The sequence below is a fragment of the Daucus carota genome, chromosome 1, assembly GCF_001625215.2.
Source record: "Daucus carota subsp. sativus chromosome 1, DH1 v3.0, whole genome shotgun sequence".
Lineage (NCBI taxonomy): Eukaryota > Viridiplantae > Streptophyta > Magnoliopsida > Apiales > Apiaceae > Daucus > Daucus carota.
Genome location: NC_030381.2, coordinates 11,842,306 through 11,914,394, shown reverse-complemented (window position 1 = coordinate 11,914,394; position 72,089 = coordinate 11,842,306). Strand labels below are relative to the sequence as shown.

General features: G+C 38.6%; 4 protein-coding genes across 4 annotated transcripts; all 4 read right to left on the bottom strand.

The window, feature by feature from the left end:
- Window positions 1–34,938: 34,938 nt before the first annotated feature.
- Window positions 34,939–37,159, bottom strand: LOC135150803 (uncharacterized). The gene is made up of 7 exons (XM_064087981.1): window positions 36,642–37,159; window positions 36,458–36,560; window positions 36,259–36,380; window positions 36,064–36,145; window positions 35,874–35,982; window positions 35,653–35,807; window positions 34,939–35,587 (listed from the first exon to the last, which is right to left on the bottom strand). Exons 1-7 carry the CDS (start codon window positions 36,664–36,666, stop codon window positions 35,464–35,466), a joined length of 720 nt encoding a protein of 239 aa, XP_063944051.1. The 5' UTR covers window positions 36,667–37,159; the 3' UTR covers window positions 34,939–35,463.
- Window positions 37,160–37,347: 188 nt separating this feature from the next.
- LOC135150802 (uncharacterized) lies at window positions 37,348–40,113 on the bottom strand. Its single transcript, XM_064087980.1, has 12 exons — window positions 39,935–40,113; window positions 39,693–39,843; window positions 39,326–39,603; window positions 39,164–39,260; window positions 38,963–39,084; window positions 38,814–38,895; window positions 38,624–38,732; window positions 38,397–38,551; window positions 38,179–38,299; window positions 37,890–38,096; window positions 37,639–37,779; window positions 37,348–37,553 (listed from the first exon to the last, which is right to left on the bottom strand). The coding sequence occupies exons 3-12, from the start codon at window positions 39,495–39,497 to the stop codon at window positions 37,548–37,550; spliced, it is 1,212 nt and encodes a 403-aa protein (XP_063944050.1). The 5' UTR covers window positions 39,498–39,603; window positions 39,693–39,843; window positions 39,935–40,113; the 3' UTR covers window positions 37,348–37,547.
- A 5,760-nt stretch (window positions 40,114–45,873) lies between these two features.
- On the bottom strand, window positions 45,874–49,003 carry LOC108203806 (uncharacterized). The gene is made up of 3 exons (XM_064090913.1): window positions 48,753–49,003; window positions 47,625–48,643; window positions 45,874–47,516 (listed from the first exon to the last, which is right to left on the bottom strand). Exons 1-3 carry the CDS (start codon window positions 49,001–49,003, stop codon window positions 45,874–45,876), a joined length of 2,913 nt encoding a protein of 970 aa, XP_063946983.1.
- Window positions 49,004–49,146: 143 nt separating this feature from the next.
- LOC135151719 (uncharacterized) lies at window positions 49,147–53,041 on the bottom strand. Its single transcript, XM_064090885.1, has 10 exons — window positions 52,811–53,041; window positions 51,945–51,999; window positions 51,744–51,860; window positions 51,486–51,623; window positions 51,142–51,360; window positions 50,993–51,043; window positions 50,835–50,894; window positions 50,693–50,749; window positions 49,655–50,605; window positions 49,147–49,556 (listed from the first exon to the last, which is right to left on the bottom strand). The coding sequence occupies exons 1-10, from the start codon at window positions 53,039–53,041 to the stop codon at window positions 49,147–49,149; spliced, it is 2,289 nt and encodes a 762-aa protein (XP_063946955.1).
- Window positions 53,042–72,089: the final 19,048 nt, after the last annotated feature.

Below are 72,089 nucleotides of genomic sequence, written 5' to 3'. Positions count from 1 at the left end.
CGTGATTTACGTAGTTGTAATAGATATCCCTATAATTGTGCTATATGGTTCTGGGGGTGTTGTATCAATTCCTCTCACAATACTTTTTGGCGCTAGAAGAAGGGATTACTGATCTTAGATAGGAGAGATGTCGGAAATTCCCGAAAACCCAGAAAATCCCAAAACGCCGGAAGGCGTTACGCAAGATGAAAGCGATGTTCCGAGCGGGGAATTAACCCGCGAGGAGATAAAGGCAAAAATGAAGAGAATGAGTAGGAGGATTGCCTCCTTGAAAAGAAAGTCAGCAAGGTCGAAAAAGGCTAGCAAGGTGACTCCCACCAAGGTAGATTTTGAGGGAGAAGGCGGCAGGAAGGAAGGTGGCAACCCTGAGAAAGAAGCTAACCCCGAGACAAATGATGGGGAACACTCACAGGCTGCTAGTGTGTTCGACCGCCTTGGAAGGAAACTGACCGAGCAAGACTTGCGGCACAGGCTTGGCAACAAGGCCCCTAACGGGGATGGACCTGAAGGCTCGCAACACAGGGCTCCTCCCAGCCAGAGACAGGAGAAGCCCGTGTCTGAAGCTCGGTCAAAGGATAAAAACAAAAGGCCGTCAAAGGTCATCTCTATTCAAGATGATGAGGAAAGCTCAGGGTCGCACAATGACGAGAAAGTAAGCAAGAAGAAGGATCAGCCCCTAGATGGTGACTATGAGGTTGCACTTGATGATCGGGAAGATAAGTGCAAGATGGAAGAGCTTCTAGAAGCCCTAAAGAAGGTGAAGGCCGCTAAGAAGTCGAAAGCTGAGCTTACCGTCAAGTCACCCTTTACTAAGAGGGTTAGGGAGTCACCCTTACCAGGCATCTACAGGGGGGTTGGCGACCTGCGATTTAACGGAACCACGGATCCCGTGGAGTATCTTATCCAATTTGACACTGAGATGGAGGTCTACCAGATTCCAGACCTCACAAAATGTCGCTTGTTGGCTGCAGCCCTCAGGGATGACGCTCACCACTGGTTCAAGAGGCTTCCTGCTGATTTTATCAGCTCTTGGAGGAAAATGTGTGAGCTGTTTGTGGGACAATTCAGGGCTTCTGGACTTATGCCCCACCTGTCAACACTCTAGCTAATATTAAGCAAAAGGAACACGAGAAATTAAGAGAGTATTTCAAACGCTTCAACTCAGAGGTACCCCGAGTTAGGCCAACATCAAAGGAAACCCTGAAGAATTTCTTGATAGCGGGGGTAAGGCCTGGAACAGACTTCTGGAAGGAGTTGCAAGGGCGGGAGCCCGAAACCCTGGCTGACTTCTTTGCCAGAGCAGAACCCCACAAGGTGATTGAGGAATCCCTAGCTAAGTTGAAGAAGGAATCGAAGTCTGAAAGCCATAGCAGTTGGAAAAATAAGAGAGATAGGTCTTACAGCCCAGATAGGAGGAACACCTATAAGAGGAACCCCTACGTAAGGCCCGCTGGTGAAAAATCCTCGAGCCGAGATGGCAAGACCTCGCCCATTACTGTGAACACAACCAGCACGCAGGGCTTCGACAAGTCAAGGTTGACAATGAGGAAGACAAGAGAAGCAAGGTACCACGAATACACGCCACTGACAGCTTCCATAGATCACATTTTCGAGGTCGGAGACAAGGCGAGACTCTTCCGGAAGCCCTCTCGAAGTGGACCCCCTGGAAAGAAAGATCAGGGGAAATATTGTGCTTTCCACGACTTAAATGGGCATGACACGGCAGAATGCGTGCATCTCAAGGATCATATAGAGGACCTAATCAGAACCGGGTACTTGACAGAGTTTGTAGCCCAACAGGCTAAAAAGTATAAGGAAAAGAAAGCTGAAAGGACAAATAACCAGGAAGCTAACCGCAACACCCGGGCTGGCAGTGTTCGAATGATCATCGGAGGACCCTTCGTGGGAGGCCAGGGACGCAGTGCTATGAAAAGATATATACGGGAAGCCCGAGGGCCGCCCTTAACCAATGTGTGCCATCTGTCTGAAAGGCCTCCCAAAATTTTCAAAGGGGAGACCATGGACATTACCTTTACTGAAGGGGGATGCACGCGCGGTACACCATCCTCAAAGCGATGCCCTTGTGGTAACAGCCGTGATCGGAAATGTCAATGTGCACAGGCTTCTTGTCGATAACGGAAGCTCTGTAAATATCCTGGCCTACAGTGCGTACCAAAGATTGAATATGGCGGATAAAGACATGATGGCCTGCTACAATGAATTGTATGGTTTCACGGGGAATGCCGTCCAAATTGTTGGAAGGGTAAGGCTCCCGATCACCCTTGGAGTAGAACCCCGGGCTACCACTCAAGTTGCAGAGTTCATTATAGTGAACGAAGACATCTCCTATAACGGGATCCTGGGCAGACCCATTTTGAGGGATATACGGATCGTGACCTCAATGTACCACTTATCAATGGGGTAGGATGTGTACGGGGATGTCAGGCTGACTCCCGGGAATGCTATAACAAGGCTTTGAGATCTGCAATAAAAGCCTGTAAAGAAGCCCAGCAAATGGATGAAGACGTCCCAGAGAGCTGTTACAAGCAAGTGGATATAGAAGAGGAACCCAAAACTAAGGCTCAGGTAAGAGTTTTGATAAAGTTTGTGAAAGAAACTTGCAACATGGTGATTATCGTGCAACATCCGGGGGAAGACCCTTATCTGGAAGCCTCACATGCCGTGCATGGAGGGCTTACACTCACGGATGCACTCCCAGGGAAAAATATGGATACAGCGGAAACCCTGGTTGAAGGAATTGTGGAAGATGTTACTGACAGTGACTCCGTAGGGGCTAGTCGAAAGCAGCCCCAAAATAAAAAGCAAGAAAATGAGTGCGAGGCACCCTGTGACTTCAACAGTGCTATGGTAACCTATCAACTTGGAAACCGGACACGGCTTCCCGTTCATGAAATCCTGGGTACGCAACCCCAAGAGGGTGGCAACAAAGAGGTTACCGTTGAGATCGACCTCGACCCAAGGATGCCGGAAACCTAAGTGAAGACTGGAGCAGCTGGAGATACCTTGTCCATCTTGGTGGATGAGTCCGACCCTTCTAAAGAGCTAAAAATTGGGGAGCAATTAGGGCCGGACCTAAGGGAAACCCTAACCGCATTCTTAAAGAATAATCTGGACGTCTATGCTTGGAACCATTCGGATATGATCGGGATTCACCCAGAAGTCATGTGCCACCACCTTAATATTGACCCAGACAGAAGGGGAGTCAGACAGAAGAGAAGACCAATTAGGGGGGAAAGGGCTACCACTCTTCAAGAAGATGTAGACCGACTATTGAAGGCAGGCCTAGTGAAATAAGCCTTCTACCCTACATGGCTAGCAAACCCGGTGTTGGTGAAGAAACCTAACGGAAAATGGAGAACATGCATAGACTTTACTGATCTGAACAAGGCTTACCCTAAGGACAGCTTCCCGCTTCCTCGAATTGACCAATTGGTGGATTCCACTGTGGGGCACGCACTATTAAGCTTCATGGACGCCTACTCGGGCTACAATCAAATCCCCATGTTCGAGCCAGATCAGGAACACACCTCCTTCATCACTGACAGGGGGCTTTATTGCTATATCGGCATGCCGTTTGGTTTGCTAAATGCTGGGGCTACATATCAAAGGCTGGTCAACAAGATGTTTAAGGACCAGATTGGGAAAACAATGGAAGTTTATGTGGCTGACATGCTACTCAAATCGAAGGAAGCTTATGATCATGTGACACACTTATCAGGGATGTTCGACATGTTAGGGTTATACTGAAATATTCGTTTGAAGTATATAACAATTATTTGAGAATCTTCAATGCATGTTTTCACATTGTCTGTATATTATATATTGTAGACAATCTAGTATCAAATGGGATAGCAGAAGATTAGATTGTCAGACTCCTTATATAATATAATAAAGGTTCACAGTCGAGGTGGTGTTAGACAAACCACTGGAATGGCTGAAGTATTATTTGGAAATAGTTTATCTTGACTATTGAATAATACTTATATACTTTGTGTATATTGAACGGGATCAAAATAGTAGAATAATTGTCTCTTTAATTCTGACAATAAAGAACTAAGATTCTATGATGTTATTAATGCTTAAATTCTTAATCCGGATATAGTGATTGACACTTGTATTTAATGCACATGCCTTGACTCATAAATTAAGTAATTTATTTTAAATTACGAATTTATGTATTGGGCAATGACATTATATACAGAGTGGGATATTGACTATAAAAGGAAACCGTGTCCGAAAAATATATTCGGGTGATGATGTCCTCTTGAAAGCTCATAAAGATAATTATGCTTTAGTCCTGCAGGCAGATTTGTTCTTGCATAATTATAAGGTTGAGTGGATGATCAAGGATAAAAGATATTAATTAAATTAATTGTCAGAAATTAATTTAATTAATGGACATGCGATATCTTAAACATGGGGAATTTATAAGCAATTAATATGGGAGCCGAATTAAATAATTAATTTACGGAATTAGGAAAGGTAGTGCAAATATTAGTTCTTTAGTGGATAGAATTAATATTTAATGACATTGGGCCTGGCCCGGAAGTCATTAGAAGGCCTGACCTAATGATCCATGATCCCTGCTGTAGCCTATATATATTCTCGTTCTCCTAAAGCTGAAAAACACACCAAAACGAATTAATCCTAGAGTCAGAGAGAGGCAGACGTTTTTCTCAAGGAGACAGCTAGGGTTTTGGGTTTTCGGAGCTTTAAGGAGAGGCACACCTTGGGAGATCGAAGGCCACACTTCGTCCAAGGAGAATCAAGGAATACAGTAGAAGACGTGGATTTGAATCGCTTGCGCCGTAGCGATTAAGGTTAATATTCTGTTCGAACTTTTAATAAGTATCATAAAACGCAGGGCCAAGATCCGATTGTTCCTACAGTGGCATCAGAGCCAGGTTGCGGTTCTGCGATTTATGATATGTAGTCCATGTCATGATTATATATGCATGTATATAGTGATTCTGTGATGCAGGTCGTTGTCCACTATTATGGCCGTGTTTTAATTATTCTGTTATGTTTGGATTCCACGTGGTTTATCGTGGCTGTTGTAAATCACGAGGGTTGATCGTGATAGTTTAATCTTGTAATTCAATTTGTAATTGTTTTAGATTATGATCTGATGTAATAGAATAGGCTGGTTCGCCTGTACAATTTGTATGTAATTGTTTGATCAACGGGGCTGCAAGAAACAGAGATCTTTCGCTGCTGCGATTTGTTGCCGCTGCTATTTAGGGTAACTTTTGCATACGATGTCCGATTTGGGCGCATAATACCTTTTCGGGGACGGCAGAACTAGACGAACAGGCTCCAAATTGACATGGTCCATTTGCTGCAGTTTTTCAGGGCGTTCTGAGACTGTTTAGGCCTCCAAACGGGCTCTCGAAGATTTTCAGAATTTTTCGAAGGATGATTTCGAAGCTGTTTTTCCGGGGCCATAATAGTGGATGTGTTTCATTATGTTTTACATAATTTCTGCCTTTTCTTGATTATTGCTACTATGTGTTTCTTGTCTGTGTTGTTATGCCATGTGATACTAACCCTTCGCATGCTAGAATGACATGGACATAGGGATGTTTTTAATTAATGCTTTAATCATGCTAGTATGCTGCCATGTTCTGTGTTCTTTATGTGTTCTTTATGTTGCTATAACCATGATAGTATGCATGTGGAGTTCGAAGAAATAACATAGGGCGATGCATCTAGATTAAAATCCTCAAAGTAAATTCTAAGTGGGAGAGGGAGTTAATATGGTATTAAATCCCATGGTCTCCATCATTGTTTGTATGTAATTTAACATATAAGGCGAATATAAATTATGTATACGTCACCCATCATGGCATGTAATTTATGGTGCCTAGAATGTTATAGATATTACTGGAACAAACTTCTTGAATTAATACGAATAATTACGAATTTTCTTTATCTCTGATTTGGGGTGATTTCTAAGGCTTATGGGTATTAAGTGAGACTGATGTGACTCCTCCACTGCCTAGAAGTCAAACCAGACACGAATATTCAATTGAAGTATTCTATTCGAGAAATATTGGAAGGTATATATGCCGCCCATCGTGGCGTACCAAGTTCCATAGGTTTCGGGTAATTTAAGATTTGATGATGGTATACACTTAGCTATGAAAAATAATATAGACCACCCCAACGTGGCTTATTGTTTAGTAATAGGACCGAAGTAACGTTTAAACAAATTTAGGTGGTATACATGTCACCCATCGTGACGTACCAGAAACTTATGGTGTTTAAACATTAGTGCATTTAATTTTAATAAATGTTAGAGGAACCAATAGGACTTAATTTTTTATGCACCCTTCTTTATGTGTAATGTGATTTTTTCATGCATGATTCTCAGGATATAATGGGGTTTAATCCACTGTTCACCATACTTAAGGATAACAAACTTACCGGACCTAACTATATTGAATGGAAACGTAATTTGGACATTGTGTTGACTGCTGAAGAGTACAAGTTTTGCACTTATGAACCCAAGCCTGAGCAGCCCGCTGCTGATGCTCCTGATGAGGAGAAAGAGTATTATAAGCGGTGGACAAAGGCTGATGAGATGTCGCGATGTTACATTCTGGCAGCAATGTCGGGTGTTTTGCAGCATCAGCATCAGGCTATGGCCACTGCTTCGGATATGCTCTTTAATCTCAAGGAACTTTTTGGAGATCAGAATAGGGCTGCTAGGCAAGTAGCCATGAAGGCTTTAATGAACACTCAGATGGCTGAAGGTACACCTGTAAGGGATCATGTTCTCAAGATGATGTCACATCTGAATGAGATAGAGATCCTTGGTGCAGAGCTTGACGGGGAAACCCAGATTGACATTGTCCTTATGAGCTTGCCCAAGAGTTTTGAGCAGTTCCGCTTGAATTACAACATGAACAAGAGGCAGTATAGTCTTGCGGAACTGCTGACAGAACTTCAGGCAGCTGAAGGATTATTTCGCCAGAGTGTTCAAGTGAATGTGGCTGAGAAAGGTTCTTCCTCTAAGCCGAAAGGCAATAAGAAGAAGAAAAAGGCTCAGACACAGCAAGCTGTGAAGGCAGTGGGGGTTCAAAGTGGTGTGAAAAAGCCTAAGGGGAAGTGCTACCGGTGCAAGCAGTCGGGTCACTGGAAAAAGGATTGTCCTCTTCCTAAGAAGACAAACAATACTGGTATGTCTCTTTCTCTAGTTACAAAAACATTTATAGCGGCTATATCTACGAGCACTTGGTGTGTAGATACTGGAGCCACTGATCATGTTTGTAACTCTATGCATGGGTTCCAGCAATCCAGAATGCTTAGAGATGGCGAGATATACGTGTTCATGGGAGATGCTACGAAAGTAGCAGTAGTTGCAGTAGGAGTTATTCATTTATCTTTTGGTGCTGATAGGATTTTGGTTTTGAACAATTGTCTTTATGTACCTTCTTTTAGAAGGAATTTGATTTCGGTTTCTAAACTTGCTATGGATGGTTATAATGTTTGTTTGGATCGTAATGTTTCTATTATGATGAATAAACGGATTATATGTTCTGGTACATTGCAAGACAATTTGTATATAATTAATCCTAGTCAACCCGCACTGCAACTACAACATAGGGTATTGAACAACACATCTTCTACCTCTAATAAAAGAAAGGAACCTTCTAGTTTGAACCAAACATATCTTTGGCACTTGAGATTAGGTCATATTAACTTGAGGAGGATTCAAAGACTGGTAGTGGACGGGCCTTTAGGCTCATTGGCAGTGGAGCCATTTCCAGTTTGTGAATCCTGCTTGGAAGGTAAAATGACCAAAAGGCCTTTTAAGGCAAAGGGGAATAGCCAAAGAAGTGTTAGGATTGGTTCACTCTGATTTATGTGGACCTATGAATATCCAAGCAAGAGGTGGTTATGAGTATTTCGTCACTTTTATTGACGATTATTCTAGATATGGATACGTTTATTTGTTGCACCGTAAGTCTGAGTGCTTTGAGAAATTCAAAGAGTACAAAGCTAAAACGGAGAAGCGACATAATAAAAGTATCAAGTCACTACGATCTGATCGTGGTGGCGAATACTTGCTTGGGGAATTCAGGGAATATTTATCAGAGAATGGGATAGAATCCCAGTTGACTGCACCAGGCACACCCCAGCAGAACGGTGTAGCAGAGAGAAGGAACCAGACTCTTTTAGAGAGTGTTAGATCGATGATGAGTTATTCGGATTTACCCAAGTCCTTTTGGGGACATGCCTTAGAGACAGCAGCTTATCTTCTGAACTTAGTACCTTCTAAGTCGGTTCCTAAAACCCCTTTAGAATTGTGGACCGGGGACAAACCGAGTCTGAGACACATTCGGATATGGGGTTGTCCAGCACATGTGCTGAACAAGAACGCGACTAAGCTAGAATCTCGTACAGAAGTAAAGCTGTTTGTAGGCTACCCCATGGGAACAAAAGGTTATTTATTTTATAGTCCTAAGGATCGGGATGTCATTGTTAGCACCAATGCAAGATTCTTAGAGGAAGACTATATAATGAATCACAAACCCATGAGTAGTATCGTTTTAGAGGAATTAGTGGGAGGGACGAATAATGAACCTGTAGTACAAGTAGAACAACCACAGCAGACTGTGCAACCGGTCACTGATACCGCACCAGTTCCTCGTCGTAGTGGGAGGGTTGTTCGACAGCCCGACAGATTCATGTTTTTGGGAGAGTCTTCGGACTTGGTCTCTGGTGAACATGATGATGATCCCCGGACATACGAAGAGGCAATACAGGACAAAGATGCAAGTCTTTGGCAAAAGGCAATGGATTCTGAGATGGAATCAATGTATTCTAATCAGGTCTGGGAGCTCGTGGAACCACCCAAAGGTGTAAAACCTATTGGATGTAAGTGGGTCTACAAGAAAAAGAGGGGATCAGATAAAAAGGTGAAAGCCTGGAAAGCAAGACTTGTTGCGAAAGGGTATACTCAGAAAGAAGGTATCGATTATGAGGAAACCTTTTCGCCAGTAGTCATGCTTAAGTCAATCCGTATTCTTTTATCTATAGCAGCTCATCTCGATTATGAGATTTGGCAAATGGATGTCAAGACAGCTTTCCTTAATGGAAATCTTGAGGAAACCATCTATATGCAGCAACCAGAGGGATTCATTAAAGAAGGCCAAGAGCATCTTGTTTGTAAGCTGAAGAGGTCCATTTATGGACTTAAACAAGCTTCTAGGTATTGGAACATTCGCTTTGATCAGGCAGTCCAGTCATATGGATTTGATCAATGTCCAAGCGAAGCATGTGTGTATAAGAGATGTGAGGGAAATGCAGTGGTTTTTCTAGTGCTTTATGTTGATGACATTTTACTCATTGGAAACAATGTTAAGATGTTGTCTTCAATAAAGGCATGGTTGTTCAAACAATTTGAAATGAAGGACTTAGGTGAAGCAGCATACATCCTTGGGATCAAACTTATAAGGGATCGCAAGAAAAGGATGTTGGCTTTATCTCAGGAGCCCTACATAGATGACGTATTAGCTCGTTTCAACATGCAGGACTCCAAGAAGGGTAATTTACCCTTCAGACATGGAGTTACTCTATCAAAGAGGCAGTGTCCTTCGACACCTAAGGAGATAGAGAACATGAAGGCATTTCCTTATGCTTCGGCATGTGGGAGCCTAATGTATGTAATGTTATGTACGAGGCCTGATATCTGCTTTGCCGTAGGCATGGTTAGCAGATACCAGTCAAACCCAGGACAGGAACATTGGAGTGCCGTAAAAGCAATACTCAAGTACCTGCGAAGGACTAAGAAGTATATGCTGGTTTACAAGTCCTCTGATTTATTGCCTCTGGGATATACCGATTCGGATTTCCAGACGGATAAGGATAAGAGAAAGTCCACCTCGGGATGTGTTTTTACTTTGGGAGGTGGAGCCGTAATATGGAGGAGTGTGAAGCAGAAATGCATCGCAGACTCAACCATGGAAGCCGAATATGTGGCAGCCTCGGAGGCAGCCAAAGAGGCTATATGGTTCCGAAACTTCCTGCTGGATTTGGATGTACTCAAAGAATATCTTGAGTATAAGTGGGAGATTGTTAGGGTTATACTGAAATATTCGTTTGAAGTATATAACAATTATTTGAGAATCTTCAATGCATGTTTTCACATTGTCTGTATATTATATATTGTAGACAATCTAGTATCAAATGGGATAGCAGAAGATTAGATTGTCAGACTCCTTATATAATATAATAAAGGTTCACAGTCGAGGTGGTGTTAGACAAACCACTGGAATGGCTGAAGTATTATTTGGAAATAGTTTATCTTGACTATTGAATAATACTTATATACTTTGTGTATATTGAACGGGATCAAAATAGTAGAATAATTGTCTCTTTAATTCTGACAATAAAGAACTAAGATTCTATGATGTTATTAATGCTTAAGTTCTTAATCCGGATATAGTGATTGACACTTGTATTTAATGCACATGCCTTGACTCATAAATTAAGTAATTTATTTTAAATTACGAATTTATGTATTGGGCAATGACATTATATACAGAGTGGGATATTGACTATAAAAGGAAACCGTGTCCGAAAAATATATTCGGGTGATGATGTCCTCTTGAAAGCTCATAAAGATAATTATGCTTTAGTCCTGCAGGCAGATTTGTTCTTGCATAATTATAAGGTTGAGTGGATGATCAAGGATAAAAGATATTAATTAAATTAATTGTCAGAAATTAATTTAATTAATGGACATGCGATATCTTAAACATGGGGAATTTATAAGCAATTAATATGGGAGCCGAATTAAATAATTAATTTACGGAATTAGGAAAGGTAGTGCAAATATTAGTTCTTTAGTGGATAGAATTAATATTTAATGACATTGGGCCTGGCCCGGAATGTCATTAGAAGGCCTGACCTAATGATCCATGATCCCTGCTGTAGCCTATATATATTCTCGTTCTCCTAAAGCTGAAAAACACACCAAAACGAATTAATCCTAGAGTCAGAGAGAGGCAGACGTTTTTCTCGAGGAGACAGCTAGGGTTTTGGGTTTTCAGAGCTTTAAGGAGAGGCACACCTTGGGAGATCGAAGGCCACACTTCGTCCAAGGAGAATCAAGGAATACAGTAGAAGACGTGGATTTGAATCGCTTGCGCCGTAGCGATTAAGGTTAATATTCTGTTCGAACTTTTAATAAGTATCATAAAACGCAGGGCCAAGATCCGATTGTTCCTACACGACATACTAAGGGATTACAGGATGAAGTTGAATCCCCAAAAGTGCGTATTCGGGGTTGAATCTGGCAAGTTCCTGGGCTTCATTGTCAATCACAAGGGAATCGAAGCTAACCCTGCAAAGATCAAGGCCTTAATTGAAATGAGGTTACCTAGGAATGTAAAGGAGGTGCAATGCCTTACAGGCCGGATTGCCGCCCTAAACCGGTTCATCTTAAAGTCCTCAGATAAATGTAGAGAATTCTTTGCAGCCATAAAAAAGGGGCAAAAATTTGAATGGACGACAGAATGCGAGGTTGCCTTCCTGAAGCTAAAGGAGCAACATGGAAGCCCGCCACTGTAGGCAAAACCAACGGATGGTGAAGCCTTAATCCTTTACCTAGGGGTTTCTGAGTTCTCAATTAGCGCTGTCCTGATCAAGGAGGAAGAGCAAGCCCAACAACCGGTATATTATGTGAGCAAAAGGTTACTTGATACTGAAACCCGTTACTCAAACATGGAGAAGTTGGCCTATGCACTAATTTTGGCTTCCGGTAAACTAAGGCCCTACTTCCAGGCTCACAAGATTGAAGTGCGAACATCCTTCCCTCTCAGACAAGTTCTACACAAGCCAGAAGCCTCTGGCAGAATTATGAAATAGGCGGTTGAGCTAGGCCAATTTGATATAGAGTACAAGCCAAGGACCGCCATTAAGGGGCAAGCACTAGCTGACTTCATCCTAGAGTTTCCACCCACTTTTAAAGTTGAAGGGATGGAATGTGTACCTGAACCTCAGTCTCCAATAGCCATACTCGAGAATTGTTCCCCTTGGTGGAACTTGTACGTCGATGGGGCTGTCAATGGAAATGGGGCCGGGGCTGGCATCGTCCTAGTCAGTCCGGAAGGCCATAAGCTGCAAAGTCCCATTCACTTCGACTTTAAAGCCACCAACAATGACGTGGAGTATGAAGCCCTAATAGCAGGGCTGAAGCTAGCCTTGGAGATGAGAGTAGAAAATATGAATGTTTACAGTGATTCTATGCTGGTAGTCTGGCACATCCGAGGAGGATTCCAAGCTAGGGGTCCCCGTACTGATCTCTACATGCGATATGCCCAGGAACTAATTGGGAAATTCGGGGAAATCAAGCTAGAGCAAATACCAAGATCTGAAAATGCAGATGCAGACGCCCTGGCCAAGTTAGGCTCTCAGAGGGATGCACACATGCTTGGGGTAATCCCCCTCGAAATCCAGTATCAGCCTAGCATCCCTAAGATTGAAGTCCTGGATGTTGAGGTCGATGAGTCTAACCTTTGGACAACCCCAATCCAGGAATACATAGCCAACGGAACCCTGCCTGCAGACAAGGACGAGGCCAGAAAATTAAGATACAAGGCAGCCCAGTATGTAATCTATGATGGAATCCTTTACAAAAAGGGGTTCAACCGAACCCTCCTCAGGTGTGTTACTGGGATAAGATGTGAATATGTTATGCGCGAGGTGCATTAAGGAATTTGTGGGAATCACTCGGGGGGTGCCTCCCTCGCTCACAAAATTCTCCGTCAAGGCTATTAATGGCCTACCATCTACAAGGATGCTCATGCCTTCGCCAAGGCATGTGACAGCTGCCAAAGGTTCTCTAATACAAATAAGAACCCAGCGGTACCCCTAAAGACCCTGACAAGCCCCTGGCCGTTTGCTGTTTGGGGCATAGATCTGATTGGTGAATTACCCAAAGGGAAAGGAGGGGTGAAATATGCAGTCGTGGCTGTAGACTACTTTACTAAATGGGCTGAGGCTGAACCCCTGGCTTCCATCACTACAAGAAAGATGATAGACTCATATCAGACAATGGGAAGCAGTTTGACAGCAATGAAATGATGAATTTCTATGAACACTCTGGCATAAAGAAAGGCTTTTCCACGGTGTGCCACCCTCAGAGTAACGGTCAGACGGAAGCCGTCAACAAAATTATTAAGCACACCCTGAAAGCCAAACTGGAAGAGAAAAAGGGATGCTGGCCAGAAGAACTTCCTATGGTGTTGTGGTCTTACAATACCACTCCGAGGTCTACCATTGGCGAAACCCCGTTCACCCTAACATATGGGTGTGAAGCCAGGGTTCCCGTAGAGGTTGGAGCAGGGTCCTTTCGAAGGGATAACTATGACCCTGAGAATAATGAAGTCAACCACAGGCTCTACCTGGACCTGATTGAAGAAGTAAGGGATACGGCCCAGTTGAAACTTGCTGCGTATCAACAGAGGACCCGTAAGTATTTTGATAAGAAAGTGAGGGCTCGACCTCTCAAAACGGGGGACCTGGTTCTCAGAAAGATGATGCCTAACATGAGGGTTCTCGCTCATGGAGCCCTCGGTGCAAAATGGGAAGTCCCATACATCATCAAGACAGTGCTTTGGGAAGGTACCTATCACCTTACAGACATGGATGGAAGACTCATACCACGGGCATGGAACGCCCAACACTTAAAGAGGTATTACCAGTAGCTTCACCCGGGTAGTATTTCTGTAGGCTTCGGCTTAAGGGTCAGGACAATAAAGGCGGTTTATTAGTTGTAATCGCTATGCTTTTAGGAAAATTATCAGGCTACTATTTGTTTTATTTGCTAGGATGCTCGGGGGGTGGTGTCTTTACACCCCCCAAAATTATGCTATGTCAACTTTTTACCATGTTATTCAATAAAATTTCGCAGTTTTCCGTTACAAAAATGTTGTATATGCTTGCTTGCTTACCATGATTGTTAATTGAATACTTCATGTATGTTTTAAAAAGTATTTAGGGTTTCAATTGCATCTAATTCTCCACCATAATTGTAATTATGCTAAAGAACTCGGGGGGTAGTAGGCATACCATTAAACATTACTTGGCTTAAAATTGGAATTGGAAATCGAAAACATCAAAACTCAACAACTCGGCTGCACTGATTGGAAGGAAAGCCTATCAAGGCTTTCAAGGTTTAAAGCTTATCAAAGCTTTCAAGGTTTCAAGCTTTTCAAGCTTGCAAGGTTTTGGGCTTACAGTAGCCCTACAAGGTTTAAAGCTTATCAAAGCTTTCAAGGCTAAAGCTTATCAAAGCTTTCAAGGTTTAAAGCTTTTCAAGCTTTCAAGGTTTTGGGCTTACAGTAGCCCTTCAAGGTTTAAAGCCTATCAAGGCTTTCAAGGATAAAGCTTATCAAAGCTTTCAAGGTTTAAAGCTTTTCAAGCTTTCAAGGTTTTGGGCTTACAGTAGCCCTTCAAGGTTTAAAGCCTATCAAGGCTTTCAAGGCTAAAGCTTATCAAAGCTTTCAAGGTTTAAAGATTTTCAAGCTTTCAAGGTTTTGGGCTTACAGTAGCACTTCAAGGTTTAAAGCCTATCAAGGCTTTCAAGACTAAAGCTTATCAAAGCTTTCAAGGTTTAAAGCTTTTCAAGCTTTCAAGGTTTTGTGCTTACAGTAGCCCTTCAAGGTTTAAAGCCTATCAAGGCTTTCAAGGCTAAAGCTTATCAAAGATTTCAAGGTTTAAAGCTTTTCAAGCTTTCAAGGTTTTGGGCTTACAGTAGCCCTTCAAGGTTTAAAGCCTATCAAGGCTTTGAAGGCTAAAGCTTATCAAAGCTTTCAGGGTTTAAAGCTTTTAAAGCTTTTAAAGTTTTGGGCTTACGGTGGCCCTTCAAGGTTAAAGCCCATCAAGGCTTTCAAGGCTGAAGGCCTATCGAGGCTTTCGAGTTTAAAGCCTATCCAGGCTCTCAAGGCTCACTTGGCGGAATTACTACAAGGCTTACTTTGTGAAATTAGCTTGAAGCTTACACTTGGAGATTATTTTAAAAGCTTACATCTGGGGATCACTTTAAGGTTAACGCCCAAGGATATCTTTTGAGGCTCACACTTGGGGCTTACGGGTGAAGCCCCAACACAAAGCTTTTACATAAGGTCGAGTTCACTTATTCTTGGATGGATTATTAAAGATTAAGTACTTTTACACTATCGGGGAGTTAACATAGTTACGTCGACATACATTCTCAAAGAAGGAAACGACCCTGAAGAACAGAGTATCAAGGGTCGCAACCCCCAGAAGTTGGACAATACAAACACTCTCAACACAACGATTACCCCCTGTATTTGTTCTTTCTACCTGCACGGAAGGATTAGATGACAAGCACGTACGACATTAAGAGAAACATAAAGAGAATCATACAAGACAAGGAATGAAGGAAATTAAAGCAGTTGGCATAAATAGCGAGGGAAAATTCCTCCCCGCACCAACAGGAGGAGTCCCTATCAAAATAAAATATCTTGCGGAGCATTCGGAGGTGCCCGCACCCTCATCCAAAATTATTCAATTCATGACGACAAGCGCCAAGCAAAAATTCATAATTAAAAGGTTGATTAAATAGAGGGAAAGGAGATTAAGGAGCAGCAAGGGAGGATGAGTCCTTCTCGTCGACGGCAGGGGGATCCTGAGAGGTCTGGGCTACCGCCAGGGCTGCGGCCGGAACCCCTTCCGGGGGCGTCACCACAAGACCCGCAGAAATCAGCTCTGCGGGCTTTGGCTCGTCTTCAGCCGCAACCCGCTTATCGCCGCCATCTCCGGAGAGACCCTGGGAAGTAGCCAGGACCTTGTCTAGGCCGACCTCATCCTCGGCCTTCGCCTCCTCCAGGGCTACCGCAGCATCAGGCGCCAATTTTGCCCAGTTATTCTCGGGGAAGAACCTGTAGGCCGATTTAACGCAGTCCTTGATGCCTGCGGCGACCCCAGCTTCGAAAATGGTGGCCTCCCCGTCTTTCCTCCCCGCTCTGACAGCAGCTGCCGCATCTTGAAAACCCCACACCTGCAACTCCAGCTCCTTAACCTGCCTGCGCAGGCCTTCAACCTCCTCCTCGAGCCCCCTCACCATATCCTCCTCCTTCAGCTGCTGGACCCTGGTCTCCGCCTCCTTGAATTGGAGGTTAGCCTTCTGAAAGGCATCCCTCTCCTTAACGGTGGAAGCCAGATCAACTTTGGCCTGCTTCAGCTCTGCCCTCATGGTTTCATTGACCTGGGCCGTGTCAGCAACATGTTCCCCCATCTTCAGGTCTAGGAACAAGCTTTTAGCATTGGCCACCACCTTGTCACGGGTGGCCTCAGCAATGGAAAGCCTATCCCACTCCCGGATGGTAGCCTCGAGGATCTGGTCGGAGAGCATCCGCTGGAAGAGCTGAGTCTTCTGAGTGGAGGAGGATGCAGGAGAGCTACGTGCCAGGGCCACCCTGCGCTTCTTACTGGAGCGGCCTTCAGCTGAAGACCCCACCTCCCCAGCTTTGGAGGGGTCCCCCTTGCGACTCCCACAAGAGGTCATCTTCTGGTCAAGAGACGGAGCAGGAAGCTGGGAGAGTGGCTTGGCAGGAAGGGGAGCCTGCGAACCGGAGGCCTCTCCGAAGAGGTCCTCGTATTTGGTGGAGCGCTTGACAAATCTGGGAATATTGGCAGCCATATCTGCGGAAGAAAACGAAGGAAAACAGTCAGAAACTATGCAATTAATAATGGGGAAACAACAAGATGCAAGCATAGCAGATGACATAAAAGTTATGAAGCATGCAGGATGTATAACAGGAAATCTAAAAGACACATATCATCTAAGGCAAACAATTTCAGGGTCGCAAGCTAAGGAGAAACCTGGGCTTCCATCCCCTTCAATACCTGCACCCCCCTCGTCAACGGGGGATGCATCAACCGCCGTAGTGGAAAATCCAAGCCTCTCCAGATTCTCCGGAGTTAGCAGGCTGGAGCCATCACCCAACTTGGTGGAAAGCCCCAACACGTGCTTGGCCCTCTCAAGGGACTCTCCCGCCAAAGAGGTCTGCGCTGGCATGTCTACAACATATACAAGTATAAGAATACCAAACAGGAACCCTAAAAAGCTAAACCGGACAGTGGACAAGGGGAAAATTGGCTTACTGGGGAAGAGGTTGAAGTCCTTTCTGTAGACTGGACAGTCGTAGCAGTAAAGGAAGAGCTTCTGCCAGTCTGACATCGACTGGCGGTTGCCCTTGATGCCCTTCTTGTGATGGATGTTCCAGGCAGTAAGGTAGAAGAATCCTGGGGTCCTCCCAGTGAGTGTCAACTGTAAGAACCAGCCCAACTCCAAAGCAGACATCCTCACCCCATGGTGGATGTCGTAGAGGATGTACAGGCAGACCGCCATACGGTAGGAGTTGGGGGTAAGCTGCATGGGGGAGACCTCATTGAAGTCCAAGATCTCCAGGATGAAAGGATGGAGGGGGAGAGACAAGCCCAGCCTGAAGAACTGGGCGGAGAGCACAGCCTTGGGGTAGTCAGTGCCCGGCTTGAGGGTGTCGAAGCCGTGACACCTCTCTCCTGGCTTCGGAATCACCAGGGTACAAACAGGGTTGCAGGACTCCAAGAGGGGCTGTAGCCGGGCAGAAGTCAAGATGGAGTCCATGTACTCGCAGGCCAGGACTACAGCTGGAGGCTCGATCACCTCCACGGAAACCTCAGCTTCCCGTTCAGCCTCCTCGGGGTTCCCCTCGAGGGCTTCAACAGCAGGGTCCAGCGGGGGGCCCGGGGTCCCATCCGCTTGGCTGGACTCAGAGGTGGTCCAATTGAGCTCTTTCACCACCGAGCTGCGCTTGGAGCGGATCCTAGAGCTAACCCCCAAGAGCGGTTGATCAGGTTGAAGGTCTAGGCTAAATGAAGATCCCGTGTCAACAATGACAGCGGAAGCCTTGCTGGTGGCAGATTGGGACGAGTGAGGAGACATGGATCCTTGAGACATCTACAAGAGGAAAGGATGGGTTAACAGAGGACACAACAGGAGGTGAAGGGGTCGAAAAAAAAGAAAAGAAAAGGAAAAAGGGCCTGCGAAAGGCTGGGCTGCAAAGGTGGAGCCCTACGGGTGTGAAGTGGGAATGGAAAGGCTTCAGTTGGAGCCCTAAAGTGTAAGGGGACTACCTCCCCCAAAGGAAGTGGCACGGGCTACGGATGACGGTTCGTCTTCTCCGGGAAGCCTAACAAGGGACCCAGAGCGAGAAGCCTGATCCTAACCCTAACCTCAACCACAACAACCAACATCCAATAATCACCCTAGGCTACAAGCTAAACAGACATAGTAAGCAAATCACACCACAACGCATTCAAAGCAGATAAAGGGCATGAAAAGGGGTTCGATTGTAAAAGAGGGGTTTCCCCTTGGAGGCGATTGGGAACCTAGGGTTTATAGTCTAGGGCTACGATCATGGCTTCAAAGCAACGCAATAATGCCGAGGGCGACAACTCAGTCGGAAAAAAATCAAGGCCTAATCGAAGTCGATTGAAGCCAGTGGTGTGTGCACATTCAAAAGATTAATGTGTGCAATCGATTATACAAACATGCAGAGCGAATTAGCAGTTCAATCTGACATAATGACATCAAGTGAGGCAAATGTGGGTGTGTGCACGCATGCCAAGGTGAACAGTCAAAAAGAAAAAAAGAAAATCGAGCATGGATCCTATAAACACTTAGTTTCAGACATGGTGAAAATGCGTTGAAAAAACGAAGAAGAAGTTAAAAGGGCATACCTTTGGTCGGAGGTCGGTGAGAGTCGGGGAAGAAAGCGCCGGAGAGAAAGAGCAAGTTGCGCCTGGAAGTGTTTCGGTCGGAAGAGAGAGTGTGAAGTGAAGAGTTTAAGAGATAAAAGAAAAGAAGAGTGAGGCTTGGTGTGTGTATATATATAGCAGTGGAAAGTGGGGAACAGCTACGCCAGGTGGCGTGCCGTGACTGGCTTGGCGTGGAGGTAGCTTTGATGAGCCAGGGGTTCCCGAGACCTAGGTGGGTGGCTGAAGAGGTGGAGGCATGCTAGGACTCTACGGCTGCACCACCTAATTAGGGATTTTTTGTTACAATTCAAATCAATTTGAATTTAAATTAAACCCCGAAATCCTTGGGATCAGCCTTATCACAAGTTGACGTGACACACGCGGGAAACTGAAAAGGTGGAGCAAAAATTGCGGAAGCTCGAGCAGATTTTTGGAAGATAATTCTAATTATTTTGGAACAAATATTCAAGGCTTGTGGTGGTTGCAGTGAATTAATATAATTGGTTTTATAATTATGTGTGGAAAGTATATCTGAGTTATTTCTTGTTTCTTACACCGGGCTGAGCCCACGTAAGCTTAGAAATAATTTACGATTAACCCCTAGCATAATTCAGGGGCTTGCAGCTGGATAAGTGAGGGTTACCGTTATTAGGTTCCTCTCGTATTTAATACTTCAAGGAACCGGGGGGTGGTTGTTGTGCCATAAAATCTCCCTGGGCTTATTTTATAGCCCATCATTTTATTTGGGCTTTACTTGGGCTTACTGGAGTTATCTGGTTAAGGATAATGGGCTTCACCATGGCTGGGTGAACCACAGAAGACATATAAGAAGGCATACGGACTTGCATTGGGGGCATAGTGAAGGTTGCCGTCATAATGGGGTTGCACCCGAAGGCGCTTTAGGGGTTACCTCTGCTAGGGGTTACTGCTAAGTGCATCCTGGCTTGCAGCCACAGGGCTGCAGTTAGGGGATACCGCTGGCAGGGCTTCCGCCGCCTGGGCAGGATGGCAGGCAGACTCCAAGCAGGACTCTTCTTCCTTGTTTCTAGGAGGACGAATTGGAAGTATATTGGGAGTATATCAGCTATCGTTTATCTGCAAATTAAGGGATAAATACATTTATTATGAAGATAATTACGATCAAGTGGAGATAATTCATGGATATTCAGATAGTCATGCAAGATGAAGGCTTCGAGTGACCTACTTGGAGTGGGATGCCGCTAGATAACTACAACAGGAAGTTGTTTTATCCTAAACTAGAAGGGATAAGAGCTTATCTCTTCAGAGTCCTAAATCGAGAACTACATGGGCTTGATCCCTATAAATAGGGTATGTAGGCACCTTGCAAAGTAACGAATTTCGGATTCATAAACTCACGAGTTCTACACTCTAAAGAGAGGCATGTGTAACCTTTGTGACGTATATTTCCAAGCAATTGCAGGACGGAATTCCACAATTCCGGCCTCGTTGTTTGGTTCTTTGCAAGCTCAGCCCTTAAACACACTTGTTTTCCATTTGTTTCTATTTAGTTTATGTTAACGGTAGCCCCTATGAGCTAGCCGTGATTTTCGTAGTTGTAATAGATATCCCTATAATTGTGCTATACGGTTCTGGGGGTGTTGTATCAATTCCTCTCACAACAGCGTCCAATGTATGTTGAGACCTCAAGTAAACATATACAAACCACCTGTGTTTTTTATTGACTTTGACACAGAAGTCTGCAACTTGTTCTTTGATTCTATCAGACCAGTTTCATTATCACTGATCATGATGACCATAGCTTGCTCCGAATCAAATTCTTCACCATCTCCATAAGCATGAAATTCATCTGCTCATTCAACAAGTTTTCCCTTTCCTTTGCCTCTAGCAATTTTTGATTCTCTCTGTCTGAATCTCCTGTCCAAAGCAGAGCTTCCAGATGCAGGCTCCCTAATTGTAAGTGGAGGCAAAATAGTTATGCTAACTGTTACAATTTTACTTGCAACTTCACTTCTTTTCATTTCTTCAGCAAGAGCTTTTGAAGCCAGCACCTTCTCTCCATCAATCACCATCTCAACTGTTTTATGCTACCCCTCAGCAGATGCTCCATGTTCCCTTTGACTGTTAGAGGCATCATTCCTTTGCTCCCCCTCAGTTGCTTCACCTTGCTCCCCCTGAGCAGATGCTTCTTGTTCTCCTCTACTAGTTCCATTAGCACTGGCTTCCCCTTACTCCTTTATGCTAGATCCACCTTGTGATTCCTTTGAAGGTTCGTCTTCATTACCTTTATCATCTGACCTACCACACTTGGTACCCTGATCATCTGATCTATCATTTTTCTCCCACTTAGGTAAGTTGGCAGCATGTAGAAATACAGAGAAAGATTCCAGTGCAGCATGAATCTTGGAGAATCTGTCAGCAACAGACTAAGAAAGGCGGTCTAATTTGGTACTCATGACAGACACTTTCTCTTCCAAGGAAGATAAACTGGAGGATGCTTGAATAGCAGGGACACCAGTTCGCAATCTTTGAGGAATTAAAGGAAGAAACTAGGGCCTGGAGGCTGTTGGGGTTCCTTCACTCTCAATGTATTTTAAAGTGATCTCATCACATCTCACAGTTGAGCTCTCAAGGCCTAGTGCCTTTAAAATTTTGGCTCCCTCAGGTTCACTCTGGACATGCTCAAGTCCCTCTCCTTTCGCGAGCACATTTGGTTGCCTCTCATTTTATACTCTGTCTCTCTGTTCTTTTATCCCTCTTTTCCTTTTCTCTCCCTCACTCACCCGAGATGCATGAGTATGAGCAGTACTGATATGCATAGAAGAGGAAGGTCGTTTTTTAACTTTGATTAGAGTAGAAATAGGAACATGTTCATCATCAGTATCATCCTCAACAATTACATCAAGAAGAGGATGCTTCAAGGAGGTGACAGCAGGCTGTGTAGATACAATAGTGGCAGTCTGAGTGAAGACAACAGTATAGGCTTTGACAACAAGAGGGCTGTTGACAACAGGTATTGAAGTGACAACAGATGAAGCTAATGTACCTGCAGAGTTATTAACACCTATAGAGGCTGTGACAGCAACTTTTATGGGAAAATTTGCAAAGAGGAGATTGATCGAGGTAGTGGTTATTTCATTTTCTGACTGGATTCTACCTGGATCAACCTCAGTGTTTATAGGTGTGGTGTCCATTACACTTTGAGCAATGGGTTCTTGTGGACCACTTGATTGGGGCTCTTCCAAGATATCAAAATGGAAGATCAACATCTGATAGGTTAAAGAAGGAAGAAGAGATGTAGGACAAATAGAAGATAAAATCTCAGAACTGATTAGGGGCTGAGTCACAAAGGTAAATTATGGCTCATCAATTGTCATGGGAGATGATACCTCACTGTGTCCTACTTTACGTGTGTTTCTACAAGCGTAGGCTTCTCAGATGTGGGTATCTGAGTTTATGCAGACTCTATAAAAGATTCCTTGGGTGACAGGACAACTTCAATAGATGTCTTTTGTTGAGAAGAGACACCCAGAGATATGTTTTCTTCCTGTGTAATGTCTACAACCTTTTGGGAGGATGCAACATGGCTGGCAGTAACTTTGGTTCTCCTAGCTCTCTTCGCCTTAGGCTCAGAAGGAGTTACTATGGTTTCAATTACATTGCCATCCTTATTTGTTGCATCTTGTGTAGTTTCCCCCTCTATATTCTCACTATCCACTTCACCGGCTTCCATGGTTCATTTCTGAGGAACTGTTTGGGTCTTTTGAAGGGATTTAGGTAGTCTTGAATTTTTAGGTGGAATGTATGGGGAAGAATGTGGGTTAGCTTGAGTTGGGTCTACTCCAGCTTCATCCTCAAGAGAAATGATAACTGGGTTATCTGTGAATGAGGAACCAAGGTTGGTCATTTGGTCACTCATGCGCTTTGTGTAGTGCAGTCTCATGTCATTATGTGGGTCTGAATTAATGAGTGCAGTGTGTGTATTTTTTTCAAAACAAAACACTCCTTTGTCTTGGGAGCATTTGAAACAGTACCACAAACACTATTCAGAAACATAGTGACAAAGCGAGGGTAGATTGATACCTTTCTGATAATGGCAGAACGAAGTTGAGCCATGATCATCTTACCCACGTTCACCTTGTACCCATGAACCATTGAATGAGTAAGCTTCCTTATATAAGATGGAATGCCATTTCAACCAGATGTCTTGGTAGAGAAAATCTTCACCATGGCATCAAAGAGAATGTTCCACTCTTTCCTCAGGTGCTTTCTGTCCATCTCACCGGTAGGATACCATTCGGTTGATTCTTCATTAAGAACTGGACCAGCATACCCGATCTTTCGGAAGAACTTTGTCAGAGTTGCATCATCTGCAAGATCCCTATAGGATTCATCATCTGCAATATTGGTTCCAAAAGCTTCATTGATATTCTTGACGGTTAGAATGTGCACTTTGCCGTCAATCTCGAATTCAACGCTAGGATCCTCATCACTGCCTTTGTTCTTAGCAGTTCCCCAGAATTGCTCCAATCTATCCATGTTAATCAGTTGCTTTACGGTGATGGGATCTTTAGGTTAGAGTTATTCATAAGTAACACTATTCCTTGAAAGCATCCAATCGCTTCTTCAGCACTTTGAATACCAGCATAGTTGGTTGGAACATTAGCAACTTTGGGTGCCATTTGTGTTGATTTCAAGATTCAAAAAGTTTAATGTTGAGTAGGAGAGAGAGATTCAAAGTTGAAAGAGAATAAGCAAGAACGTCGATTGGAATTAGGAGGGAAGTTGTGAAAGACGTTTTTGTTTTGCTATATGTGTAGTATTTTTGATAACCGTTGGATGCGAAAATGTGACTGGTTACTTTTTGTTGGAGAGAAAAAAATACGGCTTGTTCATGGGATGGTAACTTGTCAGACCTCGTGGAAAGTAATTTCTGTTTTGGTTTTGACATCTTCCATTTACTCAACACAATTTCCTGTACACTTAGTTAAAACATTAGTAAAACAGGGATTTGACAGCATGTTTTCATGACAGTGGAACGGTCATGGAAAGTTGTTGTCATGACTTAATTATTTAAATGTTAAATCCTTTAAATTTACTTTGACAGTACCTTTGAAAATTGCTGTCAAGCATATGATTGTTATGCATTAAATGAACAGTCAGAATATGGCTGACAGTAGTTTCAATAACATATATCTGACTGTCTAGATTAAATTTATGGATTAATTTTATTTAAATGTTCAAGTCATTTTAAATCAGTTTTATGAACAGTTATGTTCGTTCATATGGCAATGGCAGCTACTATGATAGCACTTCTTATGATTCTTCTACTAATACCATTGATAGAAGTGCGCGAGAACGGGATAGAAATGATTCTAGAAGAGAAAGAGAAGATAAGACTGATTATACGCAACAACAAACAAAGAATGAACCCTTTATTAAGCGGATCAAAGACCTGGATGATCCGTAGGCACTAGAAAAGCTGAAAGAGCTATTTCATTCTGACCAGTCTGGCTTTGAATCAAATACATTCTATGGCTAATATTTAGCGTTTTATCGCAAGAATAGGACTCCATAGGTGTTACCCTACTACCCTACTACCCTATGGGAAACTTGACTGGAATAGCCCTAAAGTCGCTATTGTAGCCCTACGGCAAGTGTAGCTAATGCAGACTAAGGTGCAAAAAGAAAATATCGTAAGAAATAAATTAATTCTCAAGCTCTTCTCCTCGGTCTATTAGGTTTATGATATAATGTTACCTGTCTCTTCTAGAATCATTTGTATCCCGCTCCCGGGTTGTTTAGCACGCAATACGTCTTTGTCAAAACAACTGTTCGGTTACGCAATCTTGGGCTTTGCACTTACTGAAGCTATTGCCTTGTTTGCGTTAATGATGGCTTTTCTAATTCTATTCGTATAACTTGTCCATCGGAGTAGAGGAATGGTTAACTCATCAGACTCATGATCTGAGGATTGTAGGTTCAAATCCTGCCTCCGAGAAGTAAGCTTGTTGAAAGGCAAGCCCGTTCTTGCTTTTATTCGCTGCGTCTGGAAAGGGATTACACGAAGAAGAGAGTAATGCATGCTAGAACAATAAAGGAAATATATGAGAATATGAACAGGCGATTAATCTCAAAAAATCAAAAAATATAACACAAAAATCTAAGACAAAGATTTAGCATCAAACATCAGTCATTTTATTGATAAAGATCAAGACAAACATAACAACTTCCATAACTCATCCTAGTCTACTATTCTTATTTTCAACAGAATCATCCTTATCGCTTGGAAACCCCTTAAAAATCTCATGAAATTTCTTCAGAGCTTCCACTTTGGCCTCCACGATAAGGGTCTCCATTTTCACTTTGTGAGCCATAATGTCCATATTATCCCTTAACCTATCTCCTCTTTGAAACAAATCATTTTCATCCTCAATGCGCTTGTTCTATTTACCGAAGAAGTCATCAACATCCTTTTCGAACTTGGATTTCTCCTTCAATGATTAATTCTTCTTTGAGAACGATCTCCTGGCTTGAGGAAGAAGGCTTTGAAATTATCTTATGGGAGAGAGTAGGGTTTGAGAGGTGTGAAAGACGACTAAGAGGCGGGTTCTATTTATATGCAAAATTGATAAGGGCTTTTAACTAAAGGTCACTTAGGTGTATTACCCTTATAACTACCCATTCAATTTAAATTAATGAAATGTCTCGGAACTCAATAGTCAACCCCTACAAAACCAATAGGCGTGTAGTAAATCTCTAATCAGATTAGACCACATAAGAAATGTACATCATTACGTCTTTTATTTTAGAAATTTTTTAAAACAAGACAGATAAGCATTAGACAAATATACATCCATATCACATACTGTCAAGTTATCAAATAATCCAAATAAGACATAACGAAAATATCTCGTAACAGCAAGTTTCCAAGTTGCTGTCGTAAGCTTAAAAAAATATTTACAAACTAGTGAGTTACCATATTTAGCATTCTGAGCTCACTCACCAATCTGTTGAAGGTGGTTTCATCTAATGGCTTCGTGAAGATATCAGCAAGTTGCTTTTCTGTAAGCACATAGATTAGCTTGACAGTCCCCCTTTCAACATGCTCCCGGAGAAGGGGGGTTGAATACAATCTTTTAAAAACTTAAAAGATTCAAGAACATGGAAAAATTATAACAACAGAATCAAAAACACCAAGTATTATAAATACGGGTGGATTGAATGATCCACCGGTGAGATTTTATATTGAAGAATCTGTGGATTGATTACAATTCTCACAGCTGCAGGTTCAACACTTGAACTTTTTCTTACTCCTAGATTTTCTCTCAAGTAAATTGAACAAGTTCAATTGATGCTACTAACTTGGTTATATACTCCAAGTTTTACACAGTTTAACTAGAATACACATTGAGCACTCTAATCTAAACTATGCTGCACATCTTTGTCTTATGCAAGCCTTCTGTGATGTCTTCATCTTTGACCATATTCTTGATTTGATCCAGATTGCATTGCATGAGATAAGAATGTTTCTGGTTCTTCTTTATTGTCCTAATCAGGCTTCCATGTCTATTTTAGTGCAATTCGATCCATGTGACTTTTCAGAATTAAGCTCTAGTCACTTTCAATGGATGTTTGCTTCATCCGTTGAAAGTGTCTTCATATATCGAACGAATTACAGAGTTTATCGATTGAGCCCTGTTCTAGTCTCATCAGTTGAATACTTCAGCTTCATCAGTTGAACACTTTGTCTTCATCAGTTGAATGCTTGGTCTTCATCAGTCGAAACACAGTGCAATCTTCATTACTTGAATTTTACAACTCATCAGTTGAATATCCTTCACTTAGATAAAATTACATGGCACTGGATATTTACAATTAAGCATCCTATTCTATCCATCCGTTGATAATTCTCAAGGACAAGAAATATAACAATTACAACTGAATTTTGATAAAGATTCTAAATAAAACATGTTACAAAGTGTTTATGTTATCATCAAAATTATTGATTCCTAACCATCTCCCCCAATTTATCACTGGAGAAGATGCAGACATAAATTCTACACTTGATGATAACAAAACACAAATAAAACAAAGTAAAAAATTTAAATGCAAGAGATAGAAAGTTTACAGATCATTTTGCTCCTGATCTAGACTGAGCAGTTCACTTATTCCTGGAAGTTCTTCTTCTTCTGGATTTAAGCTTTTCTTCAAGAATATCAATCTGTTTCTGAAAGATTTTATAGAACCAATATTCATCACTATCTTGTCTGTTGAGCTTGGATTGAAGAGTTTTCAGAGTGTTCACACTAGCAACTTTGAGTTGATCTTTAGGTCTAAAGAATCTCCTAACACCCTGGCTGTCCCTAAATTCCATGATTGGAGTTTGCTAATGGTGAATTTTCTTTCCAGTGTAGGGGATTTTCAGCCTTCTTGGCATGCTAGTATTTGAACTCCACTCTTTCCTGATTTCTAGAATTCTCTTTAACACCATTTGTTTAGCTGGTGGTGTGAAGCCTCCTGTTCTCTTCATTGCAGCATAGATCTTTGTAAGAGAACTGAAACCTTCAGTGTTGAAAACCCTGTGAAGAGGCCAGGTAACATCACCCTTACTTTTGTATGAGAAAGCAAGTCTTTCAGGTAGCTTGGATGTTGACTCTATTCCTCTTACTTCATGCAAATCATTCAAGTCCAGCTCAAGCTCTGAGATTTCTTCAATATTTGTGATGACAAGATAGTCATCTTCATTCTCAGGTTCTTTAGGAGGTTTTGGAGCATTAGTCTGTTTCTTTGCCATTGTTTTTCCTTTCTTTTTTGGCTTTGTTGTTTCTTGAACAAGAAAAGCTGAAATTGGAATATTCTCAAGGTCAATTGGCTCCTCCTTTGGTATGATTGGCTCTTCATGATAGTTGATATCTGGATGTACAACTGTGGTTACCTTGATTGGAGAAGAAGGTTTTGATGTTTGCACAGGCTCTTCTTCTCTTCTCTTAGCAGCCTCAGGCATCTTAGATTTGGCTTGAACTCTCTTTTTCTTTGGAGCACTCTTAGGAGTAATCCTGTTTTCATCTTGTAGCTCAGCCTCCAACTCTTCCATGAGCTCAATTGCATACCAGCTTTCATCAACTTCTATTTGTTGGTTCATAGCAAGTTGTGATTCTATTTCTTTTCTATCACACTCCCTAGCCACCTCCTCAGCTTTTGCAAAAGAATAATGTGGATGGCTAGTTCCAACAACAGCATCTGGCCTTCTCTGTAGATAATAGCAAAATGAGCTTTTAAAGCCTCATCTGTGCAATCTTTGTAGCTCTTGATTTATTGGCCCAGAAGTTTGTATTCATTTTTATCAGGCCTGGCTAAAGGGAAGTAAATTGAGCTTGTTTCCTTCCCAGTCCTTGTATACTCAGAGTTGATAGGAGACAGGATTGGCTTTGAATTCATTCACAATTGATGGCTCACCCTTCTCCTTCCTTGATGGAATTACAATCTCAGGTGTGATTACCCTGAAAATTGTTGTTGTAGTGGGAAAAGAAGTTGGAAAAACTGTTGCTGTAGATATTGAAGAAGATTGTTTTGTCAATAATTGATCCAGTATTTCCTTTATTGAGTCCCTTTTGCTCCTTGCTCTGATCTCATTAGCAGTGTAGTAGGGAGGAGGTATTCTAGACACCAACTCTGCAGGTGATGGTAAGGGTTCTTTCTCCCCTTTTTTGTTTTCATCAAGTGCAGGTGGTCTAGGTACATTGATGCCTGATGCCATGAGAAGATGCTGTAAAAGATCAGTCTGCACTCTTTGGTGTTGCAGCATCTCATGCATCCTTGCATCCAAAACATTTACTCTATCCTCCACAGTGTCTAGCTTACTTTCTAGCTTAGCATGCCTTTTCTCAGAATCAGACATGGCAGAGACAGCTTTGCTGGGAAGTCTTTCATCAATCTTGGCGGACAGATCATTCTTGACTGCAATGATGGTTGAATTTAAAAGCTCCACTTATTTCTGGAAATGCAGAGATTGATATTTGTGAAGCCTGAGATTATCCAAGGCTTGGCTGGCAAGAGTAGCAGAAATTGGAGAAGAAGAGCTTCCAGTTTGAAAGTTGACCAAAGTGGAAGCTTGTCTTTTTAATTTCAGGCTAACCACAGTGGCATTGGCTGATTTCATGTAGAGCCAAGATGGTAGAGAAGTAGAGGGCTCTGCAAGTTCTTCACCAATAGAATTTTCAAGAGCATCATGGAGGTCCTCATCACTGTCATCTTCGTATTGAACGTCATCACCAGCATTGGCTAGCAGAGCTGCAATTGCCTCCTTTGCTCTTAGCATAGATGCAGTGGTGTGAATAAGATTGAGACTCCTCTCAGCTGCTTGATTGTCCAATCTTGCAAAGGCTTGAATATAGGACATTCCATGTGTAAAAGTCTCAGGGTCAAGTGGCACACTGTCCAAAATGGCTCTGTATTCAGCTTGAATTTCTTGCTCACTTGACCCCTCATTTACACATGCATTTCTCTCAATTTCTCTTTGTTCTTGCATCAAGGGCTCCCCTTGGCTCACCACACAACTCACATCTCCCTTACTTGTTCCTGCTAAGGAACCACTCAAGTCTTCTCCTTTTTCCTGGCTGGAAGATATAGCTAAACTCTCCACTAGCTCTCCTTTTGCCAGCTCCCAAAGCTGCCTCTCCACACTTTCACACTCTTCCCTCAATCCTAAGAGTGTTTGAGCTATGATGTGATCAACTACTGTGGTAGATGAAATATCAGTTGAAAAACTAGTAGTTGTCAACTGATGAGTGTCATCAATTGAAACATTCATAGAAGAGGCTTTTAACTGATGAAGGTTATTAAGCACATCAGTTGAAGGACAAACACTATTTGATGGATGAAGGAGATCCATCGAAAATGAAGAAGAAATAGGCAAAGAAGCTGTGACAGTTGAGTCTGTGGTGATTGATTTTGAGTGTAAATCTACAGAACACACTGTCACAGAAGAAGAAATTTGATGAGAAAGATCGAACAAATCATCAATTTGATGATGATCAATCTCAGAGTGGGGCTTCTCCATGAAATCTAAAGATAAAGAATTTACAATAGTGGTGTGAATTAATTCCACATCCACAGAAGAAGTTGGGGATTGTGTTTGGGGTTGAGAGATAGTGAGATCAAAAATAGAGGAAATTGGGATTGAGAGAGTAGAAGGGGGCTGTGACTCCACATTTACTAGAGTCACATCAATCTGATTTTGAGATGTCTTAGGCATAAAATCAATGATTTTAGCCTGAGATGTGTGTGCAGTCTCCTCAGACTGGCCACCTTTTGTCTTCTTTCCCCCATAGGCATTTATAGGTGAAGTGTCCCTCCCCCTCTTTAAGTGTGCCCCTGGTTGTGGGCTATTTTCAATAACAACATCCTTTTGGGAGGATGTTGTTAGAATTGAGCTAAATTCCATATTAATTTCTGTAGCCTTTTGGGAGACTACAGAGTGGCTAGGCTGGGTTTCACTCACCTCTCCAACTTCATTCTTAAGGTTTTCTTGATGTTCACCCTGTGCCTCCCCCTCACTTCCACCTTGCACACTCCCCTCAGGTTTGTGCTTTTTGGATTTTACAACAGGTGCCTTTTGGGAGGCACCTAAGGTTGGCCTTTTAGATTTAGATTTGGAAGGTTGTGCTACTTGGGAAGGCTGTTGTTGGTCATTTCCAGCAGCCATTGTAGCAGAACGCAAAGAAGTAGGAGGTTGAGAGAGAGTTAAGGGAAAGCCAAATACCTGCTTTTCCTTACCAGCTTCTATGATTGGAAAGTAGACCACCTCCACAGAGGGATATAAGTTCATTCTTGAGAGGTTTTTAAACACTCTCTTCTCCTGCACAAACGTTGGAAGCTTGGCTTCCTGATTAGTGATAACTAGCTTATCATTTACATGATTTGCCAACATCATGAGAAACCTAACATAATATATGTTTTTATGCCTATCATTTTTATCACCTAGTTTCTCCCCAATTTCTTGGATCATCAAACCACCAAAATTAAAGTACTCATTTGTTAAGAACATATAAAGCATTTGAAAAATCTGAGAAGTAATAGCATCAAAATTACTGATTTTGCCAGAGAATGCCTTAACAAATGCATCACATAAATAGCTCCATTCTCTCCTAAGCCCTTTTCTAACTATTTTACCTAAAGCAGAAGTATGTAATGTATAGTTCATGGCATTGAGCATGTTAACTAACTGGATATCAATAGGCAATGTAGCAACAGTATTCTCAGGAATCTTAAAGCATGCATTCATGACATCACAGTTAACAGTATACACATCATTTTTAAGAGAGAAGGATATAGTTTCATGCTCACTATTAAATTCAGCCATAGTCCAGATTTCTTCCACCACTTCATGATAGACAGTGGGAGTTGAAAGCATGGCATGAGAGAGTTGGCTGACTTTGATGAACTCCATCATTTTGTGGAATTCCTTCTCTTCTACAGCTTCAGTATTCACAAATGACTCAAAATTGTTCTTCTCATAAATGAACCCAGTAGGAGATGAGTATTTCTTCATGGGCGCCATTGTAGTTACAGAGAAAAATTGAAGAATATATGAGCTTCTTTTTGCACAGAGAGAGAGAGAGAGGTCTTGTGAATTCGAAAGAGTGAGATGAAAAGAAATGAAAATACTGAAAATACTTAAATACTTTCACAGAAAATTGTTGTGATTGGTTGAAAAATCACCATTGTGGAGAAATAATTTTTAATTAACTCCGCAAAAATTACACACACGATTGTATGTATAAAGTAGAGAAGAGATAAAAGTGATTTCAACGGCTCAGATGTGGTAGATATTTCGATGGATGAGATATGCGCCTCTTTGGAATTCTTATTCGATTGATGAGGATCAGTTTAAAGAGTTTCAAATGATGTCATCCATCGAACTAAAAACAAGACAATAGGATATTGTTTCAATGGCTGAGCTGAAAGATCTTCCGTTAAAACAATACTCCAATATAGGATAATTTCAATATCTCATCAGTTGAAATATCAACTATTTTATCCAGAATTATAACTAAATCAATTTTTGAGGAATTGAATGTAGCTGAATTCTGGCTACCATATTACAAACAAATTTACTATAAATTAGGAGAAATTTAACATACCTAATTTACTAACCAACCTTCTGAATGTGGATTCATCAAGGGGCTTTGTGAAAATATCTACAATTTGTTCTTCACCTGGAACAAAATGCATTTCAATAGTGCCGGCCATCACATGTTCACTTATGAAGTGATACTTGATGTCAATATGCTTGGTTCTTGAATGTTGTACTGGATTCTCAGTTATAGCAATAGCACTGGTGTTGTCACAGAATATTGGGATTTTTGAGAGATATAAACCATAATCAAGTAATTGATCTCTCATCCACAATATGTGTGCACAACAGCTTACAGCTCCAATGTATTCAGCCTCAGCTGTAGAGGTTGAAACAGAATGTTGCTTTTTGCTAAACCAAGAAATCAGCCTGTCTCCAAGGAATTGACATGTGCCTGTTGTACTTTTTCTATCAATTTTGCATCCTGCAAAATCAGCATCTGAATATCCAATTAGATCAAATCTAGAGTCTTTAGGGTACAAAATACCAAGATTTAGAGTTCCCTTAAGATATCTGAATATTCTTTTAATAGCAATTAGATGTGATTTTTTAGGATCTGCTTGAAATCTAGCACAGAGGCATGTAGAGAACATATAATCAGGTCTACTAGCTGTCAAGTATAAGAGAGAACCAACCATTCCTCTATAATTTGAAATGTCCACAGATTTCTCATTAGGACTTAATTCAAATTTAGTGGCAGTTGGCATGGGAGTTTTAGCTTCTTTACAATCCATTAAATTAAACTTTTTAAGTAGATCATAGATGTATTTAGTTTGATTTATGAATATACCTTCCTTTACCTGTTTAACTTTTAAACCAAGAAAGTAGGTGAGCTCTCCCATCATGCTCATCTCATACTGATTTTTCATCAGTTTGGCAAACTTTTTGCAAAGTTTCTCATCTGTAGACCCAAAAATTATATCATCTACATAAATTTGAACTAAGATAAATCATAAATGCATCATTTAAATTTCTGTAAAATAGAGTTTTATTCATAGTTCCTCTAGTGAAATGATTATCTAATAAAAATTGAGGTAAAGTGTCATACCAGGCCCTTGGTGCTTGCTTTAAACCATAAAGTGCTTTTACTAAGAAGTAAACATACTCTAGATAATCTGGATCTTCAAAACCAGGAGGCTGACTTACGTATACCTCCTCTTCCAGTTCACCATTAAGAAAAAAACTTTTGACATCCATTTGATAGACTTTAAAATTTGCATGAGCAGCATAGGCCAAGAAGATTCTTATGACTTCCAATCTTGCAACTGGTGCAAATGTCTCATCAAAATCAATTCCTTCAGATTGAGAGTATCCTTAGCCACAAGCCTTGCTTTGTTCTTGGTGACAACTCCATTCTTATCCATTTTGTTTCTGTATACCCAATTTGTGCCTACAATTGTTCTGTTCTTAGGCTTGGACACCAGCTTCCAGACTTTGTTTCTCTCAAATTAATTTAATTCTTCTTGCATGGCAAGAACCCAATCAGCATCTTTGAGAGCATCTTATATTACTTTAGGCTCATCCTGTGAAAGAAATGCACTATATAAGCATTAATCTTGAGTAGCTCTTCTAGTTTGTACAGATGAATTTGCATCACCAATTATTAATTCAAAAGGATGATCCTTTGTCCATTTTCTTTGAGGTGGAAGTGATTGTCTTGATGAAGTAGTCTCATTGTTGTAGTTCAGATTGCCATGTCGAAAAGCTCCCCCTAAATATGCAATCTCATTATTCCTAAATTGATTGAAATTTTGAGACATTATTTCGTCTGATGAATCCAGAGGAGTTTCAACTGATGCCTCAGCTGAGTTTTCGATGGCTGTTGTCTCATCTATTGAATGCTCATCAGTTGGAATGTTAATTCCAGGATTAATTCTAGCATTTTGAACATAGTCATCACAATCATCATCACTATCATATAGATCACCTTCACCTTCATTTTCAAATCTGAGATTGTCATGAAATCCTTCATCTGACAGACCTTGAATCTTTTTATCATCAAAAACTACATGAATTGATTCCATAACAATGTTAGTTCTCAGATTGTAAACTCTAAACGATTTTCCATTAGAGTATCCAACAAAAATAACTTCATCTGCTTTGACTTCAAATTTCCCAAGATTTTCACCTTGATTACTTAGAACATAGCACTTGCATCCAAACACATGAACAAAGCTAATTGAAGGCTTCTTTCCTTTATACTGTTGAAAGGGAATCAGACTGTGAGATTTGGTTATCAGGGATATATTTTGAGTGAAGCAAGAAGTGTTCACAGCCTCAGCCCAGAAATAGGTTGGCAATTGAGCTTCATTAATCATGGTTCTTGCAGCTTCTATTAGGGTTCTATTCTTCCTTTCGACTACTCCATTTTGCTGTGGAGTTCTTAGTGCAGAGAACTCATGAATAATTCCCTTTTCTTCACAAAATTCTTTCACCATTGAATTCTTGAATTCAATTCCATTATCACTTCTGATTCTCTCAACTTTGACATCTGGATTGTTTTTTAATGCCTTTGAAAAATCATCAACAATCACTAGACAAAATCTCTTCTTTGAAATTGACATAATGTTGACTGGACCAAACAAATCCATATGCAAAAATTGAAGAGGCTTTACAAGTGATGAAAGAACTTTGCTTTTGAAAGAGCTTCTCTTTTGCTTTCCTTGCTGACATGCTCCACACATACCATCTTTGGAAAATTCCAACTTTGGGATTCCCCTAACCAGATCCTTCTTAACCAACTCATTCATTGTCTTGAAATTTAAATGAGACAATCTTTTGTGCCATAGCCAACTGTCATCTAAGCTTGCTTTGCTGAGAAGCGAGTGACTGAATCATATTTAACAGAGTTGAAGTCAGCTACATACACATTTCTTTTTCTTTGTCCAATTAGTACCACATTGCTGTCATCTCCCTTGGTGACAACATAGTTGACTAATGCTAAGCAAGTTATGCTTAAGACCAGAAACCAATGCAACTTCATCAATGATGACATTTTCTTTTGCTACCAAGCCATATACCATAACTAGTATTTGTGCCCGCGTTGCTTGGGTTTTGGAGTTAATAAGATTTGCCATAGACAAAATGAATTTAAGACGATTAGATATTGTGATGCATACTTAGTCGACTACATGAGTTACAGAGAAAAAGTTCGAATATTGTCATAGTTTATGCATTACATATTCCGAGAATGAAAATTTTTTAAGCTTGAAGCCTAATTGGTTACTGCTGATGAATTGCAGTTCAGGTCAGACATTCCTGGTAGATGTGCTGTTGATGTAGTGGCTTGTGTGTTGATGCTTTGGCTTTGTGGTTGTTGTTCCATTTCTGTGTCCATCTCCTCCAACTTGAATCCATGGCATATATTTGTAGCCCAGTAGAGATTTGATTGTTTCAAAACATTTGCTGCATGGATCTCCATTTTGATTGTAAATGTTTGTGTTGCAAGCATTTTGAAACTTTCTGGGAAGTACTCTTCAGTTGCTTCCTGTGGTAATATTAGAATTGAAACAAATTCTGATTTTAATTATTTTCGTCACAACCAATTAAATTTTTACCTGTGGAATTAACTGCCTTGCTCTTTTCCCAAGCAAACTTCTAACCTCTCTGTCTTCCAATAAGATTTGAAGTGAACCGGTAGCATCCAAAGCAATGACAACCAATCTAAATCTATTTAACGGAAACCGTTTAGAGATATGACATAAAATACAATCTTTACATATGATTTTGTTTACCTTATTTCTGGATATGGTACAATTCTTTGGCATCTTGCGCAACTGTAGAATTCATTGACAAAATCGACTTCAAAATCGCATGATGTGCAAATTTTGAAAAACCATTTCTGTTGGTCGTCGACGTGCATGATGGTTACATGTGCCAGAACTTCTGCCTGCCATTTACACATATAAGTATCTTAAAAATGATGAATTTTATATAAGCTAGTAATTTTTTTTACCTCAACAGAATCTTTGTCCAATGATTTTATGGCTTCAACAGTAAGCAGCTCAGCTTTCTTCTTCTTCTCCATTGCCATTACTTTCTTTGAGAAATCAGGTATAGCTAACCTACATATGGAATTGGATAATTATTTTTCAATTTTTTGACTGATAATGTCTGCATCAGCTGTGACTCAAAGTGTTGCTTACATCCTCCTCAGCTGGTTGACACTGTGATGGTTAAGATTTAAGTAGAATGTTGTTGGTGCAACATGTGTGACATTTGGAGCATCTGCAATTTGAACACAGAAATAATGAGTGAGTTAGTCCATAGACTGAATGTTGGAAAGCAGATATATTAATATAGAATGATTAGTCCGAAAGAGGATTCTAAATGTTTCATACTGCTCCACATTTGCACTCTGCATCCTGCAAGAATAATAATGACTGGAGTCTCCATTTTTTTCCAAATAGCTTCCACAAAAACTTGTGCATATTTATCCCAAAAAGTTACATTCACATTTGTTCTGTTTAACATTACAAAGAAATGTCAATCATTATAAATAGCATAACCACTTTTTTTAGCTTCAGGATTTACACTAACCTTCCATCAGATATAACAAACTTAGCTTGTTCCTGTTGAATTCCATGCCTATTTGTAATTTGTTCAAGAAGAATCTTATGATCCTTAATAACACCGACAACATCTGTAATTTAAGATTTATATAATCAGTGTTCCCAGTTTAATAAGTAGTTCTGTAATATTTTTAAATCTAAAGCTTGCTTACCAATGACATAAGTTGTTTCAGTCATGTAGTTCTTAAGTTCACTGAGATCATAAAAGTCAAAGATCTCAGTTGCAATTTGTGCTGCAGTTTCTTCGATTTGCTGGATCTTTGTGTCTGTTGTGAAAATAAGCTGATTATCCCTCCGCACAACCCTAAACTTGTCTGTTTTTTTGTAGTCCTGTACAATAAAACCTGTAATAATATTGATGCTTCCAACTATGATCTGCCTTTCCAAGTCATAGGCACAGGTTGTTGGTACGAAAGCATGTATTGTATTGTTCTGCAAAATATGCAATTTAGTAGTAATCTGTTGTGGTACTTAGAGCACAACTTCATTTGTTAAATCATACAATTTTAATTGCAGTTTGATTGTACTAACCTTGTTGTCTAGCAGCAGGATGTTGAAGTTTTTGAATTCTTCTCCAGTTTTCGTCGCTCCTCTCCATTTGCGTATGACTCGAACTTTTATCTTGTAGTTATCAACTCCTGTTTTGAGGTTTGCAAGAGCTGCATAGCGTGAAGACATTTTGCCTTTGGATGCAGTTTTTTCACAGTTTATTGCATGTGGTATATATAGAGATAACCTAATCTGATGCAATTAAAGTGCATATTAAATACCTCAACTTACTACTCCTGTGCAAGATTAAATACTGATGTGGTAGGAAGCAGCTATATAGGTATGCAATTATATAAAACAGTAGTCCGAGTAGATTAAATAGTTAGGTTCCTGGACGCCAAAAAATAGTGCAAACATATTCAGCACAGTTTAGAATATTTAAACAGACAGAGTCATAGATTCAGAGAAATTATAACAAAAGTCTTGGAAACTCTGAATTGTATCAGAGACCGAAGTTTCAAATTCTTCTTCATTGGCAAAAGTAGTTGTTGACGTCCAGTACGAAGCAGTTACTCCTGAAATTGGATGATAGAGTTAAGGAATTCGATGACAGAAGTTACTACTGAAGTAGACTGCAGTAAAAATATTGGGCATAAAGACCTTTTTCTTCTTATCCTTTTTGTTGAGCTTGGCTGGTGTATCTTCTTTTGGATCAAATGCCACCGGCTCAATATCAACCCTTGCCCTTGTTTTTGTAGAAGAAATTCCAGTTGTTGGTGTGCTGAGGTCGTCATCTTTCAGCTGTTGAATAATTAATTAAAAAGCGTAAAACTTCGGGAATAAATAATTATTTATTCAAGACCTCAGCCTTGAATAATTATTTTTATATGATCTGTAAAACTTCAGCTTACGTCTACAGTTGCTGCCTCAACCATTTGAGTATCTGTGTTTGTCGATGGATCAAAGTTTGCAGTGCTTTCAATTTTGTCAAAAATCTCATCCGCCTCATACACCATTGATCCTTTTTTGAGATTGTTCTCTGTAATGTTTAGAGTGATGGTATAAACTTTCTTCTCAAATGTCTTGAGAACTGCTGGAAATTTCCCCTCGGTATTTTCCTTTAAAGAAGATGGTTAGTGACTGCTTTTAAGTTAGTGAGCACTTTTGCTTATGATATTACAAAGTTTAATACATGCAAACCTGAATAGCATCCACTTCTATATCAAACACAGTTTTCTCGATAATCCGAGTAACTTCTTGGTCCAGGAAAATTACTGCAATGCTACCTGTGTTGTCGCTGCATAATGTGCATATACGGAATCTGCAATATACATATATATAAATAAACTAATACAAAAGATATTTTCTTTCAAATTTGTATTTTCTATTTTGATGTATAATAGTAATCATATTCTAACCTTTTGTCAGGGTATGGAATAATTCTGTTACAGTCCTCGCATTTAAAAACCCCATCGACTCGTGATATTTCTTTTGGACATTTTGTGCATACAGCATAAAACCAAGATGACTGCTCTTCGACCTTAGTTACTTTAAGTTGGCACTTAACTCTGCACTGTTGATTGGAAAAAAGCCAAAGCATTATTCATTTTTGTCTCCTATTAATAGAAAGTGCAAAACATATTACCTCTGTGGAATCTGGAGTCATTGCTTTAATTTCTTTGATAGTAAGAGTTTTTAACTCTGTAATTTCCTGCGGTGGTGATGAAACCGTTTCTTCAATTGTTTCCAACATTCTGCATAGTCATTTGAACCAATTATTTGCTTGGTAAATTGAAAAATTTAGACTTTATTCATAAAAGGTAGTCATTTTTTACTTGGCTTTAAGCTCTCCGATGCTGTAGTGTGTAGGATTGATGTAAATTCTTGTTGCCGGATAATTTGTTAGATTAGCTATACCTGTTTAAAATTTCTCTAGCAGTTAAATTTTGTAATGCTAACAGCAAGTGACTATAAAATATCTTACCCTCATAGAGTCCAACTTTTGCAGCAGCAATGATAATATAAATCTCTGTTTGTTTACAATCTTCCAGCTCTTCTGCAAACTGAACTCCAAAATCATCAAATAGAGTCACAGGAACAGTGTACCTACACAAATCATTTCAGAATAACATTAATGATAAACTAAATTTATTTGTTATTAAATGGTCAGTAGATTTGAACATACCTTCCATCAGTGAGGTCAAACTTTGTAATAACCTTCTCGACATCATTTTTGATTGACTTGATGTTCGTTCGAACATTTTGTATCCTTCCTACCATATCTTTACATTTTTTTGGTTAAATTAGCTCCCATTTAAAATTATAAACAAATATACAGTTATTATACCTATTAAGAAACGGTTGTCCTCAGCTAGTTTTTTAATTTCTCCCATGTAGAACAGGTCCACAGCAAACTTCTCAATTTTCAAACCAACACCCGAATCTGTCTCTATTTTTGTGTGTTGTGAAGTAAATATGCTTTCTGTTTCGAACCGGACGGTAGGTTTCGTCGCCAACATAATCCTTAACTTTGAAATTTGTGAGAATATAAATATTTCCTTCCTTCAATTGTTCGAAAAGTCCTTTACAGTATTTAGAACTTGCAAATCCATGAATCCTGTGGTTCTATAAAAAACGACATATTTACTAAATTTATTAAACTGTGCTGGCTAAAAAGAAAACAGTTTGAAGCTGAAAGTTTTAAAGTAATTAACCGAATCATCGATGAGTGTCATATTGATGCCCCAGAACTCTTTTGTTTCTCTGTTTAGTCCTTTCCACATTGACTGTAATCGAAGTCTACACTTCCAGTCGAAGCGCTCTGTGTTCAACTTCTTGATTGATTCGAACTTGTTAAGCTCCATTCTGAAAAATTCGAACAAAGAAATAACTCAATTAATATACCACATTGATGGTTGAAATCATAATTGAAAGATTAGGTGCGTCATTTACTCACCTGAATTGAAGGCGGGTGAGTTTGCAGATTAGTATCTGTGTTGAAAGGTAGGGCGTAATGAAAGTTATATGTTTTCTGAGATGTGTAATAATGGACTGTGTTCTGATCAAGTATTTTGTAAGATATGATGTTTACAGCTGTAGGTTAATTTGGGCATAGATTTACTTTAGTGTGCTGAGTACGCGGCTCCATTATGTTCACTGTAGTAGCTGAACTAGTTTGGATTTGATTACAGTTGAACTCTGTGTACAGCATCCGGTTGTAGGCCTTACATGTTGTCAGTGGCGGCACCTGCTAATCTTCAGTAAGTTCTGTTTTTTGCTATTTTAAATTAATTTATGAAGACAGGTAAGCATTCATTCTTTTGGCTGAATACAGTTTAAAATTTTGATTTGTATATTAAATTATATGGTTTAAAATAATTCTTATATTAATAGGAATTTTAATTTTGATCGTAAATAATATGGTTTAATTTAATTTTGACATGTAATAGTTAAGGTTTGTAAAAATTTCATTTAAGATCAACGTATTGTAGTCAGTTGGTGGCATAAATTTGTTGATAAATTTTATTGATATTGTATTTGGAGGGAATAGCTAAGAATTTAGCCAAAATTTTGTATAATCTTTATCGTTAGATTTAAAAAGTTTTAAATATGAATTGTTAGAGTTAAAATTTTTTAAATTTGTATCGTGAAAAATACAGTTTAATTTATTTTAGAGTTGTAATGGTGAATGCCAGTACAGATTACATTTTAGATGAACGTAATTTAGTCACTGAGACGCATAAAGTGTTGGTTGGTAAGCTAAGGTATATAATTTTATACATTAACATTTGAATCTGTTCATGTAAAATAAAATTTAGAAAAAAAACAGTGTTTTTCTTAATTAAATCAATTTTATTTTATAAAATATTTTGTTTCATAAATTTAGGGTGAAAAATGTGCTTCATAAATAATATCAACGTATTTTAATTTTGATCGTACATAATATGGTTTAATTTAATTTTGACATGTAATAGTGAAGGTTTGTAAAAATTTCATTTAAGATCAACGTATTGTAGTCAGTTGGTGGCATAAATTTGTTGATAAATTTTATTGATATTGTATTTGGAGGGAATAGCTAAGAATTTAGCCAAAATTTTGTATAATCTTTATCGTTAGTTTTAAAAAGTTTTAAATATGAATTGTTAGAGTTAAAATTTTTTTAATTTGTATCGTGAAAAATACAGTTTAATTTATTTTAGAGTTGTAATGGTGAATGCCAGTACATATTACATTTTAGATGAACGTAATTTAGTCACTCAGACGCATAAAGTGTTGGTTGGTAAGCTAAGGTATATAATTTTATACATTAACATTTGAATCTTTTGATGTAAAATAAAATTTAGAAAAAAATAGTGTTTTTCTTAATTAAATCAATATTATTTTATAAAATATTTTGTTTCATAAATTTAGGGTGAAAAATGTGTTTCATAAATAATATGACACAGTTTATAGTTCACATTTAATGTGTGTGTCGTTCATCTAACTTTTAAAAAAATATATTGTTGAGCGATAAAAATTTATGATACTTTTTTGAACAGAATAAATGTTGGTTGTCGGTATAATTTTACGTATAGTTCTAATATCATTAAATTTTTTTTTGTCTCAGTTGTTGTACTTAAAAAAATAAACTTGAAACTTTTAGTGTTTTTTAGTAATTGTTACAGGTGTAGCCATATTTGAAACTAACCTTACATTTAATAAATGACGTTGTTTATTTGTAATATATGAAGACAGGTAAGCATTTATTCTTTTGTCCAACACTATTTAAAATATTAATTTGTATATTAAATTATATGATTTAAAATAATTGTTATAGTAATAGGAATTCAGTATATTCATGGTTCTTCGTCACGGGTCTTCTTTGTCATTGTTATAGTAATAGGAATTTGTATAGTAAATAATATGGTTTAATTTTATTTTGACATGTAATAGTGAAGGTTTGTAAAAATTTCATTTAAGATCAACGTATTTTAGTCAGTTGGTGGCATAAATTCGTGTCCAGGCGAATGAACCACAAATTACTTCACACTCCACACAGAATTTAAGACATTTTGTGATCAGTGAATTAAGATGACTTACAGTTTGATTTGTAGGAGTTGATTTGTAGGAGTGAATTTTTTTCAATTTTTATTGTAAAAAATACAGTTTAATTTAATTTAGAGTTGTAATGGTAAATTTCTGTACAAATTACAATATACATGAACGTAATTTAGTCACTTAGTGGCATAAATTGTGGGTTGGTAAGTTAAGGTATATAAACACTGTATTAACATTTTGAATTTGTACAATGTCAAATAAACTTTTCAATATAGAAAAGTGTATGTACTACCTCTAAAATTTAGGAATAATAGTGTTTTTCTTAATTAAATCTTTTTTATTTTATAAAATATTTAGTTTTTTTCCAATACTTTGGGATATTAGAAAATAATATATTTACTGTAACTGTGATTACTGTGATCAACCACGGTTACTTTGTATCGAGCCACAACCCAATTGATTTGACTTGTTTTTGTCTACTGCAGGTACATAGTCATAATTGCCTTGGTAATAAAACTCTTCAGTTTCTACTTATCTTGCACCTTGATTTGTACTGGCAGTTACTATTTGCAAGCTCTGCATGGCGTCTTCTACTTCGAGGTTTGTGCTCTGTGTTCTAAGTCTGAAATCCAGTTTGTACATTGGTTACATACCATATTTAACTTTCTTTTTGTTCTGTTCTTCAGGTCTTTGATCAAAAGCAGCCAAGGTATGTTTCTTTAATTCATAGTTTACTATGCATGAGTTGTGGTCGATTATTTCTTAAGACGGAAAACTATCTGGGATTGTTTATGTAGTAAATTTTAATATGAAATGGGGCGAAAGAGGAAGTACATTTGTGTGTCCAAACTTTGGTTCAGACTACATTGCTGGGATACTGGTTAGAATCATTCTTTTATGTTTTATTAGTAATATCGAGTGATAGTTATAATCTGAACTTATTTAAGTAATTTATTGTTCTTTAGATTTTACCGAAAGAGTTTCCTATTGAAAATAGTGGGCCTATTCCAGAGAGGCTTTTGTTGCATGTGGCTCCAGGAGTGGTGTGGAATGGTAAATATAGTGTTGAAAGGAACTGGATCGAGGGCTTAGAAAAGATGATGCTTTATTATTGTATTAAGCCTTATTATTTGATTGCTATGGAGTATATTGGTGGACCGAGTTTCAATTTACAAATTTACAATCCTTATGGTGTGGAGGTTAATTACAGTGTGACTGATAAATCTGAGACTCTTTCTTCCATGGATAGAAGTTTTTTCAATTTCTCAGACATTGAAGTGGACAAACTATGTGGCACTATGTTCTCTAACGTCTATAACAGTGGTCTCCATGTTTATGATCTTCTTATAAGTAGTAGTCATCTCCTTCAGAAGGATCACACTAAGGTAAGGTTAATTTTATAATTTTGAATGTTTAAATTGTTACAGAAGAGCTGTGAGTTCACTTTAATTTTTTTTCTTTATTAACAGATTCTAAATAGGTATGCTTGTAAGCAGCTAGGTCTTTTAGAGGAAATGAAATCTGTGACTCTTTTTTTCAAAAATATGAGTTGGGTTGTGAATTTGAAATGGGATAATGGAAAGGCCTATATGGACAGAACATGGTATGATTTTGCGAGGGCCAGCAGGTTGAAGGAAGGTGACATTTGCGCATTCATGTTAAGCGGGCCACCTGGAAAATTCAGGGTCTGTGTTTATGAACGTGATTTACTAACTAAGTGTAATGAAAAAGGTAAAAAATTGTCAATGTCTTTTCCAGACTTTATCAATGTATTTAACACTGGCCCGTTGTAAAGTTTATTAATATTGCACTTATCAGGTATTGGACATGCAAGCAAGGTGACGAACTGGTTTAAAATAGTTAACGATGTTGTTCTTTACGCTGGTCAAATGGTATACCTTATGATTTTATATTTTATATTTGATTGTTTGTATTATTTTGGTGAAACCTAAACAGTACCAAAATTTGTAGGAAATCCCCCGGGTTTTCATGGAGATGAACGGTGGAGTTTTGGAGGAAACTGTGAATCTCATAATGGGGGATGGTCGTTCTGTAGCTGTCAATTTTTCTCGTTCCCAGAGTTACCTTCATGGGTTAAAGACATTGGTTGACAACTATAGTATTATGCTGAATGATGTGATGGTATTTCATTTCTTGAGTGATTCAACCTTTGCTGTGTCATTGTTCAAAGCAACTGGTATGGAATACAAATTGAACTCCAGCCATGATGCGGCTACTAAAAAAACTGGAGGAATTCGTGAAGAAGAAGTAATTATTTTGTCTGACAGCAGTGGTGAAGGTAGTCTTTGAGAATGAATTTCAATTTAATTTAATATAATTCCATAAATAGTTCCACATGACTATAATACATTTTGATTCTTTTGTTTTAGAAGGTGAGCCAGACTTGGCAATGGATATTGATGGAGGTATTGCAGGTATTTTCGAATTTACTTGCTTGGATGAATTTACATGTTTGTGCTGAATTTAACAAATCTGATATTGTTTGGTGCATCAGATGCTCAGAACTTGGAACTTGCCAATGATGGTAACAATGAAGGTAAAATCATGTTACTGCAGCTGTATAATATTTAACTTTCTCTCTAATTTTTTTTTTGGCAATTTAATTTTGCCTTAATGTATAATACAGGAAATGAATTTGGAGATGGAAATCCACTGAACATGTCTTTTCGTGTCACCCTGAAAAAATCTCATGTGGACAAAAGAGATCATGGAGCGGTAAGTTTCTTATATATGTTTAGTATTAAATGGACTAATTAAGCATTTCTGAAGTTATATAATATTGCTGAAATTTTATGCAGTATTGTCCTCGTATCTTGTACTCCATATATAAGAACTGGACCAAAACGACAGCAATCAGGCTAATATCTGAGGCACGCACTTGCTATGTATGTGTTCTGCGCAGAGGAAACATTTGCCGGTTTGGGAAAGGTTGGAGTTATTTTACCAAAGCAAATGAATTCGTGGGTGGAGAAACAATTGAGTTTCATTATGTTGGTGAAAACACTTTTCAAGTTGAAGTGGTAGCTTAGTATATCTCTGCGGCCTAAACATCAGTTTTAAAGTTTAGCATTTTGGTCTGCCGTTGATGGAAAAGAACCATTTGGTTTTAAGTAGTATTTCTGTTGATTTATCCTAAGCTTTAATCTAAAAGCATTGCTCTGTAGTGACCTATGTTTATTACTATATCATTTTGGGATGCACCATGTGTGGTCTGACTGTAGTAGTAAATTTGTAATTTGCCACATTGCTCTGTAATGACCTATGTTTATTAGTATATAAATTGTGAAGGCCAGTTTTTCAGTTGTTAACAAAGTAAATTTTGTTGATTTGTACTTGAAAATTGAACAGGTATGTTGTACATGTCCAAAAAAAGTTGTGAAAACTTATATGATGAAAAGATCTGTTTGGTTTTGGTATTGACTTATATTACACTAAGCTGCATAACTTATATAGGTATTTTAAAATTTATAGCCTGTGGTGTGTACATATATAACAAAGCAGCTGATATCTCACTGGCATTCCATCAACTTACTACTCCTGTGCCAGAGTAAACAAAAGGAGGCAGAGTAAATTAATAGTCAGAGTACAAACTAATTACATAAATTAATAGTCAGAGTAGATTAAATAGGTAGCCAAATGACAATACAAACATATTCACTACAGTTGATAATATTTAAACAGACAGAGTCATAGCTGCTTTGAAATTATAACCAAAAACTTGGCTACTCTGAATTGTATCAAAGACAGCATAAGCAGCTTGAGCGGAGTAGTTCATTTTCCAAAAGAACTGATATCACCATCAGTTATTGTAGCAGTCTGAAACTATGCCTTCCTCCTCTAGGTCTTTGGTAAAGAGTAGAAAATTTCTTGGTACACCACATTCTGCGTGACATTAGTAGGCTGTCCACTATCATCATCAATGAAAATTCGTAATCCATGTGGAGATGTAACTCGGCTAATTGCAACATAAAATTGGCCATGCGTAAAAACTGCTTTGGGAAGGAACAATCCAACAGTCTCAAGTGACTGACCTTGTGCTTTGTTGATAGTCATCGCATAGCATATTTGTAACGGCATCTGCTTTCTAATCAACTTGTAAGGCATGCGAGTATCACTGGGACATAATTCCATTCTTGGAATAAAATGTCGTGTCCCGGCGAATGAACCACAAATTACTTCACACTCCACACAGAATTTAAGACATTTTGTGATGATCATTCTTGTTCCATTACATAAACCAAGTGTTTGGTTTAAATTCCTCATCAACATAACTACAACTCCGACCTTTAACTTCAAATCATGTGGTGGCATTCCAGGAAGGTTGATAGAATTTAGATATTCAATCGGGAAAGCTGAGTTGAAATCATCTTCGGTACCGCCAAACTCTTCAACAGTGTCAACGCTATAGTATGAAACAGAATCGCCTGGCATTTTGTCTACGATCAGTGAATTAAGATGACTTACAGTTTGATTTGTAGGAGTTAATATGGCTCTTTCGCTCAAGTACTTTGGATCTCTGCAGTTGGTGCTGAAATCTGGGAAAGTAGCTGAGATCATGTTCTCAACCGAATTGCCTATACTAAGATGACAGAACTGAGCTGGTATGACAATATCATTTTCTTTTGCATTTTGGAATTCAGTTGGGTCTGCTGGTGGAAGCTTGCCATCACCAGCATCTAAAATCCACTTTGCAAACTGACGTAATTCTTCAACTTCTTCTGCACTGTTTCCTTGGTTAAGCCGCATATTCCTGGTTAGCAAAAAAATTTTACAAATTGACCACAGCCTGGATCTAGTAATGCAGGCAGACACAATCTCACCTCTTTCTCCTTGCGTGATCACAGGTAAAATTTGCCTGAAATCTCCACCTAGGAGGACTGTAATTCCTCCAAACGGCAGATTTGCTCTTGAAGGATCAACAGATTTCATAATATCTCTAAGCGAGCGATCCAAACATTCAAAAGCGTACCTATGTTGCATAGGCGCTTCGTCCCAAATGATGAGTTTTGTGACCTTAATAAGCTGAGCTATATCTGAATTGTGTCCAATGTTGCAAAGAGAGAATTCATCCAGAACTATGGGTATCTTGAACCGCGAATGCGCTGTCCGGCCACCGGGGAGAAGAGTAGCTGCAATCCCAGAGGAGGCCACCGGCAAAACAATCTGACCCTCAGACCGTAATTTGGCGATCAAAGTCCTCCATACATAGGTTTTCCCACAACCACCACTCCCATATAGGAAAAATAATCCACCTTGATTACCCTGAACAGAATCTAACACAGCTCTATAAACATTAATTTGCTCTTCGTTGCAGTTTGCAATTAGTTTTTCGTGCTCAGCTTTCATTTCAGCAAGGTTGTAGCTAGTTTCTTCAATAATCAAGTTATTGGTCCCCTGATGGAGATAGCTTGCTGGTGGTTGTGGCAACTGAGAGTAATTCTTGAGACTCTTTCCAATAGCTCTTAGCAAATCATCTATTTCTGCACAGTGAGGTGAAATTAATAAATTTTGTACTTCATGTAATTTGACAAAAAAATTAACCAAAGAAAATACATAAATTGGACTAACAAATAAATTACAATTTTTACCTGCAAGGGCATAGAACTGTAGCTGGAAATCATTAAGGATGAGATTCTGATTCTCACTTAGCAGACGCCTCTTCAACAAAATGTCATCCACCATTTGTTTCCAGTGATTATTCCACAAACTTGCAATGTCAGTGACCTTGCAATTAACTATAATGTGGACAAACAGTTGGCGAATCTGAGGAGGCAATCCGCCAGCTGCACACTGGTCTAGCACATCATGCCACTCTTTGTCATCATCCAACAATCCATATTCCTTACATGCATCACGGAAAGAATGGCAGAGCACTCCATTGACAGTTCTTAAACTTTCAAATGATGTAGGACCTTGAACTTTGGTGAGTAGCATACGCAAGTACCAAACCTCACCACTGCTATGATGTGTATAAGATAAGCGACCTATTTGGTTGCCTCTCTTCCTTGGAGTCCATTTTCTTTGAGTGTCATTCCAAACATAGTGCTGGGGTATTTGGTCATAGGTGTAACATCTAGCCTTCACATCAACCTGGTTCAACATGAAAAAAGCTTCCAACTTACTAAGCCTTTCCTTCTCGCGCTCCACCACTTTCTCGAGAGATTCGTTGGCACGAAATGTGCAGTTTTTCTGACCTGGCAAATGGAATGGCAAGCGTTCCACAGACAATGTTCTGTGATGTATAGGGAAGCCAAAAATTCTGTACGCCGCCTCAGCACCACAAACATACCGGCCGTCAAAGTATGCTTGAATCTCATCTACAGGCTGGTCAGTGCTCTCATTTTGTTTTCGCTTCCGTCGGCCAGTAATTTCCACAGTTGCAGTGTCATGTCCCTTGATACAGTATTTGAAGAGGTACTTTATACTCCGAGCATGGCAGCAAATCTCAATGTTCATATGACACTGGTATTTCACTAATAGATCCCGATTGAACGGGACCACCCACTGATTATCCAAATCAACTTTGTGGACATGGACTTTAACATTTTGCTTGCGCCGCATATACAGTGGGAAGCCACTGTCATCGAATACTGTTCTTGCGCAATACCTGTTTGCAGAAAGTTGAAAATTTAATCAATTACCAATCAAAGTAATATAGTACATGTAGTTTGTAATTCACAGAAATGTGGGCGGTGAAGTGATTTAGAGAAGCTTACTTTTTCGGAAAATGGCGTATACATTTAAAATTCTTCATGCAAGGAGATTTTGGATTTTGTAAGCCGCATGGACCATGCATCATATAAGCTTTGACAGCAGCGTATCCATCAGGATCAACTTCAGGATCTGGAATCTCTGCTGAAACAAACTTGTCTACATTTTCTTTTAAGAATTTCTTAGAAGGACCATCAAGCCAAATTAACATATGAACGTGGGGTAGGCCGCGCTTTTGAAACTCCACCACATACATAACTGCAATAAAATGAATAACTTGGTGATTAATGTTCATTTCATTACTGGTATATAATTACTATATCAAACATAAAAAATGCAAATTGGATTACCTCCAACGCATCTCCCAAAATGTGACTTTTTTTTAATATCATTTGTTAGCTATTCCAGCTTCAACCGGAACACTCTGGATATTATATCGGGGCTGTTTGCAGAAAGACAGCCAGGTAGATAAGCCATCATCCTCTGAATCTCATCCCACATGGAATTGCAAGTCATGGTCAAAAAAATATCAGGATGTCCTATGTGACGACAGACAGCCAGTGCATCCTGAAAATTCTGTTGCATGTAACGCTTGGAACCTACATATCCAGCTGGCAAAATGACTCCTTTACCTACATTGGATGAGTTCCCATCTCCATTCCTAACAGAATCACAAATATGGCTGTACAATTCATTTCGGAGGATGGTTTGGTGTGTACGAAACCACCACAATCGAGTCTGCTCCATAGTAGAGAATGCATCGACCATATACTGTTGAAAAAGCCGCCCTCCTAATCTAGGAGTTATTCCTGTCCAAAAAAACATAAATGAATATATTAATAAGTAAATCCAAATATGTACTATATTTGTAGTGTGGATAAATTATTATAGATAATGTGATGATCACCTTCATTCTGTCTCACTTGGAATTTGTAGGAGTAATAATCCTTCATTGATATCATGTCACGTTCTTTGTCTGAATCTTTATCTGCGCTCTGAAACCGTATCCTATTGTGATAACCATCCTCACCGTCGGGAAAAAGTAGGGGGTATTGGAGAGCCATGAGTTTAGGGTGAATATATGATATTCTTTTCAAGCCACCAAATTTCTGCTCAACTATTATATCGCGGTCAGCAATAGTACAGTCACTGCTACCAACCATTATACCCGCTACCTCGTCAGAAGAGGAAATATGATTCTCTCTACCACTTTGTGCTCTGCATACTTTGAGCTCTACCTTCAAATCAACCAAGTCTGAATTTTCAAATCGATCACGTGCCATCCGAAACTTGGCCACCAATTCATTGGTCTGATCCAACATTTGTATCAATCCATGAACCACATCTGTATCAACTGCTTGCTGGTCAGCAACACTAACCCAACGGAGGCGATTATTCACTTCATTAGCTGTATCGTAAATGTATAGCTGACAGTACTTGGGAGCTTGTCCATCATCGGGTATTAACTGTCCAAATACATGGTGGTTCTGGCCATTGAGTCTGTAAACATATGGTCCACGGCCATTGTTGATAGAGTGATCAACATTGCCACCACTCGAAGTAAATGCAAACATGGCATTGTAGAGCCTTATGTTTCGTTGAAATTCAGCTGCTGTATCTTTGTTAGTGTACAAATACTTTAAGTAGGCAGGAGTTTGAGGAGAAGGTGGAAGCTTTACATCACCCTTCTTGCAGCAAATTGAGAAAACTGGAGCACCTTTTGTAACATTTTTGTTGGTCCGTTCCTCTTTCCATAGACGTGAATTGCATTTTGAACATATTGATTCAGGACTACCAAGGCTCGCATAATCCTTTGGTATGACTCTTGAAGTTTTAAAAGCTGTATTCTGTTCTGCATCTGGAAAATTGTACACATTCTATACATAGTCAATGTATATAGATTGTACTGACTACATTTGTCTATAAAATTTGAAAATGCACTCACCACTTTCAGATTGTGGTTCCATTCCAAAAGGATAGTCATCATCACTACTGGATTCTCCTGGATAATCAATGTATGGTCAGACAATGTACCAAGCCTGAAAAAATAGAAAGTATATTTTGTATGACAGTAATTGAATATTTACCACATGAGAAATCACTGTCCGAATCATCCGATAAAACAGGGTGCTGAACTGTTGAACACTCTGAGGGTAGGCAACAAAAAATAACATCAGCAAACAATGGAAACACAAAGCTGAACAAAATTCCTGTAATATTATTTTTGGTTTAGTAAAAAATGTACCAATATCATCATCTGCAAAGTATTTGGTGCTTTGCTGAACTGTTGAACACTCTGAGGGTAGGCAACAAAAAAGAACATCAGCAAACAATGGAAACACAAAGCTGAACAAAATTCCTGTAATATTATTTTTGCTTTAGTCAAAAATGTACCAATATCATCATCTGCAAAGTATTTGGTGCTTGGTTCTTGATTAGCAAAGCTATCATCAAACAAATTCCTTGTTGTACTTTCAAGATTATTTTTAGAAGCTCTTGAGAGCCATTTTCTGCATTGAACGAAAGGGCTCTCCTTTTCAGTAGTTATGTTAGACAGTGGAATTCTTGTAAGAGAGACATCTTCCGGTGGTTGGCTATTTAAACTACTCGTCTCTGCAGGAGATTATGTTGAACAATTTGGTATTGTTAGATAACACAAACACATACATATCTATGTATAAATTTGAAACCGAAGAATAGTATAGGAAACTATTGTAAACATTATAAAGAAATCATACCAAGATTAGTATGATTAGATCGTGAATCTAGTTTTCTGCGTTGAACAAAATGTCTCTCCTTTTCATTAGTTATGTTAGACAATGGATTTCTTGTAAGAGAGACATCTTCCAGTGGTTTGCTATTTAAACTACTACTCTCTGCATGAGCATAGAAGCACAATTTGGTATTGTTAAATAACACAAACACAGCCATCTATAGAAATTATTTTCTTACCAAGTTTATAAAGAAATCATACCAACATTATAAAGAAATCATACCAAGAACAGTAGGTGACAAAGCAGATAGAGGATATGTAAATCTTCTTGCGGAGTTTCCAGATATGTTTTCTTTCTCTGCTGAATTTTTTCGCTTTCGTGCACTTTTAGGTTTGTATCCTAAGAAACATATGTTGCATCATGAACAATACAAAAAACCACAAACTGAACTAAAGTGCAGGTTTAGGGTCATCAAGAACAAACCTTGGATCATGTCTTCGGAGCTAAAAAAGCGCCATGATTTGGGAGTGTTCTCATCCTAATAAGAAAATTAAACACAAACGTTAAGTCTACATCTCCGAACAACAAAATTAACTCGTAAATTGTTTGAAGCATACATTTGACATCGTCGATCAAGCAAGCAAGCAATCGCCAGTGGAAATTTTTTTGGCCTCAAAAGTGTAAGAAATTTAGGATCACTTCATCTGTGGTTTAAAGCTTCTTTCGTACTCATCTTAAAGCTTAATTTCAAAATTCAATTGTAAAGTGTAGGTGTATTAAAAAAAATTCATTCGTACAGCAGCTAATTGTACTTGCTGGGTTTTGAAATGAAGCTTCTTGAGGAAGCCTCAAGCCTGGTCTTGCAGTTTCTTTGTATAATAGAACTGAATATTTTGTTTAAATGAATTAACTAAACAAAGTTTTATCTCTGAGTATATAGTATGTACGACGTATCTATCTTTTTATTGTTTTACGTGCACATGGTTCCAGCTTTTGCAACATTAAGCCGCCAAACATCATGCAGCTGTGGTTTGGAATGGGGCAGCCACATGTCACACTGCTGTCCAAGTAAATCAATGGCATGCTTGTAATAAAGTCCATGATGAATGGCAGTTCTATAAGGGGCAGAAACTACTGTTGGAATAACGCAACAGAAACTATAATATACATTGATATATCCTTTGTTGTCATCTTTAAAGGTAATGCTAGGGCCAGCTTTCTCTATAAACTTTGTGAGAAGGGAAGAATCACCAGTCACGTGCCTAGAGCATCCACTATCTAAGTACCACAAATTCTTCTTATGGTTTCCCTGCACACATATTCAAAACAGATCAAGTTGATTTTGGTACCCAAATTGCTTTGGGTCCAGATTTGTTAGTCTTAACAGCTTTCCCTTCAGTCTCAGTCTTTCCCTTAGATTGAGATGGTTCAATCTTTGGTTTTGATTGAGAAACTGGGATATCAACATTACTCTTAATGACAGGCATTTGAGGCATGCACATATTGTTGACACCATGCAAGTTTGAGTGATATTGAGGCATATTAAAAGCATTGAAATATGGATTGAACATGTATGGCATGCTAGACTGAGATTATGGATGGTGAGGTAATAAACCAGGCATCATGTTCATAGCAGATAAATGCATGTTAGAAACAGATGGTATAGACATAGACATGGATAAACTTGGAGTAATCACAGTCTTACAATTTGCAGATAAATGATTAACACTTCCACATTTACTGCAAGTTTTCCTAGGAGCACTAGCATTGGGGGTGTAATTAGTGTGCTTATTGACTCCAATTTTACCATTTCTATTTCCACTCTTCTTTTTGGTTACTTCTGATTTAGTCTCACCAACATCCAATTTCTTCTTAAGCTTCTTGTCAGTATTGTGATTTCCATTTTTACTCTCATTAGTCTCAGAAGAATTATCCTCCCCTTTAACAAAATTCTTATTAACAGGACCATATTTCTTGTTTAATTTCTTGAGAACTTTCTTGTCAACTGATGAGCTGTTTTTCAACGGATAACTTTCATCCATAGAGCTTTTTGTTTTCATTGGATGATCACTATCCGTGTTCTCATCAGTTGAACTGACATCTGACATCTCAAGAACTTTCTTATCTCTCTTCCACTCGTTCTTCACAAAGGTTTCTCTACCTTGAACGTTGAGTATGTTTATAGAAACATCTCTTCCAGATTTTCATTTGGCAATTATCTCTTGTTCCTTATCAAGCTGTTTTCTGATAATTTCTTCTCTTTTCAAAACAGCCAAAAGATCATCCTTGGGTGTTTGACACTCAATTTTCAGTTTCTCAAACCTAATAAATTGAGCTTCTAGCACACTGTTTCCTATCACTGAGAAATGTGTTAGCATCCATAATTCTACAGTTTTCCTTAGTGAGAGATTTTAGAGATACATGCAAATGATATAATTCTGTAGACATTTCATTTATAGTGGCATTGCATTCATATTTAGTTAACTTTACTAAGTTAGTGGTGAATACCCAACTGCTATTTGCATTGCTTTCTTCTTGATCTGTGGAGTTGGCCATTAGAGCAAGATTGACAAACTCTTCCTCTTCATCAGAATCATCTCCAGCTGCCCAATCATCCTTTGTAATGAAAGCTCTTTCTTTCTGCTTGAGAAGTTCGTAATATTTCTTTTTGTAGCATTTGAATTTGGATCTATCCACCATGCTTCTGTCAGACTTGGGATTGCCTTTGAATGGTTTTGCAGGATTAAAATTCTTTTTGAATCTTAATTTATAGAATCTTCTTGAAAGAAGGGCCAAATGATCATCAATCCCATCACTATATTCACCAGAATCAGCTTCATCTTTGGCCTTTCCTTTTCCTTTCCTTGATTCTGAGCTCTCTTCTTTGACCAACTTCTCAGTTTCTTCAGCTTGAGATTTTCCCTTATCCTTGATAGAGTCATCAAAAGATGCAACTAGAGCCACATATGAATAGCCTTTCCTTTGACTGTTTTCTATCTCTTCATCTTGTTCCATTTCAAGCACATAGGTTTTCAAGGTTCCATACAGCCTCTCAAGAGTGTAGTCTTTAAATCCTTGAGTATTTATGAGAGAGACTGTCATAGGCTTCCATTCTTTAGGAAGAGCTCTTAAGAATTTCAAATTTGAATCCTTGACCTGGTACATTCTTCCAAAAAGTTTTAGTCCATTTAACAGTTTTTGACATCTGTTAAATGTGTCACTTAAGCTTTCACCAACCTTGAAATGGAATGACTCATATTGTTGAATCAGTAACTGCATTTTGTTTTCTCTTACTTGCTCATTTCCTTCAGAGATGGTCCTGATGGTGTCCCAAACTTCTTTGGCACTTGTGCAGCTGATGACACTATCAATCATTTCTTGATCCAGACCATTGAACAGAAGGTTCATGGTCTTTTTATCCTTGTGCACTTCCTCGGTGTCTTCTTGAGAATATTTATGGATAGGCTTGGGAACCATTTTTCCTGCCATGTCTTCACCAGCAGCTCCAATACTGGTACAGACCTTCATGGGAACATGAGGTCCTTTCTCTATGCAGTTTACATAACTTTCATCAATTGACAATAGATGCAAATGCATTCTCACTTTCCAGTGAAAATAGTTGTCTTTGTCAAGAACAGGAATCTTCACTCCAGCATCCTTCTTTCCCATCTTTCTCTAGCAGTGTTGATCTTTTTCCCTGTTTTTGGGAACCTCGCTCTGATATCAATTGTTATTTTATACTGACTATGAGAAAGATTGTAGAAGGGGGTGGGTTGAATACAATCTTTTAAAAACTTAAAAGATTCAAGAACAAAGAACACTTATAATAAAAACACCAGGTATTAAAAATACGGGTGGATTGAATGATCCACCCGTGAAATTTTATATTGAAGAATCTGTGGATTGATTACAATTCTCACAGCTGCAGGTTCAACACTTGACCTATTTCTTACACTCAGATTTTCTCTCAAGTAAATTGAACAAGTTCAACTGATGCTGCTAACTTGGTTATATACTCCAAGTTTTACACAGTTTAACTAGAATACAAATTGAGCACTCTAATTTAAACTATGCTTCACATCTATGTCTTATGCAAGCCTTCTGTGATGTCTTCATCTTTGACCATATTCTTGATTTGATCCAGATTGCATTGCATGAGATAAGAATGTTTCTGGTTCTTCTTTATTGTCCTAATCAGGCTTCCATGTCTATTTTAGTGCAATTTGATCCATGTGACTTTTCAGAATTAAGCTCTAGTCACTTTCAATGGATGTTTGCTTCATCCGTTGAAAGTGTCTTCATCCATCGAACGGATTACAGACTTTATCGATTGAGCCCTTTTCTAGTCTCATCAGTTGAATACTTCAGCTTCATCAGTTGAAGACTTTGTCTTCATCAATTGAATGATTGGTCTTCATCAGTTGAAACACAGTGCAATCTTCATTAGTTGAATTGTTACAACTCATCAGTTGAATATCCTTCACTTAGATAAAATTACATGGCACTGGATATTTACAATTTGCCATCCTATTCTATCCATCCGTTGATAATTCTCAAGGACAAGAAATATAACAATTACAACTGAATTTTGATAAAGATTCTAAATAAAACATGTTACAAAGTGTGTATGTTATCATCAAAATTATTGATTCCTAACAATAGTCTTAATCCGAATAACCAATTAATTCAAATCAAGTACCCTTGGGATACCATAAACCTAAGTTAGGAGTCCCCTTTAGATATCTGAAGATTCTTTTCACAACCATCGGGTGTGATTCTCTGGGGTCAGCCTGAAATCTTGCACAGAGGCATGTTGCAAACATGATGTCTGGTCTACTTGCAGTTAAGTAGAGTAGTGATCCAATCATCCCTCTGAACAAGCTTGAGTCTATCCCTTTTCCTTTAGATTCTTGATCTAGTTTAGTTGCAGTAGCTATAGGAGTCTTTGTAGGAGATGAATCTTCAAGCTTCAACTTCTTAAGAAGCTCCTTTACATATTTGGCTTGACTTATGAAGATTCCATTTTCTTTCTGGTAAACTTGAAATCCCAGAAAGAATGATCTCCCATCAAGCTCATCTCATAGTTGTTCCTCACTGAGATGAAAACTTTTCACAGAGCTCTTCATTTGTTGAACCAAAAATGATGTCGTCAACATCGATTTGAACCAAGATGATGTCTTCACCATGATGTTTGTAGAATAATGTCTTATCCACAACACCTCTAGTAAATTTGTATTCCAATAGGAAAGTTAACATAGTGTCATGCCATGTGCTCTAGGTGCTTGCTTTAAGCCATAAATAGCTTTGAACAGCTTGTAGACAAAATCAGTCATTTTTGAGTTGAAGCCTTGGGGTTGTTTAACATACACTTCTTCTTCCAACTCTCCATTTAGAAAATCACTTTTAACATCCATCTGGAATACCTTGAAATTGATTATGATGAAACCTTTGCACCTGTCTGGCAACAGGTGCAAAGGTTTCATCATAATCAATTCCTTCCTGTTGACAGTACCCTTTGGCAACAAGTCTTGATTTGTTTCTTGTCACATTCTCACTCTCATCCAATTTATTTCAAAATACCCATTTGGTCTTTATCATAGATTTGCGTTTAGGTCCAGGAACAAGCTTCCATACTTTGTTCCTCTCAAACTGGTTCAGCTCCTACTGCATGGCTATCACTAGGGCTGAGCAAAACCGAACCGAATTGTAAAAATTCGGTCCGGTTTGGTTCCTTTTTTCCCAGAAATTCGATTTTTTTGGTTCGGTCCGGTTCTTTTGTAAAAATTTCAGTTCCGGACCGAAAGAACCGTGTTAGGGTTATACTGAAATATTCGTTTGAAGTATATAACAATTATTTGAGAATCTTCAATGCATGTTTTCACATTGTCTGTATATTATATATTGTAGACAATCTAGTATCAAATGGGATAGCAGAAGATTAGATTGTCAGACTCCTTATATAATATAATAAAGGTTCACAGTCGAGGTGGTGTTAGACAAACCACTGGAATGGCAGAAGTATTATTTGGAAATAGTTTATCTTGACTATTGAATAATACTTATATACTTTGTGTATATTGAACGGGATCAAAATAGTAGAATAATTGTCTCTTTAATTCTGACAATAAAGAACTAAGATTCTATGATGTTATTAATGCTTAAGTTCTTAATCCGGATATAGTGATTGACACTTGTATTTAATGCACATGCCTTGACTCATAAATTAAGTAATTTATTTTAAATTACGAATTTATGTATTGGGCAATGACATTATATACAGAGTGGGATATTGACTATAAAAGGAAACCGTGTCCGAAAAATATATTCGGGTGATGATGTCCTCTTGAAAGCTCATAAAGATAATTATGCTTTAGTCCTGCAGGCAGATTTGTTCTTGCATAATTATAAGGTTGAGTGGATGATCAAGGATAAAAGATATTAATTAAATTAATTGTCAGAAATTAATTTAATTAATGGACATGCGATATCTTAAACATGGGGAATTTATAGGCAATTAATATGGGAGCCGAATTAAATAATTAATTTACGGAATTAGGAAAGGTAGTGCAAATATTAGTTCTTTAGTGGATAGAATTAATATTTAATGACATTGGGCCTGGCCCGGAATGTCATTAGAAGGCCTGACCTAATGATCCATGATCCCTGCTGTAGCCTATATATATTCTCGTTCTCCTAAAGCTGAAAAACACACCAAAACGAATTAATCCTAGAGTCAGAGAGAGGCAGACGTTTTTCTCAAGGAGACAGCTAGGGTTTTGGGTTTTCGGAGCTTTAAAGAGAGGCACACCTTGGGAGATCGAAGGCCACACTTCGTCCAAGGAGAATCAAGGAATACAGTAGAAGACGTGGATTTGAATCGCTTGCGCCGTAGCGATTAAGGTTAATATTCTGTTCGAACTTTTAATAAGTATCATAAAACGCAGGGCCAAGATCCCATTGTTCCTACAATGGTATCAGAGCCAGGTTGCGGTTCTGCGATTTATGATATGTAGTCCATGTCATGATTATATATGCATGTATATAGTGATTCTGTGATGCAGGTCGTTGTCCACTATTATGGCCGTGTTTTAATTATTCTGTTATGTTTGGATTCCACGTGGTTTATCGTGGCTGTTGTAAATCACGAGGGTTGATCGTGATAGTTTAATCTTGTAATTCAATTTGTAATTGTTTTAGATTATGATCTGATGTAATAGAATAGGCTGGTTCGCCTGTACAATTTGTATGTAATTGTTTGATCAACGGGGCTGCAAGAAACAGAGATTTCAGGGCAGTTTTTCAGGGCGTTCTGAGGCTGTTTAGGCCTCCAAACGGGCTCTCGAAGATTTTCGGAATTTTTCGAAGGATGATTTCGAAGCTGTTTTTCCGGGGCCATAATAGTGGATGTGTTTCATTATGTTTTACATAATTTCTGTCTTTTCTTGATTATTGCTACTATGTGTTTCTTGTCTGTGTTGTTATGCCATGTGATACTAACCCTTCGCATGCTAGAATGACATGGACATAGGGATGTTTTTAATTAATGCTTTAATCATGCTAGTATGCTGCCATGTTATGTGTTCTTTATGTGTTCTTTATGTTGCTATAACAATGATAGTATGCATGTGGACTTCAAAGAAATAACATAGGGCGATGCATCTAGATTAAAATCCTCAAAGTAAATTCTAAGTGGGAGAGGGAGTTAATATGGTATTAAATCCCATGGTCTCCATCATTGTTTGTATGTAATTTAACATAAAGGCGAATATAAATTATGTATACGTCACCCATCGTGGCATGTAATTTATGGTGTCTAGAATGTTATAGATATTACTGGAACAAACTTCTTAAATTAATACGAATAGATACGGATTTTCTTTATCTCTAATTTGGGGCGATTTCTAAGGCTTATGGGTATTAAGTGAGACCGATGTGACTCCTCCACTGCCTAGAAGTCAAACCAGACACGAATATTGAATTGAAGTATTCTATTCGAGAAATATTGGAATGTATACATGCCGCCCATCGTGGCGTACCAAGTTCCATAGGTTTCGGGTAATTTAAGATTTGATGATGGTATACACTTAGCTATGAAAAATAATATAGACCACCCCAACGTGGCTTATTGTTTAGTAATAGGACCGAAGTAACGTTTAAACAAATTTAGGTGGTATACATGTCACCCATCGTGACGTACCAGAAACTTATGGTGTTTAAACGTTAGTGCATTTAATTTTAATAATTGTTAGAGGAACCAATAGGACTTAATTTTTTATGCACCCTTCTTTATGTGTAATGTGATTTTTCCATGCATGATTCTCAGGATATAATGGGGTTTAATCCACTGTTCACCATACTTAAGGATAACAAACTTACCGGACCTAACTATATTGAATGGAAACGTAATTTGGACATTGTGTTGACTGCTGAAGAGTACAAGTTTTGCACTTATGAACCCAAGCCTGAGCAGCCCGCTGCTGATGCTCCTGATGAGGAGAAAGAGTATTATAAGCGGTGGACAAAGGCTGATGAGATGTCGCGATGTTACATTCTGGCAGCAATGTCGGGTGTTTTGCAGCATCAGCATCAGGCTATGGCCACTGCTTCGGATATGCTCTTTAATCTCAAGGAACTTTTTGGAGATCAGAATAGGGCTGCTAGGCAAGTAGCCATGAAGGCTTTAATGAACACTCAGATGGCTGAAGGTACACCTGTAAGGGATCATGTTCTCAAGATGATGTCACATCTGAATGAGATAGAGATCCTTGGTGCAGAGCTTGACGGGGAAACCCAGATTGACATTGTCCTTATGAGCTTGCCCAAGAGTTTTGAGCAGTTCCGCTTGAATTACAACATGAACAGGAGGCAGTATAGTCTTGCGGAACTGCTGACAGAACTTCAGGCAGCTGAAGGATTATTTCGCCAGAGTGTTCAAGTGAATGTGGCTGAGAAAGGTTCTTCCTCTAAGCCAAAAGGCAATAAGAAGAAGAAAAAGGCTCAGACACAGCAAGCTGTGAAGGCAGTGGGGGTTCAAGGTGGTGTGAAAAAGCCTAAGGGGAAGTGCTACCGGTGCAAGCAGTCGGGTCACTGGAAAAAGGATTGTCCTCTTCCTAAGAAGACAAACAATACTGGTATGCCTCTTTCTCTAGTTACAGAAACATTTATAGCGGCTATATCTACGAGCACTTGGTGTGTAGATACTGGAGCCACTGATCATGTTTGTAACTCTATGCAGGGGTTCCAGCAATCCAGAATGCTTAGAGATGGCGAGATATACGTGTTCATGGGAGATGCTACGAAAGTAGCAGTAGTTGCAGTGGGAGTTATTCATTTATCTTTTGGTTCTGATAGGATTTTGGTTTTGAACAATTGTCTTTATGTACCTTCTTTTAGAAGGAATTTGATTTCGGTTTCTAAACTTGCTATGGATGGTTATAATGTTTGTTTGGATCGTAATGTTTCTATTATGATGAATAAACGGATTATATGTTCTGGTACATTGCAAGACAATTTGTATATAATTAATCCTAGTCAACCCGCACTGCAACTACAACATAGGGTATTGAACAACACATCTTCTACCTCTAATAAAAGAAAGGAACCTTCTAGTTTGAACCAAACATATCTTTGGCACTTGAGATTAGGTCATATTAACTTGAGGAGGATTCAAAGACTGGTAGTAGACGGGCCTTTAGGCTCATTGGCAGTGGAGCCATTTCCAGTTTGTGAATCCTGCTTGGAAGGTAAAATGACCAAAAGGCCTTTTAAGGCAAAGGGGAATAGAGCCAAAGAAGTGTTAGGATTGGTTCACTCTGATTTATGTGGACCTATGAATATCCAAGCAAGAGGTGGTTATGAGTATTTCGTCACTTTTATTGACGATTATTCTAGATATGGATACGTTTATTTGTTGCACCGTAAGTCTGAGTGCTTTGAGAAATTCAAAGAGTACAAAGCTAAAACGGAGAAGCGACATAATAAAAGTATCAAGTCACTACGATCTGATCGTGGTGGCGAATACTTGCTTGGGGAATTCAGGGAATATTTATCAGAGAATGGGATAGAATCCCAGTTGACTGCACCAAGCACACCCCAGCAGAACGGTGTAGCAGAGAGAAGGAACCGGACTCTTTTAGAGAGTGTTAGATCGATGATGAGTTATTCGGATTTACCCAAGTCCTTTTGGGGACATGCCTTAGAGACAACAGCTTATCTTCTGAACTTAGTACCTTCTAAGTCGGTTCCTAAAACCCCTTTAGAATTATGGACCGGGGACAAACCGAGTCTGAGACACATTCGGATATGGGGTTGTCCAGCACATGTGCTGAACAAGAACGCGACTAAGCTAGAATCTCGTACAGAAGTAAAGCTGTTTGTAGGCTACCCCATGGGAACAAAAGGTTATTTATTTTATAGTCCTAAGGATCGGGATGTCACTGTTAGCACCAATGCAAGATTCTTAGAGGAAGACTATATAATGAATCACAAACCCATGAGTAGTATCGTTTTAGAGGAATTAGTGGGAGGGACGAATAATGAACCTGTAGTACAAGTAGAACAACCACAGCAGACTGTGCAACCGGTCACTGATACCTCACCAGTTCCTCGTCGTAGTGGGAGGGTTGTTCGACAGCCCGACAGATTCATGTTTTTGGGAGAGTCTTCGGACTTGGTCTCTGGTGAACATGATGATGATCCCCGGACATACGAAGAGGCAATACAAGACAAAGATGCAAGTCTTTGGCAAAAGGCAATGGATTCTGAGATGGAATCAATGTATTCTAATCAGGTCTGGGAGCTCGTGGAACCACCCAAAGGTGTAAAACCTATTGGATGTAAGTGGGTCTACAAGAAAAAGAGGGGATCAGACAAAAAGGTGAAAGCCTGGAAAGCAAGACTTGTTGCGAAAGGGTATACTCAGAAAGAAGGTATCGATTATGAGGAAACCTTTTCGCCAGTAGTCATGCTTAAGTCAATCCGTATTCTTTTATCTATAGCAGCTCATCTCGATTATGAGATTTGGCAAATGGATGTCAAGACAGCTTTCCTTAATGGAAATCTTGAGGAAACCATCTATATGCAGCAACCAGAGGGATTCATTAAAGAAGGCCAAGAGCATCTTGTTTGTAAGCTGAAGAGGTCCATTTATGGACTTAAACAAGCTTCTAGGTATTGGAACATTCGCTTTGATCAGGCAGTCCAGTCATATGGATTTGATCAATGTCCAAGCGAAGCATGCGTGTATAAGAGATGTGAGGGAAATGCAGTGGTTTTTCTAGTGCTTTATGTTGATGACATTTTACTCATTGGAAACAATGTTAAGATGTTGTCTTCAATAAAGGCATGGTTGTTCAAACAATTTGAAATGAAGGACTTAGGTGAAGCAGCATACATCCTTGGGATCAAACTTATAAGGGATCGCAAGAAAAGGATGTTGGCTTTATCTCAGGAGCCCTACATAGATGACGTATTAGCTCGTTTTAACATGCAGGACTCCAAGAAGGGTAATTTACCCTTCAGACATGGAGTTACTCAATCAAAGAGGCAGTGTCCTTCGACACCTAAGGAGATAGAGAACATGAAGGCAGTTCCTTATGCTTCGGCATGTGGGAGCCTAATGTATGCAATGTTATGTACGAGGCCTGATATCTGCTTTGCCGTAGGCATGGTTAGCAGATACCAGTCAAACCCAGGACAGGAACATTGGAGTGCCGTAAAAGCAATACTCAAGTACCTACGAAGGACTAAGGAGTATATGCTGGTTTACAAGTCCTCTGATTTATTGCCTCTGGGATATACCGATTCGGATTTCCAGACGGATAAGGATAAGAGAAAGTCCACCTCGGGATGTGTTTTTACTTTGGGAGGTGGAGCCGTAATATGGAGGAGTGTGAAGCAGAAATGCATCGCAGACTCAACCATGGAAGCCGAATATGTGGCAGCCTCGGAGGCATCCAAAGAGGCTATATGGTTCCGAAACTTCCTGCTGGATTTGGATGTGGTTCCTAATCTGCCACAGCAAATCACGATTTATTGTGATAACACTGGTGCTGTGGCGAATACCAAGGAACCACGGGCCCATAAGGCAGCGAAACACATAGAGCGTAAGTATCACCTTATACGATAGTTCGTTAAGCGAGGAGATATCATTGTGGCTGATATAGCATCAAAGGATAACCGAGCATATCCTTTCACGAAGAGCTTACCAGCTAAGGCTTTTCAGGAGCACGTGGAAGCGATAGGAGTCAGATACTTTGTCACATAGTTATATATAGTTGGTAGTGGATTGCTTGTAATAGACACTGATATACTCAAAGAATATCTTGAGTATAAGTGGGAGATTGTTAGGGTTATACTGAAATATTCGTTTGAAGTATATAACAATTATTTGAGAATCTTCAATGCATGTTTTCACATTGTCTGTATATTATATATTGTAGACAATCTAGTATCAAATGGGATAGCAGAAGATTAGATTGTCAGACTCCTTATATAATATAATAAAGGTTCACAGTCGAGGTGGTGTTAGACAAACCACTGGAATGGCTGAAGTATTATTTGGAAATAGTTTATCTTGACTATTGAATAATACTTATATACTTTGTGTATATTGAACGGGATCAAAATAGTAGAATAATTGTCTCTTTAATTCTGACAATAAAGAACTAAGATTCTATGATGTTATTAATGCTTAAGTTCTTAATCCGGATATAGTGATTGACACTTGTATTTAATGCACATGCCTTGACTCATAAATTAAGTAATTTATTTTAAATTACGAATTTATGTATTGGGCAATGACATTATATACAGAGTGGGATATTGACTATAAAAGGAAACCGTGTCCGAAAAATATATTCGGGTGATGATGTCCTCTTGAAAGCTCATAAAGATAATTATGCTTTAGTCCTGCAGGCAGATTTGTTCTTGCATAATTATAAGGTTGAGTGGATGATCAAGGATAAAAGATATTAATTAAATTAATTGTCAGAAATTAATTTAATTAATGGACATGCGATATCTTAAACATGGGGAATTTATAAGCAATTAATATGGGAGCCGAATTAAATAATTAATTTACGGAATTAGGAAAGGTAGTGCAAATATTAGTTCTTTAGTGGATAGAATTAATATTTAATGACATTGGGCCTGGCCCGGAATGTCATTAGAAGGCCTGACCTAATGATCCATGATCCCTGCTGTAGCCTATATATATTCTCGTTCTCCTAAAGCTGAAAAACACACCAAAACGAATTAATCCTAGAGTCAGAGAGAGGCAGACGTTTTTCTCAAGGAGACAGCTAGGGTTTTGGGTTTTCGGAGCTTTAAGGAGAGGCACACCTTGGGAGATCGAAGGCCACACTTCGTCCAAGGAGAATCAAGGAATACAGTAGAAGACGTGGATTTGAATCGCTTGCGCCATAGCGATTAAGGTTAATATTCTGTTCGAACTTTTAATAAGTATCATAAAACGCAGGGCCAAGATCCCATTATTCCTACAAACCGAACTTTTAATATTAATTAAATATATAAAATATATATATATATATATATATATATGATATATTTGTTATAATACGTACGTTATATACGTTTTAGCTGCAACACCCAAACGCCATACCACTTCTTTCAGCAACCCTTAACCCTAATCTGATAATCTATCCACGAATCTAATGAAACACACAGCATACAAGAATCGGAGATTCAAATTTCAAAATCTATAATCAAGAATCAATAATCAAGCATCGGAGATTCAAATTTTAGAATCGGAGATTCGAATTTGCAACAATCCAAGGTTCGTTAAATCTTAACTTCTTGTTGTGCGATCAATGAAGCTAGGTTATCTTATTCTTTTATTGATTTTCTTAATTAAGCTAGGTTTGGTGCGATTTCTGATTTATAGCTGGGGCTTCGGTTTTTGTTTTGATTCTCTGAGTTCCTGATTTCTGATTTGTTTTGATTTCGGTAAATTGAAATAGGTGCATTAGCTTGATAACTTGATTACACACTTGATGTAGCTTGATTAGAAACTTTTAGTAGCTTAATTAGGTAGTAGTTTGATTAGGCAGTAGCTTACTTGTTTATTAACAGTTGCTTGCTTGCTTCTTATTCGTTTCAGTTGTTATTTTAAACAATGGATCCATATTTTGTGCACGAGCTTAATGAACAAGGGGGGTACCTATATCTTGGGATTGGGGTAATGTTAAAAGGTTGGTTGACATGTTGGTTCATTTTTATGAACTAACAAAGAGAATACCGGGTTCTTTGTATGTTACATCCAACATATTCTATCATGAGATTAGCACGGTTAATTTAATATCGAAAGAGTGGATGAGTAGTGATGATGTCGATGTGAGGTTTATGGGTGAAAAAAATGAAAGAAAAATATGACAAGTATTGGGGTGATGTGAATAAAATGAACAAACTCATATATGTGGCGGTGGTTGTTGAACCTAGATATAAATTGGAGTTTCTTGAGTTTGCACTTGTTGAAGAATATGAAAATGAAATCGGTTGGAAGTTAGCCAATGACACAAAATTAGTGGTGAAAGAGTTGTTTCAAGAGTATAAAAAGACTTGTCAACCTAAGAGTACTCAAACTCAAGTGAATCAAGGTCAATCTTCAAATAAATCTTCAAGAATACAATCGGCCTTAGGTGAGAGATTTATGAGACAAAAAATGGAGAGTGGAGAAGTGGAATCCAAGTGTGAGTTGGATGTTTATCTTAAAGAGAGTGTATATGTTACCAAAAATGATGAGTTTGATATTTTGAAATGGTGGAAAGTTAATTCAAGTAGGTTCCCAATCCTCACACAACTTGCGCGTGATGAGCTAGCTATCCCTATCTCTACCGTAGCATCCGAGTCCACATTTAGTACGGGTGGAAGAGTGCTTGATCCTTATAGAAGCTCTTTGTCGCCTAAAGTAGTAGAAGGTTTACTTTGTGCTCAAGATTGGTTGCGCTCATACACACGCCCAAAGACAATTGAAGAAGATTTTGAAGATCTAGAAAAATTTGAAGAAGGTATATTAATTCTGAATTTTTGAATTTAGGTTGTCCTAATTTGCATTTATGTTTTGATTCATTTTTTGTGCTCTTTAATTGTGTAGCTTTCTCTACTTTAAACTTAAACAAGGATGGGGAATACACCTATAGACCTGGACATGGACAACTAGGTATGCTACTGTCTTGTCCTATTCTGGTATTTTTGTTCGAGTTTTAATAGTTATTCTCATGCTCTCCTGCTATGCTACAAGTCCAAAACTGCAGTCCACAGGGAGACCTCTGGTCATATGCACTGTGACTTGAAATTATTGATTAATCTAATACATATTTAATTTATACACATGGCTCTGTTGTTTATAATTCTATAGTGCACATCAGTTGCTGGTGCATATAAGTTTATTGTTTTGTAATTTTGTTTGACTCTAGTCAGGTTTAAGAGATAATGATTTGCGACCACATATGTACCAATTCTGGTATTTTGTTAAGCTCCTGATGAGATTAGAATTCATTCTGTTAAGCTCCGTGTTTTGAGCTTTTCCTTTTTAGCCAACTCTGTTTTATTATTCTTATGTCATTGCTCTGTCTCTGACTTCATATTTTACTGTTTAGGTTGAGGATCAGTTTCCAGTCTGTCCAAATTGTGTATGTAACATAAGGCCACTCCCTCTCTCTAATTTGTTCCATAAAGGCTGCAACATTTTATATTAGTTAGTAGTTACATAGGTCTGCTCTCCTGGTCTATATAGCCTTTTGTGTTGCTTTTCTGTTTTTGGCTTATTTTATGTTTGAGAACATTGCATATTAGTCTTGTAAAATTCTAGTAGACTTTACTGTGTTGCCTTATTTGAGTACTCTGGGTAATATAATGATGTAATGTACTGATGTGTTCTTTGGCTGGTACATTGTTCAGGGACCAGAACCTGTGGACTGGAAATACTACATGAATGGAACTGGCTCCTGCTTGGTTGACATGTACAAGGAAGCATATGACAATATGGCTGGCTGTGCAACACAACATTGATCAAGACTTCTTTATTTTAAGTTTCTTCTGAACTAGCTTTGTAATATTTTGGAGCTTTGTAATATTTTATGGATACTGCTGGCTGTTCTGTAACTTTAAATTTTAGTTTGAAAAAAATCATGCAGATCATGTGCATGGAATTGATTAATATTTCGCTTGTGATTTTGGTTTTATCAGCTTTTTCATATTTTTGGGGAAAAATTCGGTCTTGATGAAAAGAACCGAACCGAACCAATTTATTTTGGTTCGGTTCCGATTCGGTCCATACATTTATTTCGATCCGGTTCGGTCCGTAAAAAATCAGAAATTCAGTTTTCGGTTCTTTCGGTTCAGTTCGGTTCTGGACCGAACCGATCGAATGCTCAGCCCTAGCTATCACCCAATCTGAATCCAACAATGCTTCATCGGCAGATTTAGGTTCATTCGGTGATAAGAAACATGAAAACATGCTGTCAGCCGAAATGTTCCTCGTCTTCACCCCAGTGGAAGGATTACCAATTATAAGATCGTTGGTATGGTCTCTGTTCCGCTTGGTAGCTCTTGGAAGATCTCTAACTTGATCAGTTGAGTTTATATCATCTGAATAATGGGTGCTTTCATATCTATCATCCATGTTTCTGGAATCACCATTGGTGGGATGATTTTTGGAAAATTCCTGTGATTAAGCAGCATCTCCATTCGAGTTGTTGACAGCAACTTCTTCATTTTCGACAGTATGGGTAAAAGTGGGTTCATCATTAACAATTTCCTCATCTTCAAGGAATCCTTGATTCTCAAATCTTAGTAGCTTCATCTGGCCTTCATCATGAAGTCCTGAAAATTTAGTCTCATCGAAAGTGATATTCACACTTTCATCTATGATCCTGTGTTCAAGAATAAACACCCTGTAGGTAGTCCTTTCAATTCCCTAGCCTAGAAAAATGCCTTCATGAGACTTGGTGTCGAACTTGCCTTTTTTCTCATGATTTTCCTTCATCAAGAAACACTTACTACCAAAGATATGAAAGTACTTGACAATAGGTTTCTTTTCTGTCAAAAGATAATAAGGCGTATTTCCATGAGTTTTGTTGATCATAGTTCTGTTCTGAGTATAACAAGCAGTATTAATGGCTTCTGCCCAGAAGTATGTTGGTAGCTTGGCATCATGCAACATAGTTCTTGCAGGTTTAATAAGAGACCTATTCTTTCTTTCAACAACTCCATTTTGCTGTGGAGTTCGAGCAGCTGAGAACTGTTGTACAATTCCTTCATCCTTGCTGAAACCTTCAAGTACAGAGTTTCTGAATTCAGTACCATTGTCATTCCTCAGAAATCTGACCTTGGCATCTGGATTTCTGTCAAGAACTCTGATAAGATCAATGATCTCCTAAGCAACTTCATCTTTAGTCTCTAGGAATTTCACCCATGTATGTCTGGATTAATCATCCACCATGACTAAAGCATATCTCTTCCTTTCCAAAGATGGCACATTAACTGGACCAAAAAGATTCATGTGGATGAGCTTCAATGGTTCCATGTTAGTGGTGACATGCTTGGCTTTGTGGACAGCTCTCTTCAATTTTCCCATTTGACAGTCCTCACATCCTTTTTGACAGAATTCTTGCTGAGGAAGTCCTCTAACGAGCTCCTTCTTCATTAACAAATTCATTGTTTTGAAGTTTAAATGAGAGAATTTTCTGTGCCACATCATGCTACCACCAACAGTGGCCTTGCTGTAAAATATATAAGTTTTATCCTTCTTTCTTGAATCCAAGTCAGCAACAAATATGCTTCATTTCCTCACTCCTCTAAGAGAGAGGCTTCCAATCTTCTTGTGATAAATTTTGCAGTCTAATGCGTCAAAATCAACCTTGAATCCTTTATCATTGAATTGGCTGACACTCAATAGATTGTGCAACAGTCCATCAACAAGATGAATATCTTCTATGACAACATTTTCTATTTCCAAACGACTATATCCCACTGTGTAACCTTTGATGTTGTCTCCAAAAGTTATATTGGGTCGTTCTTCTCCACAAACTATGACATCTGGGCCTTGTCACCTGTCATGTGCCTGCAGCATCTACTATCGATGATCCACATGACCTGTTTATGTTTTTCACGCTGCACATCAAATGAGATTAAGTTGCATTTGGTACCCAATTTTTGTTGGCTCCTACAGTTACATCATTGCTAACACTAACATCATCATTTGTTTCATTTATCACGGTTTCATCAACAACATCAAGATTGTCAACAACAAGATTTTTGACATCCCTTTTCACCCACTGTGACTTAGAAAGTGGCACTGCCTTTTTCTTAGTACCTAGCCTGAAAACTGACTTTAGTAGCCTCGAGAGTCTCAACATCATATAAGTGAGAGCATTTAGCAGTTGATAAAATAGGCAGATTAAACACAGTACTCATGGCAGTAATCTTACAAGACATGCAATCAATATTACTACACACATTCATAGATCTATCCATTATAGGTGTCCTGTGTAGATCACCATGAACATTGACAGCATTAATGCGAGTAGCAGCATCATTCCTACAAATATGAGTAAGGTGATGAGAGCAACCAAAATTATTACATAACTTCCTAGGTGCATTCTTAGGATACTCGTCATTCTTACCTCTATTGATTTTACCATTCCTGTTTTTAGACTTAGTATCATTTGTGTTGACAACACATTCAAAAGTTGCTGTCGGATGACCCTTGACAGCAGCATTAGCTTCTACTGTCTTGACAGCAGTTACAAAAGTTACTTTCTTACGTTTCCTCTTGACAGTACCTCTAAAAGATTCTGTCGCAGCTTTGTTGACAGCATTCTTTGTGTGTGCTGTCTGACTATGTAAAGAGTCAACTGTCACGGGTCTTTTGACAGTAATTTTCTCATTGGTAACTTTACTGTTATCACACTATCCTCATCATTCAGCTCTTACTTAATGAGTAAAGCTTCCTCATCAAACACAGATTCAACAATTTTGAATACAGGTTTCTAAACCTTTCTGAGTATCAGTGGTTTAACAGTATCATCACCAACATAATCAGACACAGTTTTTTTACCAGGTCTCCTACCATATTCATAACCAATGCGTAACTTATTGTTCTTCGTGATTTTCTCATAGATGTCCTGAACAACTTGAGAAGAGTTCTTATAAGCCTTGAGCTTAAATTCATTTTCTGCTAACTTATTCCTAATTAAGATACTCCTCAATCTTTTTAGCGCAAGCAAAGTCATTCTTAAGCTTATCATTATCAGATCTTAAGGAATCTAAGGAAGTAGTTTTAAGAAGCAACAAGTCATTTATCAGCAGTTAAGGTCTCATTCTTACTATTTACCCTGACCATTTCTTCATAAGCTGCAAAGACTAGTGTGCAAATTAAACATTTCAGCACTCATATACTATATAGTTTCTTGCACTCACCAACAGTCATATCAAGCAAGACAAGTGAGAGAACCTGAGTTGAAGATCTCGATATCTCATCACATGAGTTTGTCATCAGAGCAATATTCATCATCTGCTCAATCTCTTCTTCATCAGTTTCTACCCAGCATGTGCCTTTAGCAACATATGCTCTTCCTTGACCTTTCTTGCCTTGACCACCAGACTCTTTGTCTCTTCTTCTGAATTGATTTGGCTTTTTGCACTCTTCAGCAAAATGTCCAAGCTCTCCACAGTTGAAGCACTTAAAATTTGATCTATCGACCATCCCAGATTTGTATCCACCACCAAAGGTTCCACCAGTATCCTTGCTTGAACTAAGGCTGAGCACGGGTCTCGTGGATTCCCATGCTGTACCAAATAATCGAACCGAACGTTCCGAAAAATTGAAATACCGTTGACTTTTGACTATATCTGTATTGAACTTTACCGAATTTTAAAATATGGGATGGTTTTGGTTTATACAAGAGAACTGTACCGAGAATGGTACCGAACTGTATTGAACTATACCGAATTGAATAACTGAAAATTTGATTGATATATAAAATATATATGACATATATATAATATAATATTAATAATATATATTATATATTATGGCATATAGTTTAATATATATTATTTTCTTTCAATTTTTCGTGATTAATAACTAATATCAAAATCACAAATATGATGTAATAGCACAATATTTGTGATTTTAGTCAATTTTGTGATATAACATATATCATGCAATTAAAATTCATATCATCAATGATATAATTATTTATCGACTTTATAGATAGACTAACCAAATATCAGTCATCAATCATATTGCGTATTTAATATTTGTACCATGTTTTTCATTAAATAAATGATTGAGCTCATCTCATCTATTAATCAATATTATGCACTTTATATATTACGAAACAATACTATTCCAAATTATTATATTATTAAATTTGAAATAAAAATACTTAAATGGGATATTTCATCTTTTCTTATTAAATTATTAACAACCATATTATTTATTACAGACGTTTATTAAAATATAAAATAGTACAGACACAAAGTATCATATTATTAAAAAAAATTAGAAAACTGTCTAATTAGTACTACGTGCTTAATAGATTACGAAACAGTGCTGTAAATAATACAATATATTAATAGTAATTTTTTCTCATCATAGGAACC

Coding starts and splice junctions, on each gene's coding strand:
- LOC135150803 (XM_064087981.1), bottom strand. CDS start 36,666: ATGACTGAAACAACTTATGTCATTG. Junction 36,561..36,641: donor TGAAACAACTTATGTCATTG/GTAAGCAAGCTT, acceptor CTTAAATTACAG/ATGTTGTCGGTGTTATTAAG. Junction 36,381..36,457: donor TTTGTTATATCTGATGGAAG/GTTAGTGTAAAT, acceptor AATGTTAAACAG/AACAAATGTGAATGTAACTT.
- LOC135150802 (XM_064087980.1), bottom strand. CDS start 39,497: ATGTTGGCGACGAAACCTACCGTCCGGTTCGAAACAGAAAGCATATTT. Junction 39,261..39,325: donor GGACAACCGTTTCTTAATAG/GTATAATAACTG, acceptor AAAAATGTAAAG/ATATGGTAGGAAGGATACAA. Junction 39,085..39,163: donor TTTGACCTCACTGATGGAAG/GTATGTTCAAAT, acceptor TGATTTGTGTAG/GTACACTGTTCCTGTGACTC.
- LOC135151719 (XM_064090885.1), bottom strand. CDS start 53,041: ATGCCATACATGTTCAATCCATATTTCAATGCTTTTAATATGCCTCAA. Junction 52,000..52,810: donor CTGGACCCAAAGCAATTTGG/GTACCAAAATCA, acceptor TTTTCTTATTAG/GATGAGAACACTCCCAAATC. Junction 51,624..51,743: donor TTTGTCACCTACTGTTCTTG/GTATGATTTCTT, acceptor ATGCTCATGCAG/AGAGTAGTAGTTTAAATAGC.
- LOC108203806 (XM_064090913.1), bottom strand. CDS start 49,003: ATGTATGTGGTGGAGTTTCAAAAGCGCGGCCTACCCCACGTTCATATG. Junction 48,644..48,752: donor ATACGCCATTTTCCGAAAAA/GTAAGCTTCTCT, acceptor TTCTGCAAACAG/GTATTGCGCAAGAACAGTAT. Junction 47,517..47,624: donor ACAGTTCTATGCCCTTGCAG/GTAAAAATTGTA, acceptor CTCACTGTGCAG/AAATAGATGATTTGCTAAGA.